Below are 72089 nucleotides of genomic sequence, written 5' to 3'. Positions count from 1 at the left end.
TTTAAACTTGATGAATTCTCTCCTCTTGACTGTAGAATAGTGTGTTTAGCAAAGCACAATACATTCCTATGTGTAGAAGAAAAGATATACGCGATTTCACAATGTGTTCCTAGAACAGCTGTGAGCAACTTTTTTACACAATGTTAACAACACATTTGAAGCTCAATATTTCATGGGCTGAAGCGGGGAAGATAGAAAACGTGTGCCCTGTAAAGGCCAAGTCTGTGGCATTAACAGGAAGGGAGAAAAAGTACTTTCTACCCATTTTTAGGTTCAGCGGTAAAATGGCAAGTTTCTATGGAACTGCATCTCGGCTTGTGACTGTGGTTTTCCCGGTCACACAAAAATGCTGAAATTCGACTTATACAGTGTTTGTGCTTATTAAACTTGATGAATTCTCTCCTCTTGACTGTAGAATAGTGTGTAAAGCAAAGCACAATACATTCCTATGTGTAGAAGCAAAGATATACGCGATTTCACAATGTGTTCCTAGAACAGCTGTGAGCAACTTTTTTACACAATGTTAACAACACATTTGAAGCTCAATATTTCATGGGCTGAAGCGGGGAAGATAGAAAACGTGTGCCCTGTAAAGGCGAAGTCTGTGGCATTAACAGGAAGGGAGAAAAAGTACTTTCTACCCATTTTTAGGTTCCGCGGTAAAATGGCAAGTTCCTATGGAACTGAATCTCGTCTTGTGACTGTGGTTTTCCCGGTCACACAAAAATGCTGAAATTCGACTTATACAGTGTTTTTGCTTATTAAACTTGATGAATTCTCTCCTCTTGACTGTAGAATAGTGTGTTAAGCAAAGCACAATACATTCCTATGTGTAGAAGAAAAGATATACGCGATTTCACAATGTGTTCCTAGAACAGCTGTGAGCAACTTTTTTACACAATGTTAACAACACATTTGAAGCTCAATATTTCATGTTCTGAAGCGGGGAAGATAGAAAACGTGTGCCCTGTAAAGGCGAAGTCTGTGGCATTAACAGGAAGGGAGAAAAAGTACTTTCTACCCATTTTTAGGTTCAGAGGTAAAATGGCAAGTTTCTATGGAACTGCATCTCGTCTTGTGACTGTGGTTTTCCCGGTCACACAAAAATGCTGAAATTCGACTTATACAGTGTTTTTGCTTATTAAAATTGATGAATTCTCTCCTCTTGACTGTAGAATAGTGTGTAAAGCAAAGCACAATACATTCCTTTGTGTAGAAGAAAAGATATACGCGATTTCACAATGTGTTCCTAGAACAGCTGTGAGCAACTTTTTTACACAATGTTAACAACACATTTGAAGCTCAATATTTCATGGGCTGAAGCGGGGAAGATTGAAAACGTGTGCCCTGTAAAGGCGAAGTCTGTGGCATTAACAGGAAGGGAGAAAAAGTACTTTCTACCCATTTTTAGGTTCAGCGGTAAAATGGCAAGTTTCTATGGAACTGCATCTCGGCTTGTGACTGTGGTTTTCCCGGTCACACAATAATGCTGAAAATCGACTTATACAGTGTTTTTGCTTATTAAACTTGATGAATTCTCTCCTCTTGGCTGTAGAATAGTGTGTAAAGCAAAGCACAATACATTCCTATGTGTAGAAGAAAAGATATACGCGATTTCACAATGTGTTCCTAGAACAGCTGTGAGCAACTTTTTTACACAAAGTTAACAACACATTTGAAGCTCAATATTTCATGGGCTGAAGCGGGGAAGATAGAAAACGTGTGCCCTGTAAAGGCGAAGTCTGTGGCATTAACAGGAAGGGAGAAAAAGTACTTTCTACCCATTTTTAGGTTCAGCGGTAAAATGGCAAGTTTCTATGGATCTGCATCTCGGCTTGTGACTGTGGTTTTCCCGGTCACACAAAAATGCTGAAATTCGACTTATACAGTGTATTTGCTTATTAAACTTGATGAATTCTCTCCTCTTGACTGTAGAATAGTGTGTAAAGCAAAGCACAATACATTCCTATGTGTAGAAGAAAAGATATACGCGATTTCACAATGTGTTCCTAGAACAGCTGTGAGCAACTTTTTTACACAAAGTTAACAACACATTTGAAGCTCAATATTTCATGGGCTGAAGCGGGGAAGATAGAAAACGTGTGCCCTGTAAAGGCGAAGTCTGTGGCATTAACAGGAAGGGAGAAAAAGTACTTTCTACCCATTTTTAGGTTCAGCGGTAAAATGGCAAGTTTCTATGGAACTGCATCTCGTCTTGTGACTGTGGTTTTCCCGGTCACACAAAAATGCTGAAATTCGACTTATACAGTGTTTTTGCTTATTAAACTTGATGAATTCTCTCCTCTTGACTGTAGAATAGTGTGTTTAGCAAAGCACAATACATTCCTATGTGTAGAAGAAAAGATATATGCGATTTCACAATGTGTTCCTAGAACAGCTGTGAGCAACTTTTTTACACAATGTTAACAACACATTTGAAGCTCAATATTTCATGGGCTGAAGCGGGGAAGATAGAAAACGTGTGCCCTGTAAAGGCCAAGTCTGTGGCATTAACAGGAAGGGAGAAAAAGTACTTTCTACCCATTTTTAGGTTCAGCGGTAAAATGGCAAGTTTCTATGGAACTGCATCTCGGCTTGTGACTGTGGTTTTCCCGGTCACACAAAAATGCTGAAATTCGACTTATACAGTGTTTGTGCTTATTAAACTTGATGAATTCTCTCCTCTTGACTGTAGAATAGTGTGTAAAGCAAAGCACAATACATTCCTATGTGTAGAAGCAAAGATATACGCGATTTCACAATGTGTTCCTAGAACAGCTGTGAGCAACTTTTTTACACAATGTTAACAACACATTTGAAGCTCAATATTTCATGGGCTGAAGCGGGGAAGATAGAAAACGTGTGCCCTGTAAAGGCGAAGTCTGTGGCATTAACAGGAAGGGAGAAAAAGTACTTTCTACCCATTTTTAGGTTCCGCGGTAAAATGGCAAGTTCCTATGGAACTGAATCTCGTCTTGTGACTGTGGTTTTCCCGGTCACACAAAAATGCTGAAATTCGACTTATACAGTGTTTTTGCTTATTAAAATTGATGAATTCTCTCCTCTTGACTGTAGAATAGTGTGTAAAGCAAAGCACAATACATTCCTATGTGTAGAAGAAAAGATATACGCGATTTCACAATGTGTTCCTAGAACAGCTGTGAGCAACTTTTTTACACAATGTTAACAACACATTTGAAGCTCAATATTTCATGGGCTGAAGCGGGGAAGATAGAAAACGTGTGCCCTGTAAAGGCGAAGTCTGTGGCATTAACAGGAAGGGAGAAAAAGTACTTTCTACCCATTTTTAGGTTCAGCGGTAAAATGGCAAGTTTCTATGGAACTGCATCTCGGCTTGTGACTGTGGTTTTCCCGGTCACACAATAATGCTGAAAATCGACTTATACAGTGTTTTTGCTTATTAAACTTGATGAATTCTCTCCTCTTGGCTGTAGAATAGTGTGTAAAGCAAAGCACAATACATTGCTATGTGTAGAAGCAAAGATATACGCGATTTCACAATGTGTTCCTAGAACAGCTGTGAGCAACTTTTTTACACAATGTTAACAACACATTTGAAGCTCAATATTTCATGGGCTGAAGCGGGGAAGATAGAAAACGTGTGCCCTGTAAAGGCGAAGTCTGTGGCATTAACAGGAAGGGAGAAAAAGTACTTTCTACCCATTTTTAGGTTCAGCGGTAAAATGGCAAGTTTCTATGGATCTGCATCTCGGCTTGTGACTGTGGTTTTCCCGGTCACACAAAAATGCTGAAATTCGACTTATACAGTGTTTTTGATTATTAAAATTGATGAATTCTCTCCTCTTGACTGTAGAATAGTGTGTAAAGCAAAGCACAATACATTCCTATGTGTAGAAGAAAAGATATACGCGATTTCACAATGTGTTCCTAGAACAGCTGTGAGCAACTTTTTTACACAATGTTAACAACACATTTGAAGCTCAATATTTCATGGGCTGAAGCGGGGAAGATAGTAAACGTGTGCCCTGTAAAGGCGAAGTCTGTGGCATTAACAGGAAGGGAGAAAAAGTACTTTCTACCCATTTTTAGGTTCAGCGGTAAAATGGCAAGTTTCTATGGAACTGCATCTCGGCTTGTGACTGTGGTTTTCCCGGTCACACAATAATGCTGAAAATCGACTTATACAGTGTATTTGCTTATTAAACTTGATGAATTCTCTCCTCTTGACTGTAGAATAGTGTGTAAAGCAAAGCACAATACATTCCTATGTGTAGAAGAAAAGATATACGGGATTTCACAATGTGTTCCTAGAACAGCTGTGAGCAACTTTTTTACACAAAGTTAACAACACATTTGAAGCTCAATATTTCATGGGCTGAAGCGGGGAAGATAGAAAACGTGTGCCCTGTAAAGGCCAAGTCTGTGGCATTAACAGGAAGGGAGAAAAAGTACTTTCTACCCATTTTTAGGTTCAGCGGTAAAATGGCAAGTTTCTATGGAACTGCATCTCGGCTTGTGACTGTGGTTTTCCCGGTCACACAATAATGCTGAAAATCGACTTATACAGTGTTTTTGCTTATTAAACTTGATGAATTCTCTCCTCTTGACTGTAGAATAGTGTGTAAAGCAAAACACAATACATTCCTATGTGTAGAAGCAAAGATATACGCGATTTCACAATGTGTTCCTAGAACAGCTGTGAGCAACTTTTTTACACAATGTTAACAACACATTTGAAGCTCAATATTTCATGGGCTGAAGCGGGGAAGATAGAAAACGTGTGCCCTGTAAAGGCGAAGTCTGTGGCATTAACAGGAAGGGAGAAAAAGTACTTTCTACCCATTTTTAGGTTCAGCGGTAAAATGGCAAGTTTCTATGGAACTGCATCTCGTCTTGTGACTGTGGTTTTCCCGGTCACACAATAATGCTGAAAATCGACTTATACAGTGTTTTTGCTTATTAAACTTGATGAATTCTCTCCTCTTGACTGTAGAATAGTGTGTAAAGCAAATCACAATACATTGCTATGTGTAGAAGCAAAGATATACGCGATTTCACAATGTGTTCCTAGAACAGCTGTGAGCAACTTTTTTACACCACGTTAACAACAGATTTGAAGCTCAATATTTCATGGGCTGAAGCGGGGAAGATAGAAAACGTGTGCCCTGTAAAGGCGAAGTCTGTGGCATTAACAGGAAGGGAGAAAAAGTACTTTCTACCCATTTTTAGGTTCAGCGGTAAAATGGCAAGTTTCTATGGAACTGCATCTCGTCTTGTGACTGTGGTTTTCCCGGTCACACAAAAATGCTGAAATTCGACTTATACAGTGTTTTTGCTTATTAAACTTGATGAATTCTCTCCTCTTGACTGTAGAATAGTGTGTTTAGCAAAGCACAATACATTCCTATGTGTAGAAGAAAAGATATACGCGATTTCACAATGTGTTCCTAGAACAGCTGTGAGCAACTTTTTTACACAATGTTAACAACACATTTGAAGCTCAATATTTCATGGGCTGAAGCGGGGAAGATAGAAAACGTGTGCCCTGTAAAGGCCAAGTCTGTGGCATTAACAGGAAGGGAGAAAAAGTACTTTCTACCCATTTTTAGGTTCAGCGGTAAAATGGCAAGTTTCTATGGAACTGCATCTCGGCTTGTGACTGTGGTTTTCCCGGTCACACAAAAATGCTGAAATTCGACTTATACAGTGTTTGTGCTTATTAAACTTGATGAATTCTCTCCTCTTGACTGTAGAATAGTGTGTAAAGCAAAGCACAATACATTCCTATGTGTAGAAGCAAAGATATACGCGATTTCACAATGTGTTCCTAGAACAGCTGTGAGCAACTTTTTTACACAATGTTAACAACACATTTGAAGCTCAATATTTCATGGGCTGAAGCGGGGAAGATAGAAAACGTGTGCCCTGTAAAGGCGAAGTCTGTGGCATTAACAGGAAGGGAGAAAAAGTACTTTCTACCCATTTTTAGGTTCCGCGGTAAAATGGCAAGTTCCTATGGAACTGAATCTCGTCTTGTGACTGGGGTTTTCCCGGTCACACAAAAATGCTGAAATTCGACTTATACAGTGTTTTTGCTTATTAAACTTGATGAATTCTCTCCTCTTGACTGTAGAATAGTGTGTTAAGCAAAGCACAATACATTCCTATGTGTAGAAGAAAAGATATACGCGATTTCACAATGTGTTCCTAGAACAGCTGTGAGCAACTTTTTTACACAATGTTAACAACACATTTGAAGCTCAATATTTCATGTTCTGAAGCGGGGAAGATAGAAAACGTGTGCCCTGTAAAGGCGAAGTCTGTGGCATTAACAGGAAGGGAGAAAAAGTACTTTCTACCCATTTTTAGGTTCAGAGGTAAAATGGCAAGTTTCTATGGAACTGCATCTCGTCTTGTGACTGTGGTTTTCCCGGTCACACAAAAATGCTGAAATTCGACTTATACAGTGTTTTTGCTTATTAAAATTGATGAATTCTCTCCTCTTGACTGTAGAATAGTGTGTAAAGCAAAGCACAATACATTCCTTTGTGTAGAAGAAAAGATATACGCGATTTCACAATGTGTTCCTAGAACAGCTGTGAGCAACTTTTTTACACAATGTTAACAACACATTTGAAGCTCAATATTTCATGGGCTGAAGCGGGGAAGATTGAAAACGTGTGCCCTGTAAAGGCGAAGTCTGTGGCATTAACAGGAAGGGAGAAAAAGTACTTTCTACCCATTTTTAGGTTCAGCGGTAAAATGGCAAGTTTCTATGGAACTGCATCTCGGCTTGTGACTGTGGTTTTCCCGGTCACACAATAATGCTGAAAATCGACTTATACAGTGTTTTTGCTTATTAAACTTGATGAATTCTCTCCTCTTGGCTGTAGAATAGTGTGTAAAGCAAAGCACAATACATTGCTATGTGTAGAAGCAAAGATATACGCGATTTCACAATGTGTTCCTAGAACAGCTGTGAGCAACTTTTTTACACCACGTTAACAACACATTTGAAGCTCAATATTTCATGGGCTGAAGCGGGGAAGATAGAAAACGTGTGCCCTGTAAAGGCGAAGTCTGTGGCATTAACAGGAAGGGAGAAAAAGTACTTTCTACCCATTTTTAGGTTCAGCGGTAAAATGGCAAGTTTCTATGGATCTGCATCTCGGCTTGTGACTGTGGTTTTCCCGGTCACACAAAAATGCTGAAATTCGACTTATACAGTGTATTTGCTTATTAAACTTGATGAATTCTCTCCTCTTGACTGTAGAATAGTGTGTAAAGCAAAGCACAATACATTCCTATGTGTAGAAGAAAAGATATACGCGATTTCACAATGTGTTCCTAGAACAGCTGTGAGCAACTTTTTTACACAATGTTAACAACACATTTGAAGCTCAATATTTCATGGGCTGAAGCGGGCAAGATAGAAAACGTGTGCCCTGTAAAGGCCAAGTCTGTGGCATTAACAGGAAGGGAGAAAAAGTACTTTCTACCCATTTTTAGGTTCAGCGGTAAAATGGCAAGTTTCTATGGAACTGCATCTCGGCTTGTGACTGTGGTTTCCCGGTCACACAAAAATGCTGAAATTCGACTTATACAGTGTTTGTGCTTATTAAACTTGATGAATTCTCTCCTCTTGACTGTAGAATAGTGTGTAAAGCAAAGCACAATACATTCCTATGTGTAGAAGCAAAGATATACGCGATTTCACAATGTGTTCCTAGAACAGCTGTGAGCAACTTTTTTACACAATGTTAACAACACATTTGAAGCTCAATATTTCATGGGCTGAAGCGGGGAAGATAGAAAACGTGTGCCCTGTAAAGGCGAAGTCTGTGGCATTAACAGGAAGGGAGAAAAAGTACTTTCTACCCATTTTTAGGTTCAGCGGTAAAATGGCAAGTTTCTATGGATCTGCATCTCGGCTTGTGACTGTGGTTTTCCCGGTCACACAAAAATGCTGAAATTCGACTTATACAGTGTATTTGCTTATTAAACTTGATGAATTCTCTCCTCTTGACTGTAGAATAGTGTGTAAAGCAAAGCACAATACATTCCTATGTGTAGAAGAAAAGATATACGCGATTTCACAATGTGTTCCTAGAACAGCTGTGAGCAACTTTTTTACACAATGTTAACAACACATTTGAAGCTCAATATTTCATGGGCTGAAGCGGGCAAGATAGAAAACGTGTGCCCTGTAAAGGCCAAGTCTGTGGCATTAACAGGAAGGGAGAAAAAGTACTTTCTACCCATTTTTAGGTTCAGCGGTAAAATGGCAAGTTTCTATGGAACTGCATCTCGGCTTGTGACTGTGGTTTCCCGGTCACACAAAAATGCTGAAATTCGACTTATACAGTGTTTGTGCTTATTAAACTTGATGAATTCTCTCCTCTTGACTGTAGAATAGTGTGTAAAGCAAAGCACAATACATTCCTATGTGTAGAAGCAAAGATATACGCGATTTCACAATGTGTTCCTAGAACAGCTGTGAGCAACTTTTTTACACAATGTTAACAACACATTTGAAGCTCAATATTTCATGGGCTGAAGCGGGGAAGATAGAAAACGTGTGCCCTGTAAAGGCCAAGTCTGTGGCATTAACAGGAAGGGAGAAAAAGTACTTTCTACCCATTTCTAGGTTCAGCGGTAAAATGGCAAGTTTCTATGGAACTGCATCTCAGCTTGTGACTGTGGTTTTCCCGGTCACACAAAAATGCTGAAATTCGACTTATACAGTGTTTTTGCTTATTAAAATTGATGAATTCTCTCCTCTTGACTGTAGAATAGTGTGTAAAGCAAAGCACAATACATTCCTTTGTGTAGAAGAAAAGATATACGCGATTTCACAATGTGTTCCTAGAACAGCTGTGAGCAACTTTTTTACACCACGTTAACAACACATTTGAAGCTCAATATTTCATGGGCTGAAGCGGGGAAGATAGAAAACGTGTGCCCTGTAAAGGCGAAGTCTGTGGCATTAACAGGAAGGGAGAAAAAGTACTTTCTACCCATTTTTAGGTTCAGCGGTAAAATGGCAAGTTTCTATGGATCTGCATCTCCGCTTGTGACTGTGGTTTTCCCGGTCACACAAAAATGCTGAAATTCGACTTATACAGTGTATTTGCTTATTAAACTTGATGAATTCTCTCCTCTTGACTGTAGAATAGTGTGTAAAGCAAAGCACAATACATTCCTATGTGTAGAAGAAAAGATATACGCGATTTCACAATGTGTTCCTAGAACAGCTGTGAGCAACTTTTTTACACAAAGTTAACAACACATTTGAAGCTCAATATTTCATGGGCTGAAGCGGGGAAGATAGAAAACGTGTGCCCTGTAAAGGCGAAGTCTGTGGCATTAACAGGAAGGGAGAAAAGGTACTTTCTACCCATTTTTAGGTTCAGCGGTAAAATGGCAAGTTTCTATGGAACTGCATCTCGGCTTGTGACTGTGGTTTTCCCGGTCACACAAAAATGCTGAAATTCGACTTATACAGTGTTTTTGCTTATTAAACTTGATGAATTCTCTCCTCTTGACTGTAGAATAGTGTGTTAAGCAAAGCACAATACATTCCTATGTGTAGAAGAAAAGATATACGCGATTTCACAATGTGTTCCTAGAACAGCTGTGAGCAACTTTTTTACACAATGTTAACAACACATTTGAAGCTCAATATTTCATGGGCTGAAGCGGGGAAGATAGAAAACGTGTGCCCTGTAAAGGCCAAGTCTGTGGCATTAACAGGAAGGGAGAAAAAGTACTTTCTACCCATTTTTAGGTTCAGCGGTAAAATGGCAAGTTTCTATGGAACTGCATCTCGGCTTGTGACTGTGGTTTCCCGGTCACACAAAAATGCTGAAATTCGACTTATACAGTGTTTGTGCTTATTAAACTTGATGAATTCTCTCCTCTTGACTGTAGAATAGTGTGTAAAGCAAAGCACAATACATTCCTATGTGTAGAAGCAAAGATATACGCGTTTTCACAATGTGTTCCTAGAACAGCTGTGAGCAACTTTTTTACACAATGTTAACAACACATTTGAAGCTCAATATTTCATGGGCTGAAGCGGGGAAGATAGAAAACGTGTGCCCTGTAAAGGCCAAGTCTGTGGCATTAACAGGAAGGGAGAAAAAGTACTTTCTACCCATTTTTAGGTTCAGCGGTAAAATGGCAAGTTTCTATGGAACTGCATCTCGGCTTGTGACTGTGGTTTTCCCGGTCACACAAAAATGCTGAAATTCGACTTATACAGTGTTTTTGCTTATTAAACTTGATGAATTCTCTCCTCTTGACTGTAGAATAGTGTGTTAAGCAAAGCACAATACATTCCTATGTGTAGAAGAAAAGATATAAGCGATTTCACAATGTGTTCCTAGAACAGCTGTGAGCAACTTTTTTACACAATGTTAACAACACATTTGAAGCTCAATATTTCATGGGCTGAAGCGGGGAAGATAGAAAACGTGTGCCCTGTAAAGGCCAAGTCTGTGGCATTAACAGGAAGGGAGAAAAAGTACTTTCTACCCATTTTTAGGTTCAGCGGTAAAATGGCAAGTTTCTATGGAACTGCATCTCGGCTTGTGACTGTGGTTTTCCCGGTCACACAAAAATGCTGAAATTCGACTTATACAGTGTTTGTGCTTATTAAACTTGATGAATTCTCTCCTCTTGACTGTAGAATAGTGTGTAAAGCAAAGCACAATACATTCCTATGTGTAGAAGCAAAGATATACGCGATTTCACAATGTGTTCCTAGAACAGCTGTGAGCAACTTTTTTACACAATGTTAACAACACATTTGAAGCTCAATATTTCATGGGCTGAAGCGGGGAAGATAGAAAACGTGTGCCCTGTAAAGGCCAAGTCTGTGGCATTAACAGGAAGGGAGAAAAAGTACTTTCTACCCATTTTTAGGTTCAGCGGTAAAATGGCAAGTTTCTATGGAACTGCATCTCGGCTTGTGACTGTGGTTTCCCGGTCACACAAAAATGCTGAAATTCGACTTATACAGTGTTTGTGCTTATTAAACTTGATGAATTCTCTCCTCTTGACTGTAGAATAGTGTGTAAAGCAAAGCACAATACATTCCTATGTGTAGAAGCAAAGATATACGCGATTTCACAATGTGTTCCTAGAACAGCTGTGAGCAACTTTTTTACACAATGTTAACAACACATTTGAAGCTCAATATTTCATGGGCTGAAGCGGGGAAGATAGAAAACGTGTGCCCTGTAAAGGCCAAGTCTGTGGCATTAACAGGAAGGGAGAAAAAGTACTTTCTACCCATTTTTAGGTTCAGCGGTAAAATGGCAAGTTTCTATGGAACTGCATCTCGGCTTGTGACTGTGGTTTTCCCGGTCACACAAAAATGCTGAAATTCGACTTATACAGTGTTTTTGCTTATTAAACTTGATGAATTCTCTCCTCTTGACTGTAGAATAGTGTGTTAAGCAAAGCACAATACATTCCTATGTGTAGAAGAAAAGATATAAGCGATTTCACAATGTGTTCCTAGAACAGCTGTGAGCAACTTTTTTACACAATGTTAACAACACATTTGAAGCTCAATATTTCATGGGCTGAAGCGGGGAAGATAGAAAACGTGTGCCCTGTAAAGGCCAAGTCTGTGGCATTAACAGGAAGGGAGAAAAAGTACTTTCTACCCATTTTTAGGTTCAGCGGTAAAATGGCAAGTTTCTATGGAACTGCATCTCGGCTTGTGACTGTGGTTTTCCCGGTCACACAAAAATGCTGAAATTCGACTTATACAGTGTTTGTGCTTATTAAACTTGATGAATTCTCTCCTCTTGACTGTAGAATAGTGTGTAAAGCAAAGCACAATACATTCCTATGTGTAGAAGCAAAGATATACGCGATTTCACAATGTGTTCCTAGAACAGCTGTGAGCAACTTTTTTACACAATGTTAACAACACATTTGAAGCTCAATATTTCATGGGCTGAAGCGGGGAAGATAGAAAACGTGTGCCCTGTAAAGGCGAAGTCTGTGGCATTAACAGGAAGGGAGAAAAAGTACTTTCTACCCATTTTTAGGTTCAGCGGTAAAATGGCAAGTTTCTATGGAACTGCATCTCGGCTTGTGACTGTGGTTTTCCCGGTCACACAATAATGCTGAAAATCGACTTATACAGTGTTTTTGCTTATTAAACTTGATGAATTCTCTCCTCTTGACTGTAGAATAGTGTGTAAAGCAAATCACAATACATTGCTATGTGTAGAAGCAAAGATATACGCGATTTCACAATGTGTTCCTAGAACAGCTGTGAGCAACTTTTTTACACCACGTTAACAACAGATTTGAAGCTCAATATTTCATAGGCTGAAGCGGGGAAGATAGAAAACGTGTGCCCTGTAAAGGCGAAGTCTGTGGCATTAACAGGAAGGGAGAAAAAGTACTTTCTACCCATTTTTAGGTTCAGCGGTAAAATGGCAAGTTTCTATGGAACTGCATCTCGGCTTGTGACTGTGGTTTTCCCGGTCACACAAAAATGCTGAAATTCGACTTATACAGTGTTTTTGCTTATTAAACTTGATGAATTCTCTCCTCTTGACTGTAGAATAGTGTGTAAAGCAAAGCACAATACATTCCTATGTGTAGAAGCAAAGATATACGCGATTTCACAATGTGTTCCTAGAACAGCTGTGAGCAACTTTTTTACACAATGTTAACAACACATTTGAAGCTCAATTTTTCATGGGCTGAAGCGGGGAAGATAGAAAACGTGTGCCCTGTAAAGGCGAAGTCTGTGGCATTAACAGGAAGGGAGAAAAAGTACTTTCTACCCATTTTTAGGTTCAGCGGTAAAATGGCAAGTTTCTATGGAACTGCATCTCGGCTTGTGACTGTGGTTTTCCCGGTCACACAAAAATGCTGAAATTCGACTTATACAGTGTTTTTGCTTATTAAACTTGATGAATTCTCTCCTCTTGACTGTAGAATAGTGTGTAAAGCAAAGCACAATACATTCCTATGTGTAGAAGAAAAGATATACGCGATTTCACAATGTGTTCCTAGAACAGCTGTGAGCAACTTTTTTACACAATGTTAACAACACATTTGAAGCTCAATATTTCATGGGCTGAAGCGGGGAAGATAGAAAACGTGTGCCCTGTAAAGGCGAAGTCTGTGGCATTAACAGGAAGGGAGAAAAAGTACTTTCTACCCATTTTTAGGTTCAGCGGTAAAATGGCAAGTTTCTATGGAACTGCATCTCGTCTTGTGACTGTGGTTTTCCCGGTCACACAAAAATGCTGAAATTCGACTTATACAGTATATTTGCTTATTAAACTTGATGAATTCTCTCCTCTTGACTGTAGAATAGTGTGTAAAGCAAAGCACAATACATTCCTATGTGTAGAAGAAAAGATATACGCGATTTCACAATGTGTTCCTAGAACAGCTGTGAGCAACTTTTTTACACAATGTTAACAACACATTTGAAGCTCAATATTTCATGGGCTGAAGCGGGGAAGATAGAAAACGTGTGCCCTGTAAAGGCGAAGTCTGTGGCATTAACAGGAAGGGAGAAAAAGTACTTTCTACCCATTTTTAGGTTCAGCGGTAAAATGGCAAGTTTCTATGGAACTGCATCTCGGCTTGTGACTGTGGTTTTCCCGGTCACACAAAAATGCTGAAATTCGACTTATACAGTATATTTGCTTATTAAACTTGATGAATTCTCTCCTCTTGACTGTAGAATAGTGTGTAAAGCAAAGCACAATACATTCCTATGTGTAGAAGAAAAGATATACGCGATTTCACAATGTGTTCCTAGAACAGCTGTGAGCAACTTTTTTACACAATGTTAACAACACATTTGAAGCTCAATATTTCATGGGCTGAAGCGGGGAAGATAGAAAACGTGTGCCCTGTAAAGGCCAAGTCTGTGGCATTAACAGGAAGGGAGAAAAAGTACTTTCTACCCATTTTTAGGTTCAGCGGTAAAATAGCAAGTTTCTATGGAACTGCATCTCGGCTTGTGACTGTGGTTTTCCCGGTCACACAAAAATGCTGAAATTCGACTTATACAGTGTTTGTGCTTATTAAACTTGATGAATTCTCTCCTCTTGACTGTAGAATAGTGTGTAAAGCAAAGCACAATACATTCCTTTGTGTAGAAGCAAAGATATACGCGATTTCACAATGTGTTCCTAGAACAGCTGTGAGCAACTTTTTTACACAATGTTAACAACACATTTGAAGCTCAATATTTCATGGGCTGAAGCGGGGAAGATAGAAAACGTGTGCCCTGTAAAGGCGAAGTCTGTGGCATTAACAGGAAGGGAGAAAAAGTACTTTCTATCCATTTTTAGGTTCAGCGGTAAAATGGCAAGTTTCTATGGAACTGCATCTTGTCTTGTGACTGTGGTTTTCCCGGTCACACAAAAATGCTGAAATTCGACTTATACAGTGTTTTTGCTTATTAAACTTGATCAATTCTCTCTTCTTGACTGTAGAATAGTGTGTAAAGCAAAGCACAATACATTCCTATGTGTAGAAGAAAAGATATACGCGATTTCACAATGTGTTCCAAGAACAGCTGTGAGCAACTTTTTTACACAATGTTAACAACACATTTGAAGCTCAATATTTCATGGGCTGAAGCGGGAAAGATAGAAAACGTGTGCCCTGTAAAGGCGAAGTCTGTGGCATTAACAGGAAGGGAGAAAAAGTACTTTCTACCCATTTTTAGGTTCAGCGGTAAAATGGCAAGTTTCTATGGAACTGCATCTCGGCTTGTGACTGTGGTTTTCCCGGTCACACAATAATGCTGAAAATCGACTTATACAGTGTTTTTGCTTATTAAACTTGATGAATTCTCTCCTCTTGACTGTAGAATAGTGTGTAAAGCAAAGCACAATACATTGCTATGTGTAGAAGCAAAGATATACGCGATTTCACAATGTGTTCCTAGAACAGCTGTGAGCAACTTTTTTTACACAATGTTAACAACACATTTGAAGCTCAATATTTCATGGGCTGAAGCGGGGAAGATAGAAAACGTGTGCCCTGTAAAGGCGAAGTCTGTGGCATTAACAGGAAGGGAGAAAAAGTACTTTCATCCCATTTTTAGGTTCAGCGGTAAAATGGCAAGTTTCTATGGAACTGCATCTCGTCTTGTGACTGTGGTTTTCCCGGTCACACAAAAATGCTGAAATTCGACTTATACAGTGTTTTTGCTTATTAAACTTGATCAATTCTCTCCTCTTGACTGTAGAATAGTGTGTAAAGCAAAGCACAATACATTCCTATGTGTAGAAGAAAAGATATACGCGATTTCACAATGTGTTCCTAGAACAGCTGTGAGCAACTTTTTTACACAATGTTAACAACACATTTGAAGCTCAATATTTCATGGGCTGAAGCGGGGAAGATAGAAAACGTGTGCCCTGTAAAGGCGAAGTCTGTGGCATTAACAGGAAGGGAGAAAAAGTACTTTCTACCCATTTTTAGGTTCAGCGGTAAAATGGCAAGTTTCTATGGAACTGCATCTCGGCTTGTGACTGTGGTTTTCCCGGTCACACAATAATGCTGAAAATCGACTTATAGAGTGTTTTTGCTTATTAAACTTGATGAATTCTCTCCTCTTGACTGTAGAATAGTGTGTAAAGCAAAGCACAATACATTCCTTTGTGTAGAAGCAAAGATATACGCGATTTCACAATGTGTTCCTAGAACAGCTGTGAGCAACTTTTTTTACACAATGTTAACAACACATTTGAAGCTCAATATTTCATGGGCTGAAGCGGGGAAGATAGAAACTTGCCATTTTACCGCTGAACCTAAAAATGGGTAGAAAGTACTTTTTCTCCCTTCCTGTTAATGCCACAGACTTCGCCTTTACAGGGCACACGTTTTCTATCTTCCCCGCTTCAGCCCATGAAATATTGAGCTTCAAATGTGTTGTTAACATTGTGTAAAAAAGTTGCTCACAGCTGTTCTTGGAACACATTGTGAAATCGCGTATATCTTTTCTTCTACACATAGGAATGTATTGTGCTTTGCTTTACACACTATTCTACAGTCAAGAGGAGAGAATTCATCAAGTTTAATAAGCAAAAACACTGTATAAGTCGAATTTCAGCATTTTTGTGTGACCGGGAAAACCACAGTCACAAGCCGAGATGCAGTTCCATAGAAACTTGCCATTTTACCTCTGAACCTAAAAATGGGTAGAAAGTACTTTTTCTCCCTTCCTGTTAATGCCACAGACTTGGCCTTTACAGGGCACACGTTTTCTATCTTCCCCGCTTCAGCCCATGAAATATTGAGCTTCAAATCTGTTGTTAACGTGGTGTAAAAAAGTTGCTCACAGCTGTTCTAGGAACACATTGTGAAATCGCGTATATCTTTGCTTCTACACATAGCAATGTATTGTGCTTTGCTTTACACACTATTCTACAGTCAAGAGGAGAGAATTCATCAAGTTTAATAAGCAAAAACACTGTATAAGTCGAATTTCAGCATTTTTGTGTGACCGGGAAAACCACAGTCACAAGCCGAGATGCAGTTCCATAGAAACTTGCCATTTTACCGCTGAACCTAAAAATGGGTAGAAAGTACTTTTTCTCCCTTCCTGTTAATGCCACAGACTTCGCCTTTACAGGGCACACGTTTTCTATCTTCCCCGCTTCAGCCCATGAAATATTGAGCTTCAAATGTGTTGTTAACATTGTGTAAAAAAGTTGCTCATAGCTGTTCTTGGAACACATTGTGAAATCGCGTATATCTTTTCTTCTACACATTGGAAAGTATTGTGCTTTGCTTTATCTCATTACAGGGGCCTTTACATGGCGCATCTCATTACAGGGGCCTTTACACGGCGCATCTCATTACAGGGGCCAATTTCAGCATTTTTGTGTGACCGGGAAAACCACAGTCACAAGCCGAGATGCAGTTCCATAGAAACTTGCCATTTTACCGCTGAACCTAAAAATGGGTAGAAAGTACTTTTTCTCCCTTCCTGTTAATGCCACAGACTTCGCCTTTACAGGGCACACGTTTTCTATCTTCCCCGCTTCAGCCCATGAAATATTGAGCTTCAAATGTGTTGTTAACGTTGTGTAAAAAAGTTGCTCACAGCTGTTCTAGGAACACATTGTGAAATCGCGTATATCTTTTCTTCTACACATAGGAATGTATTGTGCTTTGCTTTACACACTATTCTACAGTCAAGAGGAGAGAATTCATCAAGTTTAATAAGCAAAAACTCTGTATAAGTCGAATTTCAGCATTTTTGTGTGACCGGGAAAACCACAGTCACAAGCCGAGATGCAGTTCCATAGAAACTTGCCGTTTTACCGCTGAACCTAAAAATGGGTAGAAAGTACTTTTTCTCCCTTCCTGTTAATGCCACAGATTTCGCCTTTACAGGGCACACGTTTTCTATCTTCCCCGCTTCAGCCCATGAAATATTGAGCTTCAAATCTGTTGTTAACATTGTGTAAAAAAGTTGCTCACAGCTGTTCTAGGAACACATTGTGAAATCGCGTATATCTTTTCTTCTACACATAGGAATGTATTGTGCTTTGCTTTACACACTATTCTACAGTCAAGAGGAGAGAATTCATCAAGTTTAATAAGCAAAAACACTGTATAAGTCGAATTTCAGCATTTTTGTGTGACCGGGAAAACCACAGTCACAAGCCGAGATGCAGTTCCATAGAAACTTGCCATTTTACCGCTGAACCTAAAAATGGGTAGAAAGTACTTTTTCTCCCTTCATGTTAATGCCACAGACTTCGCCTTTACAGGGCACACGTTTTCTATCTTCCCCGCTTCAGCCCATGAAATATTGAGCTTCAAATGTGTTGTTAACGTTGTGTAAAAAAGTTGCTCACAGCTGTTCTAGGAACACATTGTGAAATCGCGTATATCTTTTCTTCTACACATAGGAATGTATTGTGCTTTGCTTTACACACTATTCTACAGTCAAGAGGAGAGAATTCATCAAGTTTAATAAGCAAAAACTCTGTATAAGTCGAATTTCAGCATTTTTGTGTGACCGGGAAAACCACAGTCACAAGAAGATATGCAGTTCCATAGAAACTTGCCGTTTTACCGCTGAACCTAAAAATGGGTAGAAAGTACTTTTTCTCCCTTCCTGTTAATGCCACAGACTTCGCCTTTACAGGGCACACGTTTTCTATCTTCCCCGCTTCAGCCCATGAAATATTGAGCTTCAAATCTGTTGTTAACGTGGTGTAAAAAAGTTGCTCACAGCTGTTCTAGGAACACATTGTGAAATCGCGTATATCTTTGCTTCTACACATAGCAATGTATTGTGCTTTGCTTTACACACTATTCTACAGTCAAGAGGAGAGAATTCATCAAGTTTAATAAGCAAAAACACTGTATAAGTCGAATTTCAGCATTTTTGTGTGACCGGGAAAACCACAGTCACAAGCCGAGATGCAGTTCCATAGAAACTTGCCATTTTACCGCTGAACCTAAAAATGGGTAGAAAGTACTTTTTCTCCCTTCCTGTTAATGCCACAGACTTCGCCTTTACAGGGCACACGTTTTCTATCTTCCCCGCTTCAGCCCATGAAATATTGAGCTTCAAATGTGTTGTTAACGTTGTGTAAAAAAGTTGCTCACAGCTGTTCTAGGAACACATTGTGAAATCGCGTATATCTTTTCTTCTACACATAGGAATGTATTGTGCTTTGCTTTACACACTATTCTACAGTCAAGAGGAGAGAATTCATCAAGTTTAATAAGCAAAAACTCTGTATAAGTCGAATTTCAGCATTTTTGTGTGACCGGGAAAACCACAGTCACAAGACGAGATGCAGTTCCATAGAAACTTGCCATTTTACCGCTGAACCTAAAAATGGGTAGAAAGTACTTTTTCTCCCTTCCTGTTAATGCCACAGACTTCGCCTTTACAGGGCACACGTTTTCTATCTTCCCCGCTTCAGCCCATGAAATATTGAGCTTCAAATGTGTTGTTAACGTTGTGTAAAAAAGTTGCTCACAGCTGTTCTAGGAACACATTGTGAAATCGCGTATATCTTTTCTTCTACACATAGGAATGTATTGTGCTTTGCTTTACACACTATTCTACAGTCAAGAGGAGAGAATTCATCAAGTTTAATAAGCAAAAACTCTGTATAAGTCGAATTTCAGCATTTTTGTGTGACCGGGAAAACCACAGTCACAAGACGAGATGCAGTTCCATAGAAACTTGCCATTTTACCGCTGAACCTAAAAATGGGTAGAAAGTACTTTTTCTCCCTTCCTGTTAATGCCACAGACTTCGCCTTTACAGGGCACACGTTTTCTATCTTCCCCGCTTCAGCCCATGAAATATTGAGCTTCAAATGTGTTGTTAACATTGTGTAAAAAAGTTGCTCACAGCTGTTCTAGGAACACATTGTGAAATCGCGTATATCTTTGCTTCTACACATAGGAATGTATTGTGCTTTGCTTTACACACTATTCTACAGTCAAGAGGAGAGAATTCATCAAGTTTAATAAGCAAAAACACTGTATAAGTCGAATTTCAGCATTTTTGTGTGACCGGGAAAACCACAGTCACAAGCCGAGATGCAGTTCCATAGAAACTTGCCATTTTACCGCTGAACCTAAAAATGGGTAGAAAGTACTTTTTCTCCCTTCCTGTTAATGCCACAGACTTCGCCTTTACAGGGCACACGTTTTCTATCTTCCCCGCTTCAGCCCATGAAATATTGAGCTTCAAATCTGTTGTTAACGTGGTGTAAAAAAGTTGCTCACAGCTGTTCTAGGAACACATTGTGAAATCGCGTATATCTTTGCTTCTACACATAGCAATGTATTGTGCTTTGCTTTACACACTATTCTACAGTCAAAAGGAGAGAATTCATCAAGTTTAATAAGCAAAAACACTGTATAAGTCGAATTTCAGCATTTTTGTGTGACCGGGAAAACCACAGTCACAAGACGAGATGCAGTTCCATAGAAACTTGCCATTTTACCGCTGAACCTAAAAATGGGTAGAAAGTACTTTTTCTCCCTTCCTGTTAATGCCACAGACTTCGCCTTTACAGGGCACACGTTTTCTATCTTCCCCGCTTCAGCCCATGAAATATTGAGCTTCAAATGTGTTGTTAACATTGTGTAAAAAAGTTGCTCACAGCTGTTCTAGGAACACATTGTGAAATCGCGTATATCTTTTCTTCTACACATAGGAATGTATTGTGCTTTGCTTTACACACTATTCTACAGTCAAGAGGAGAGAATTCATCAAGTTTAATAAGCAAAAACACTGTATAAGTCGAATTTCAGCATTTTTGTGTGACCGGGAAAACCACAGTCACAAGCCGAGATGCAGTTCCATAGAAACTTGCCATTTTACCGCTGAACCTAAAAATGGGTAGAAAGTACTTTTTCTCCCTTCCTGTTAATGCCACAGACTTCGCCTTTACAGGGCACACGTTTTCTATCTTCCCCGCATCAGCCCATGAAATATTGAGCTTCAAATGTGTTGTTAACGTGGTGTAAAAAAGTTGCTCACAGCTGTTCTAGGAACACATTGTGAAATCGCGTATATCTTTGCTTCTACACATAGCAATGTATTGTGCTTTGCTTTACACACTATTCTACAGTCAAGAGGAGAGAATTCATCAAGTTTAATAAGCAAAAACACTGTATAAGTCGAATTTCAGCATTTTTGTGTGACCGGGAAAACCACAGTCACAAGCCGAGATGCAGTTCCATAGAAACTTGCCATTTTACCGCTGAACCTAAAAATGGGTAGAAAGTACTTTTTCTCCCTTCCTGTTAATGCCACAGACTTCGCCTTTACAGGGCACACGTTTTCTATCTTCCCCGCTTCAGCCCATGAAATATTGAGCTTCAAATGTGTTGTTAACGTTGTGTAAAAAAGTTGCTCACAGCTGTTCTAGGAACACATTGTGAAATCGTGTATATCTTTTCTTCTACACATAGGAATGTATTGTGCTTTGCTTTACACACTATTCTACAGTCAAGAGGAGAGAATTCATCAAGTTTAATAAGCAAAAACTCTGTATAAGTCGAATTTCAGCATTTTTGTGTGACCGGGAAAACCACAGTCACAAGACGAGATGCAGTTCCATAGAAACTTGCCATTTTACCGCTGAACCTAAAAATGGGTAGAAAGTACTTTTTCTCCCTTCCTGTTAATGCCACAGACTTCGCCTTTACAGGGCACACGTTTTCTATCTTCCCCGCTTCAGCCCATGAAATATTGAGCTTCAAATGTGTTGTTAACGTTGTGTAAAAAAGTTGCTCACAGCTGTTCTAGGAACACATTGTGAAATCGCGTATATCTTTTCTTCTACACATAGGAATGTATTGTGCTTTGCTTTACACACTATTCTACAGTCAAGAGGAGAGAATTCATCAAGTTTAATAAGCAAAAACTCTGTATAAGTCGAATTTCAGCATTTTTGTGTGACCGGGAAAACCACAGTCACAAGACGAGATGCAGTTCCATAGAAACTTGCCATTTTACCGCTGAACCTAAAAATGGGTAGAAAGTACTTTTTCTCCCTTCCTGTTAATGCCACAGACTTCGCCTTTACAGGGCACACGTTTTCTATCTTCCCCGCTTCAGCCCATGAAATATTGAGCTTCAGATGTGTTGTTAACATTGTGTAAAAAAGTTGCTCACAGCTGTTCTAGGAACACATTGTGAAATCGCGTATATCTTTGCTTCTACACATAGGAATGTATTGTGCTTTGCTTTACACACTATTCTACAGTCAAGAGGAGAGAATTCATCAAGTTTAATAAGCAAAAACACTGTATAAGTCGAATTTCAGCATTTTTGTGTGACCGGGAAAACCACAGTCACAAGCCGAGATGCAGTTCCATAGAAACTTGCCATTTTACCGCTGAACCTAAAAATGGGTAGAAAGTACTTTTTCTCCCTTCCTGTTAATGCCACAGACTTCGCCTTTACAGGGCACACGTTTTCTATCTTCCCCGCTTCAGCCCATGAAATATTGAGCTTCAAATCTGTTGTTAACGTGGTGTAAAAAAGTTGCTCACAGCTGTTCTAGGAACACATTGTGAAATCGCGTATATCTTTGCTTCTACACATAGCAATGTATTGTGCTTTGCTTTACACACTATTCTACAGTCAAAAGGAGAGAATTCATCAAGTTTAATAAGCAAAAACACTGTATAAGTCGAATTTCAGCATTTTTGTGTGACCGGGAAAACCACAGTCACAAGACGAGATGCAGTTCCATAGAAACTTGCCATTTTACCGCTGAACCTAAAAATGGGTAGAAAGTACTTTTTCTCCCTTCCTGTTAATGCCACAGACTTCGCCTTTACAGGGCACACGTTTTCTATCTTCCCCGCTTCAGCCCATGAAATAATGAGCTTCAAATGTGTTGTTAACATTGTGTAAAAAAGTTGCTCACAGCTGTTCTAGGAACACATTGTGAAATCGCGTATATCTTTGCTTCTACACATAGGAATGTATTGTGCTTTGCTTTACACACTATTCTACAGTCAAGAGGAGAGAATTCATCAAGTTTAATAAGCAAAAACACTGTATAAGTCGAATTTCAGCATTTTTGTGTGACCGGGAAAACCACAGTCACAAGACGAGATGCAGTTCCATAGAAACTTGCCATTTTACCGCTGAACCTAAAAATGGGTAGAAAGTACTTTTTCTCCCTTCCTGTTAATGCCACAGACTTCGCCTTTACAGGGCACACGTTTTCTATCTTCCCCGCTTCAGCCCATGAAATATTGAGCTTCAAATGTGTTGTTAACATTGTGTAAAAAAGTTGCTCACAGCTGTTCTAGGAACACATTGTGAAATCGCGTATATCTTTTCTTCTACACATAGGAATGTATTGTGCTTTGCTTAACACACTATTCTACAGTCAAGAGGAGAGAATTCATCAAGTTTAATAAGCAAAAACACTGTATAAGTCGAATTTCAGCATTTTTGTGTGACCGGGAAAACCACAGTCACAAGCCGAGATGCAGTTCCATAGAAACTTGCCATTTTACCGCTGAACCTAAAAATGGGTAGAAAGTACTTTTTCTCCCTTCCTGTTAATGCCACAGACTTCGCCTTTACAGGGCACACGTTTTCTATCTTCCCCGCATCAGCCCATGAAATATTGAGCTTCAAATGTGTTGTTAACGTGGTGTAAAAAAGTTGCTCACAGCTGTTCTAGGAACACATTGTGAAATCGCGTATATCTTTGCTTCTACACATAGCAATGTATTGTGCTTTGCTTTACACACTATTCTACAGTCAAGAGGAGAGAATTCATCAAGTTTAATAAGCAAAAACACTGTATAAGTCGAATTTCAGCATTTTTGTGTGACCGGGAAAACCACAGTCACAAGCCGAGATGCAGTTCCATAGAAACTTGCCATTTTACCGCTGAACCTAAAAATGGGTAGAAAGTACTTTTTCTCCCTTCCTGTTAATGCCACAGACTTCGCCTTTACAGGGCACACGTTTTCTATCTTCCCCGCTTCAGCCCATGAAATATTGAGCTTCAAATGTGTTGTTAACGTTGTGTAAAAAAGTTGCTCACAGCTGTTCTAGGAACACATTGTGAAATCGCGTATATCTTTTCTTCTACACATAGGAATGTATTGTGCTTTGCTTTACACACTATTCTACAGTCAAGAGGAGAGAATTCATCAAGTTTAATAAGCAAAAACACTGTATAAGTCGAATTTCAGCATTTTTGTGTGACCGGGAAAACCACAGTCACAAGCCGAGATGCAGTTCCATAGAAACTTGCCATTTTACCGCTGAACCTAAAAATGGGTAGAAAGTACTTTTTCTCCCTTCCTGTTAATGCCACAGACTTCGCCTTTACAGGGCACACGTTTTCTATCTTCCCCGCTTCAGCCCATGAAATATTGAGATTCAAATCTGTTGTTAACGTGGTGTAAAAAAGTTGCTCACAGCTGTTCTAGGAACACATTGTGAAATCGCGTATATCTTTGCTTCTACACATAGCAATGTATTGTGCTTTGCTTTACACACTATTCTACAGTCAAGAGGAGAGAATTCATCAAGTTTAATAAGCAAAAACACTGTATAAGTCGAATTTCAGCATTTTTGTGTGACCGGGAAAACCACAGTCACAAGCCGAGATGCAGTTCCATAGAAACTTGCCATTTTACCGCTGAACCTAAAAATGGGTAGAAAGTACTTTTTCTCCCTTCCTGTTAATGCCACAGACTTCGCCTTTACAGGGCACACGTTTTCTATCTTCCCCGCTTCAGCCCATGAAATATTGAGCTTCAAATGTGTTGTTAACGTTGTGTAAAAAAGTTGCTCACAGCTGTTCTAGGAACACATTGTGAAATCGCGTACTGTATATCTTTTCTTCTACACATAGGAATGTATTGTGCTTTGCTTTACACACTATTCTACAGTCAAGAGGAGAGAATTCATCAAGTTTAATAAGCAAAAACTCTGTATAAGTCGAATTTCAGCATTTTTGTGTGACCGGGAAAACCACAGTCACAAGCCGAGATGCAGTTCCATAGAAACTTGCCGTTTTACCGCTGAACCTAAAAATGGGTAGAAAGTACTTTTTCTCCCTTCCTGTTAATGCCACAGACTTCGCCTTTACAGGGCACACGTTTTCTATCTTCCCCGCTTCAGCCCATGAAATATTGAGCTTCAAATGTGTTGTTAACATTGTGTAAAAAAGTTGCTCACAGCTGTTCTAGGAACACATTGTGAAATCGCGTATATCTTTTCTTCTACACATAGGAATGTATTGTGCTTTGCTTAACACACTATTCTACAGTCAAGAGGAGAGAATTCATCAAGTTTAATAAGCAAAAACACTGTATAAGTCGAATTTCAGCATTTTTGTGTGACCGGGAAAACCACAGTCACAAGCCGAGATTCAGTTCCATAGGAACTTGCCATTTTACCGCGGAACCTAAAAATGGGTAGAAAGTACTTTTTCTCCCTTCCTGTTAATGCCACAGACTTCGCCTTTACAGGGCACACGTTTTCTATCTTCCCCGCATCAGCCCATGAAATATTGAGCTTCAAATGTGTTGTTAACGTGGTGTAAAAAAGTTGCTCACAGCTGTTCTAGGAACACATTGTGAAATCGCGTATATCTTTGCTTCTACACATAGCAATGTATTGTGCTTTGCTTTACACACTATTCTACAGTCAAGAGGAGAGAATTCATCAAGTTTAATAAGCAAAAACACTGTATAAGTCGAATTTCAGCATTTTTGTGTGACCGGGAAAACCACAGTCACAAGTCGAGATGCAGTTCCATAGAAACTTGCCATTTTACCGCTGAACCTAAAAATGGGTAGAAAGTACTTTTTCTCCCTTCCTGTTAATGCCACAGACTTCGCCTTTACAGGGCACACGTTTTCTATCTTCCCCGCTTCAGCCCATGAAATATTGAGCTTCAAATGTGTTGTTAACGTTGTGTAAAAAAGTTGCTCACAGCTGTTCTAGGAACACATTGTGAAATCGCGTATATCTTTGCTTCTACACATAGGAATGTATTGTGCTTTGCTTTACACACTATTCTACAGTCAAGAGGAGAGAATTCATCAAGTTTAATAAGCAAAAACACTGTATAAGTCGAATTTCAGCATTTTTGTGTGACCGGGAAAACCACAGTCACAAGCCGAGATGCAGTTCCATAGAAACTTGCCATTTTACCGCGGAACCTAAAAATGGGTAGAAAGTACTTTTTCTCCCTTCCTGTTAATGCCACAGACTTCGCCTTTACAGGGCACACGTTTTCTATCTTCCCCGCTTCAGCCCATGAAATATTGAGATTCAAATCTGTTGTTAACGTGGTGTAAAAAAGTTGCTCACAGCTGTTCTAGGAACACATTGTGAAATCGCGTATATCTTTGCTTCTACACATAGCAATGTATTGTGCTTTGCTTTACACACTATTCTACAGTCAAGAGGAGAGAATTCATCAAGTTTAATAATCAAAAACACTGTATACGTCGAATTTCAGCATTTTTGTGTGACCGGGAAAACCACAGTCACAAGCCGAGATGCAGTTCCATAGAAACTTGCCATTTTACCGCGGAACCTAAAAATGGGTAGAAAGTACTTTTTCTCCCTTCCTGTTAATGCCACAGACTTCGCCTTTACAGGGCACACGTTTTCTATCTTCCCCGCTTCAGCCCATGAAATATTGAGCTTCAAATGTGTTGTTAACGTTGTGTAAAAAAGTTGCTCACAGCTGTTCTAGGAACACATTGTGAAATCGCGTACTGTATATCTTTTCTTCTACACATAGGAATGTATTGTGCTTTGCTTTACACACTATTCTACAGTCAAGAGGAGAGAATTCATCAAGTTTAATAAGCAAAAACTCTGTATAAGTCGAATTTCAGCATTTTTGTGTGACCGGGAAAACCACAGTCACAAGCCGAGATGCAGTTCCATAGAAACTTGCCGTTTTACCGCTGAACCTAAAAATGGGTAGAAAGTACTTTTTCTCCCTTCCTGTTAATGCCACAGACTTCGCCTTTACAGGGCACACGTTTTCTATCTTCCCCGCTTCAGCCCATGAAATATTGAGCTTCAAATGTGTTGTTAACATTGTGTAAAAAAGTTGCTCACAGCTGTTCTAGGAACACATTGTGAAATCGCGTATATCTTTGCTTCTACACATAGCAATGTATTGTGCTTTGCTTTACACACTATTCTACAGTTAAGAGGAGAGAATTCATCAAGTTTAATAAGCAAAAACACTGTATAAGTCGAATTTCAGCATTTTTGTGTGACCGGGAAAACCACAGTCACAAGACGAGATGCAGTTCCATAGAAACTTGCCATTTTACCGCTGAACCTAAAAATGGGTAGAAAGTACTTTTTCTCCCTTCCTGTTAATGCCACAGACTTCGCCTTTACAGGGCACACGTTTTCTATCTTCCCCGCTTCAGCCCATGAAATATTGAGCTTCAAATGTGTTGTTAACATTGTGTAAAAAAGTTGCTCACAGCTGTTCTAGGAACACATTGTGAAATCGCGTATATCTTTTCTTCTACACATAGGAATGTATTGTGCTTTGCTTAACACACTATTCTACAGTCAAGAGGAGAGAATTCATCAAGTTTAATAAGCAAAAACACTGTATAAGTCGAATTTCAGCATTTTTGTGTGACCGGGAAAACCACAGTCACAAGTCGAGATGCAGTTCCATAGAAACTTGCCATTTTACCGCTGAACCTAAAAATGGGTAGAAAGTACTTTTTCTCCCTTCCTGTTAATGCCACAGACTTCGCCTTTACAGGGCACACGTTTTCTATCTTCCCCGCTTCAGCCCATGAAATATTGAGCTTCAAATGTGTTGTTAACGTTGTGTAAAAAAGTTGCTCACAGCTGTTCTAGGAACACATTGTGAAATCGCGTATATCTTTGCTTCTACACATAGGAATGTATTGTGCTTTGCTTTACACACTATTCTACAGTCAAGAGGAGAGAATTCATCAAGTTTAATAAGCAAAAACACTGTATAAGTCGAATTTCAGCATTTTTGTGTGACCGGGAAAACCACAGTCACAAGCCGAGATGCAGTTCCATAGAAACTTGCCATTTTACCGCGGAACCTAAAAATGGGTAGAAAGTACTTTTTCTCCCTTCCTGTTAATGCCACAGACTTCGCCTTTACAGGGCACACGTTTTCTATCTTCCCCGCTTCAGCCCATGAAATATTGAGATTCAAATCTGTTGTTAACGTGGTGTAAAAAAGTTGCTCACAGCTGTTCTAGGAACACATTGTGAAATCGCGTATATCTTTGCTTCTACACATAGCAATGTATTGTGCTTTGCTTTACACACTATTCTACAGTCAAGAGGAGAGAATTCATCAAGTTTAATAATCAAAAACACTGTATACGTCGAATTTCAGCATTTTTGTGTGACCGGGAAAACCACAGTCACAAGCCGAGATGCAGTTCCATAGAAACTTGCCATTTTACCGCGGAACCTAAAAATGGGTAGAAAGTACTTTTTCTCCCTTCCTGTTAATGCCACAGACTTCGCCTTTACAGGGCACACGTTTTCTATCTTCCCCGCTTCAGCCCATGAAATATTGAGCTTCAAATGTGTTGTTAACGTTGTGTAAAAAAGTTGCTCACAGCTGTTCAAGGAACACATTGTGAAATCGCGTACTGTATATCTTTTCTTCTACACATAGGAATGTATTGTGCTTTGCTTTACACACTATTCTACAGTCAAGAGGAGAGAATTCATCAAGTTTAATAAGCAAAAACTCTGTATAAGTCGAATTTCAGCATTTTTGTGTGACCGGGAAAACCACAGTCACAAGCCGAGATGCAGTTCCATAGAAACTTGCCGTTTTACCGCTGAACCTAAAAATGGGTAGAAAGTACTTTTTCTCCCTTCCTGTTAATGCCACAGACTTCGCCTTTACAGGGCACACGTTTTCTATCTTCCCCGCTTCAGCCCATGAAATATTGAGCTTCAAATGTGTTGTTAACGTTGTGTAAAAAAGTTGCTCACAGCTGTTCTAGGAACACATTGTGAAATCGCGTACTGTATATCTTTTCTTCTACACATAGGAATGTATTGTGCTTTGCTTTACACACTATTCTACAGTCAAGAGGAGAGAATTCATCAAGTTTAATAAGCAAAAACTCTGTATAAGTCGAATTTCAGCATTTTTGTGTGACCGGGAAAACCACAGTCACAAGCCGAGATGCAGTTCCATAGAAACTTGCCGTTTTACCGCTGAACCTAAAAATGGGTAGAAAGTACTTTTTCTCCCTTCCTGTTAATGCCACAGACTTCGCCTTTACAGGGCACACGTTTTCTATCTTCCCCGCTTCAGCCCATGAAATATTGAGCTTCAAATGTGTTGTTAACATTGTGTAAAAAAGTTGCTCACAGCTGTTCTAGGAACACATTGTGAAATCGCGTATATCTTTGCTTCTACACATAGCAATGTATTGTGCTTTGCTTTACACACTATTCTACAGTCAAGAGGAGAGAATTCATCAAGTTTAATAAGCAAAAACACTGTATAAGTCGAATTTCAGCATTTTTGTGTGACCGGGAAAACCACAGTCACAAGACGAGATGCAGTTCCATAGAAACTTGCCATTTTACCGCTGAACCTAAAAATGGGTAGAAAGTACTTTTTCTCCCTTCCTGTTAATGCCACAGACTTCGCCTTTACAGGGCACACGTTTTCTATCTTCCCCGCTTCAGCCCATGAAATATTGAGCTTCAAATGTGTTGTTAACATTGTGTAAAAAAGTTGCTCACAGCTGTTCTAGGAACACATTGTGAAATCGCGTATATCTTTTCTTCTACACATAGGAATGTATTGTGCTTTGCTTAACACACTATTCTACAGTCAAGAGGAGAGAATTCATCAAGTTTAATAAGCAAAAACACTGTATAAGTCGAATTTCAGCATTTTTGTGTGACCGGGAAAACCACAGTCACAAGTCGAGATGCAGTTCCATAGAAACTTGCCATTTTACCGCTGAACCTAAAAATGGGTAGAAAGTACTTTTTCTCCCTTCCTGTTAATGCCACAGACTTCGCCTTTACAGGGCACACGTTTTCTATCTTCCCCGCTTCAGCCCATGAAATATTGAGCTTCAAATGTGTTGTTAACGTTGTGTAAAAAAGTTGCTCACAGCTGTTCTAGGAACACATTGTGAAATCGCGTATATCTTTGCTTCTACACATAGGAATGTATTGTGCTTTGCTTTACACACTATTCTACAGTCAAGAGGAGAGAATTCATCAAGTTTAATAAGCAAAAACACTGTATAAGTCGAATTTCAGCATTTTTGTGTGACCGGGAAAACCACAGTCACAAGCCGAGATGCAGTTCCATAGAAACTTGCCATTTTACCGCGGAACCTAAAAATGGGTAGAAAGTACTTTTTCTCCCTTCCTGTTAATGCCACAGACTTCGCCTTTACAGGGCACACGTTTTCTATCTTCCCCGCTTCAGCCCATGAAATATTGAGATTCAAATCTGTTGTTAACGTGGTGTAAAAAAGTTGCTCACAGCTGTTCTAGGAACACATTGTGAAATCGCGTATATCTTTGCTTCTACACATAGCAATGTATTGTGCTTTGCTTTACACACTATTCTACAGTCAAGAGGAGAGAATTCATCAAGTTTAATAATCAAAAACACTGTATACGTCGAATTTCAGCATTTTTGTGTGACCGGGAAAACCACAGTCACAAGCCGAGATGCAGTTCCATAGAAACTTGCCATTTTACCGCGGAACCTAAAAATGGGTAGAAAGTACTTTTTCTCCCTTCCTGTTAATGCCACAGACTTCGCCTTTACAGGGCACACGTTTTCTATCTTCCCCGCTTCAGCCCATGAAATATTGAGCTTCAAATGTGTTGTTAACGTTGTGTAAAAAAGTTGCTCACAGCTGTTCTAGGAACACATTGTGAAATCGCGTACTGTATATCTTTTCTTCTACACATAGGAATGTATTGTGCTTTGCTTTACACACTATTCTACAGTCAAGAGGAGAGAATTCATCAAGTTTAATAAGCAAAAACTCTGTATAAGTCGAATTTCAGCATTTTTGTGTGACCGGGAAAACCACAGTCACAAGCCGAGATGCAGTTCCATAGAAACTTGCCGTTTTACCGCTGAACCTAAAAATGGGTAGAAAGTACTTTTTCTCCCTTCCTGTTAATGCCACAGACTTCGCCTTTACAGGGCACACGTTTTCTATCTTCCCCGCTTCAGCCCATGAAATATTGAGCTTCAAATGTGTTGTTAACATTGTGTAAAAAAGTTGCTCACAGCTGTTCTAGGAACACATTGTGAAATCGCGTATATCTTTGCTTCTACACATAGGAATGTATTGTGCTTTGCTTTACACACTATTCTACAGTCAAGAGGAGAGAATTCATCAAGTTTAATAAGCAAAAACACTGTATAAGTCGAATTTCAGCATTTTTGTGTGACCGGGAAAACCACAGTCACAAGCCGAGATGCAGTTCCATAGAAACTTGCCATTTTACCGCTGAACCTAAAAATGGGTAGAAAGTACTTTTTCTCCCTTCCTGTTAATGCCACAGACTTCGCCTTTACAGGGCACACGTTTTCTATCTTCCCCGCTTCAGCCCATGAAATATTGAGCTTCAAATCTGTTGTTAACGTGGTGTAAAAAAGTTGCTCACAGCTGTTCTAGGAACACATTGTGAAATCGCGTATATCTTTGCTTCTACACATAGCAATGTATTGTGCTTTGCTTTACACACTATTCTACAGTCAAGAGGAGAGAATTCATCAAGTTTAATAAGCACAAACACTGTATAAGTCGAATTTCAGCATTTATGTGTGACCGGGAAAACCACAGTCACAAGCCGAGATGCAGTTCCATAGAAACTTGCCATTTTACCGCTGAACCTAAAAATGGGTAGAAAGTACTTTTTCTCCCTTCCTGTTAATGCCACAGACTTGGCCTTTACAGGGCACACGTTTTCTATCTTCCCCACTTCAGCCCATGAAATATTGAGCTTCAAATGTGTTGTTAACATTGTGTAAAAAAGTTGCTCACAGCTGTTCTAGGAACACATTGTGAAATCGCGTATATCTTTTCTTCTACACATAGGAATGTATTGTGCTTTGCTTAACACACTATTCTACAGTCAAGAGGAGAGAATTCATCAAGTTTAATAAGCAAAAACACTGTATAAGTCGAATTTCAGCATTTTTGTGTGACCGGGAAAACCACAGTCACAAGCCGAGATGCAGTTCCATAGAAACTTGCCATTTTACCGCTGAACCTAAAAATGGGAAAAAGTACTTTTTCTCCCTTCCTGTTAATGCCACAGACTTCGCCTTTACAGGGCACACGTTTTCTATCTTCCCCGCTTCAGCCCATGAAATATTGAGCTTCAAATGTGTTGTTAACTTTGTGTAAAAAAGTTGCTGAAAATGAACGTGCGCGTCTTTCACTCTTCCCGAGGGACTTAGAAGAATTTTGTGATATTTTTTATTAAAATGGTGTATAAGGGTATATATATAAATATATTTTATGCACTGTATATGAGCTGGCGATTTCTAAGTCTGTGGTTCCGAGAGGGGGTAACCAGGCTCACTAGTAAAGGTCAAGCCACTTGGCTGCCAGAATGCCCTCCTTCAGCACAGACCAGAAAGGCATTGTGATAAGCGTATCCCCGGTATAGTCAGGGGTTAATGGGAGTCGTCCCCGTCCCCCCAGTATACGGCCAGAACCATGGACCCGGTACTTGTGGTTCGGACCGTCTCCAACCAGCCATAATGTTGTGAGTGAAATTATGTCTAGGTCCAGCTTTGGTACATTAGAAGCAACTCTGAAACTTAACCTAAGCGTTTTTCGAAGCTACTTTTTGGCTAACTTCTTATAGGAAGGTCTAGGAGCTCTGAAAATGAACGTACGCGTCTTTCACTCTTCCCGAGGGACTTAGAAGAATTTTGTGATATTTTTTATTAAAATGGTGTATAAGGGTATATATATAAATATATTTTATGCACTGTATATGAGCTGGCGATTTCTAAGTCTGTGGTTCCGAGAGGGGGTATCCAGGCTCACTAATAAAGGTCAAGCCACTTGGCTGCCAGAATGCCCTGCTTCAGCACAGACCAGAAAGGCATTGTGATAAGCGTATCCCCGGTATAGTCAGGGGTTAATGGGAGTCGTCCCCGTCCCCCCAGTATACGGCCAGAACCATGGACCCGGTACTTGTGGTTCGGACCCTCTCCAACCAGCCATAATGTTGTGAGAGTGAAATTATGTCTAAGTCCAGCTTTGGTACATTAGAAGCAACTCTGAAACTTAACCTAAGCGTTTTTCGAAGCTACTTTTTGGCTAACTTCTTATAGGAAGGTCTAGGAGCTCTGAAAATGAACGTACGCGTCTTTCACTCTTCCCGAGGGACTTAGAAGAATTTTGTGATATTTTTTATTAAAATGGTGTATAAGGGTATATATATAAATATATTTTATGCACTGTATATGAGCTGGCGATTTCTAAGTCTGTGGTTCCGAGAGGGGGTAACCAGGCTCACTAATAAAGGTCAAGCCACTTGGCTGCCAGAATGCCCTGCTTCAGCACAGACCAGAAAGGCATTGGATAAACGTATCCCCGGTATAGTCAGGGGTTAATGGGAGTCGTCCCCGTCCCCCCAGTATACGGCCAGAACCATGGACCCGGTACTTGTGGTTCGGACTGTCTCCAACCAGCCATAATGTTGTGAGAGTGAAATTATGTCTAAGTCCAGCTTTGGTACATTAGAAGCAACTCTGAAACTTAACCTAAGCGTTTTTCGAAGCTACTTTTTGGCTAACTTCTTATAGGAAGGTCTAGGAGCTCTGAAAATGAACGTGCGCGTCTTTCACTCTTTCCGAGGGACTTAGAAGAATTTTGTGATATTTTTTATTAAAATGGTGTATAAGGGTATATATATAAATATATTTTATGCACTGTATATGAGCTGGCGATTTCTAAGTCTGTGGTTCCGAGAGGGGGTAACCAGGCTCACTAATAAAGGTCAAGCCACTTGCCTGCCAGAATGCCCTGCTTCAGCACAGACCAGAAAGGCATTGTGATAAGCGTATCCCCGGTATAGTCAGGGGTTAATGGGAGTCGTCCCCGTCCCCCCAGTATACGGCCAGAACCATGGACCCGTTACTTGTGGTTCGGACTGTCTCCAACCAGCCATAATGTTGTGAGTGAAATTATGTCTAGGTCCAGCTTTGGTACATTAGAAGCAACTCTGAAACTTAACCTAAGCGTTTTTCGAAGCAACTTTTTGGCTAACTTCTTATAGGAAGGTCTAGGAGCTCTGAAAATGAACGTGCGCGTCTTTCACTCTTCCCGAGGGACTTAGAAGAATTTTGTGATATTTTTTATTAAAATGGTGTATAAGGGTATATATATAAATATATTTTATGCACTGTATATGAGCTGGCGATTTCTAAGTCTGTGGTTCCGAGAGGGGGTAACCAGGCTCACTAATAAAGGTCAAGCCACTTGCCTGCCAGAATGCCCTGCTTCAGCACAGACCAGAAAGGCATTGTGATAAGCGTATCCCCGGTATAGTCAGGGGTTAATGGGAGTCGTCCCCGTCCCCCCAGTATACGGCCAGAACCATGGACCCGTTACTTGTGGTTCGGACTGTCTCCAACCAGCCATAATGTTGTGAGTGAAATTATGTCTAGGTCCAGCTTTGGTACATTAGAAGCAACTCTGAAACTTAACCTAAACGTTTTTCGAAGCTACTTTTTGGCTAACTTCTTATAGGAAGGTCTAGGAGCTCTGAAAATGAACGTACGCGTCTTTCACTCTTCCCGAGGGACTTAGAAGAATTTTGTGATATTTTTTATTAAAATGGTGTATAAGGGTATATATATAAATATATTTTATGCACTGTATATGAGCTGGCGATTTCTAAGTCTGTGGTTCCGAGAGGGGGTAACCAGGCTCACTAATAAAGGTCAAGCCACTTGGCTGCCAGAATGCCCTGCTTCAGCACAGACCAGAAAGGCATTGTGATAAGCGTATCCCCGGTATAGTCAGGGGTTAATGGGAGTCGTCCCCGTCCCCCCAGTATACGACCAGAACCATGGACCCGGTACTTGTGGTTCGGACCCTCTCCAACCAGCCATAATGTTGTGAGAGTGAAATTATGTCTAAGTCCAGCTTTGGTACATTAGAAGCAACTCTGAAACTTAACCTAAGCGTTTTTCGAAGCTACTTTTTGGCTAACTTCTTATAGGAAGGTCTAGGAGCTCTGAAAATGAACGTACGCGTCTTTCACTCTTCCCGAGGGACTTAGAAGAATTTTGTGATATTTTTTATTAAAATGGTGTATAAGGGTATATATATAAATATATTTTATGCACTGTATATGAGCTGGCGATTTCTAAGTCTGTGGTTCCGAGAGGGGGTAACCAGGCTCACTAATAAAGGTCAAGCCACTTGGCTGCCAGAATGCCCTGCTTCAGCACAGACCAGAAAGGCATTGTGATAAACGTATCCCCGGTATAGTCAGGGGTTAATGGGAGTCGTCCCCGTCCCCCCAGTATACGGCCAGAACCATGGACCCGGTACTTGTGGTTCGGACTGTCTCCAACCAGCCATAATGTTGTGAGAGTGAAATTATGTCTAAGTCCAGCTTTGGTACATTAGAAGCAACTCTGAAACTTAACCTAAGCGTTTTTCGAAGCTACTTTTTGGCTAACTTCTTATAGGAAGGTCTAGGAGCTCTGAAAATGAACGTGCGCGTCTTTCACTCTTTCCGAGGGACTTAGAAGAATTTTGTGATCTTTTTTATTAAAATGGTGTATAAGGGTATATATATAAATATATTTTATGCACTGTATATGAGCTGGCGATTTCTAAGTCTGTGGTTCCGAGAGGGGGTAACCAGGCTCACTAATAAAGGTCAAGCCACTTGGCTGCCAGAATGCCCTGCTTCAGCACAGACCAGAAAGGCATTGTGATAAGCGTATCCCCGGTATAGTCAGGGGTTAATGGGAGTCGTCCCCGTCCCCCCCGTATACGGCCAGAACCATGGACCCGGTACTTGTGGTTCGGACCCTCTCCAACCAGCCATAATGTTGTGAGAGTGAAATTATGTCTAAGTCCAGCTTTGGTACATTAGAAGCAACTCTGAAACTTAACCTAAGCGTTTTTCGAAGCTACTTTTTGGCTAACTTCTTATAGGAAGGTCTAGGAGCTCTGAAAATGAACGTACGCGTCTTTCACTCTTCCCGAGGGACTTAGAAGAATTTTGTGATATTTTTTATTAAAATGGTGTATAAGGGTATATATATAAATATATTTTATGCACTGTATATGAGCTGGCGATTTCTAAGTCTGTGGTTCCGAGAGGGGGTAACCATGCTCACTAATAAAGGTCAAGCCACTTGGCTGCCAGAATGCCCTGCTTCTGCACAGACCAGAAAGGCATTGTGATAAACGTATCCCCGGTATAGTCAGGGGTTAATGGGAGTCGTCCCCGTCCCCCCAGTATACGGCCAGAACCATGGACCCGGTACTTGTGGTTCGGACTGTCTCCAACCAGCCATAATGTTGTGAGAGTGAAATTATGTCTAAGTCCAGCTTTGGTACATTAGAAGCAACTCTGAAACTTAACCTAAGCGTTTTTCGAAGCAACTTTTTGGCTAACTTCTTATAGGAAGGTCTAGGAGCTCTGAAAATGAACGTGCGCGTCTTTCACTCTTCCCGAGGGACTTAGAAGAATTTTGTGATATTTTTTATTAAAATGGTGTATAAGGGTATATATATAAATATATTTTATGCACTGTATATGAGCTGGCGATTTCTAAGTCTGTGGTTCCGAGAGGGGGTAACCAGGCTCACTAATAAAGGTCAAGCCACTTGCCTGCCAGAATGCCCTGCTTCAGCACAGACCAGAAAGGCATTGTGATAAGCGTATCCCCGGTATAGTCAGGGGTTAATGGGAGTCGTCCCCGTCCCCCCAGTATACGGCCAGAGCCATGGACCCGTTACTTGTGGTTCGGACTGTCTCCAACCAGCCATAATGTTGTGAGTGAAATTATGTCTAGGTCCAGCTTTGGTACATTAGAAGCAACTCTGAAACTTAACCTAAGCGTTTTTCGAAGCTACTTTTTGGCTAACTTCTTATAGGAAGGTCTAGGAGCTCTGAAAATGAACGTACGCGTCTTTCACTCTTCCCGAGGGACTTAGAAGAATTTTGTGATATTTTTTATTAAAATGGTGTATAAGGGTATATATATAAATATATTTTATGCACTGTATATGAGCTGGCGATTTCTAAGTCTGTGGTTCCGAGAGGGGGTAACCAGGCTCACTAATAAAGGTCAAGCCACTTGGCTGCCAGAATGCCCTGCTTCAGCACAGACCAGAAAGGCATTGTGATAAGCGTATCCCCGGTATAGTCAGGGGTTAATGGGAGTCGTCCCCGTCCCCCCAGTATACGACCAGAACCATGGACCCGGTACTTGTGGTTCGGACCCTCTCCAACCAGCCATAATGTTGTGAGAGTGAAATTATGTCTAAGTCCAGCTTTGGTACATTAGAAGCAACTCTGAAACTTAACCTAAGCGTTTTTCGAAGCTACTTTTTGGCTAACTTCTTATAGGAAGGTCTAGGAGCTCTGAAAATGAACGTACGCGTCTTTCACTCTTCCCGAGGGACTTAGAAGAATTTTGTGATATTTTTTATTAAAATGGTGTATAAGGGTATATATATAAATATATTTTATGCACTGTATATGAGCTGGCGATTTCTAAGTCTGTGGTTCCGAGAGGGGGTAACCAGGCTCACTAATAAAGGTCAAGCCACTTGGCTGCCAGAATGCCCTGCTTCAGCACAGACCAGAAAGGCATTGTGATAAACGTATCCCCGGTATAGTCAGGGGTTAATGGGAGTCGTCCCCGTCCCCCCAGTATACGGCCAGAACCATGGACCCGGTACTTGTGGTTCGGACTGTCTCCAACCAGCCATAATGTTGTGAGAGTGAAATTATGTCTAAGTCCAGCTTTGGTACATTAGAAGCAACTCTGAAACTTAACCTAAGCGTTTTTCGAAGCAACTTTTTGGCTAACTTCTTATAGGAAGGTCTAGGAGCTCTGAAAATGAACGTGCGCGTCTTTCACTCTTCCCGAGGGACTTAGAAGAATTTTGTGATATTTTTTATTAAAATGGTGTATAAGGGTATATATATAAATATATTTTATGCACTGTATATGAGCTGGCGATTTCTAAGTCTGTGGTTCCGAGAGGGGGTAACCAGGCTCACTAATAAAGGTCAAGCCACTTGCCTGCCAGAATGCCCTGCTTCAGCACAGACCAGAAAGGCATTGTGATAAGCGTATCCCCGGTATAGTCAGGGGTTAATGGGAGTCGTCCCCGTCCCCCCAGTATACGGCCAGAACCATGGACCCGTTACTTGTGGTTCGGACTGTCTCCAACCAGCCATAATGTTGTGAGTGAAATTATGTCTAGGTCCAGCTTTGGTACATTAGAAGCAACTCTGAAACTTAACCTAAGCGTTTTTCGAAGCTACTTTTTGGCTAACTTCTTATAGGAAGGTCTAGGAGCTCTGAAAATGAACGTACGCGTCTTTCACTCTTCCCGAGGGACTTAGAAGAATTTTGTGATATTTTTTATTAAAATGGTGTATAAGGGTATATATATAAATATATTTTATGCACTGTATATGAGCTGGCGATTTCTAAGTCTGTGGTTCCGAGAGGGGGTAACCAGGCTCACTAATAAAGGTCAAGCCACTTGGCTGCCAGAATGCCCTGCTTCAGCACAGACCAGAAAGGCATTGTGATAAGCGTATCCCCGGTATAGTCAGGGGTTAATGGGAGTCGTCCCCGTCCCCCCAGTATACGACCAGTACCATGGACCCGGTACTTGTGGTTCGGACCCTCTCCAACCAGCCATAATGTTGTGAGAGTGAAATTATGTCTAAGTCCAGCTTTGGTACATTAGAAGCAACTCTGAAACTTAACCTAAGCGTTTTTCGAAGCTACTTTTTGGCTAACTTCTTATAGGAAGGTCTAGGAGCTCTGAAAATGAACGTACGCGTCTTTCACTCTTCCCGAGGGACTTAGAAGAATTTTGTGATATTTTTTATTAAAATGGTGTATAAGGGTATATATATAAATATATTTTATGCACTGTATATGAGCTGGCGATTTCTAAGTCTGTGGTTCCGAGAGGGGGTAACCAGGCTCACTAATAAAGGTCAAGCCACTTGGCTGCCAGAATGCCCTGCTTCAGCACAGACCAGAAAGGCATTGTGATAAACGTATCCCCGGTATAGTCAGGGGTTAATGGGAGTCGTCCCCGTCCCCCCAGTATACGGCCAGAACCATGGACCCGGTACTTGTGGTTCGGACTGTCTCCAACCAGCCATAATGTTGTGAGAGTGAAATTATGTCTAAGTCCAGCTTTGGTACATTAGAAGCAACTCTGAAACTTAACCTAAGCGTTTTTCGAAGCTACTTTTTGGCTAACTTCTTATAGGAAGGTCTAGGAGCTCTGAAAATGAACGTGCGCGTCTTTCACTCTTTCCGAGGGACTTAGAAGAATTTTGTGATATTTTTTATTAAAATGGTGTATAAGGGTATATATATAAATATATTTTATGCACTGTATATGAGCTGGCGATTTCTAAGTCTGTGGTTCCGAGAGGGGGTAACCAGGCTCACTAATAAAGGTCAAGCCACTTGGCTGCCAGAATGCCCTGCTTCAGCACAGACCAGAAAGGCATTGTGATAAGCGTATCCCCGGTATAGTCAGGGGTTAATGGGAGTCGTCCCCGTCCCCCCCGTATACGGCCAGAACCATGGACCCGGTACTTGTGGTTCGGACCCTCTCCAACCAGCCATAATGTTGTGAGAGTGAAATTATGTCTAAGTCCAGCTTTGGTACATTAGAAGCAACTCTGAAACTTAACCTAAGCGTTTTTCGAAGCAACTTTTTGGCTAACTTCTTATAGGAAGGTCTAGGAGCTCTGAAAATGAACGTGCGCGTCTTTCACTCTTCCCGAGGGACTTAGAAGAATTTTGTGATATTTTTTATTAAAATGGTGTATAAGGGTATATATATAAATATATTTTATGCACTGTATATGAGCTGGCGATTTCTAAGTCTGTGGTTCCGAGAGGGGGTAACCAGGCTCACTAATAAAGGTCAAGCCACTTGCCTGCCAGAATGCCCTGCTTCAGCACAGACCAGAAAGGCATTGTGATAAGCGTATCCCAGGTATAGTCAGGGGTTAATGGGAGTCGTCCCCGTCCCCCCAGTATACGGCCAGAACCATGGACCCGTTACTTGTGGTTCGGACTGTCTCCAACCAGCCATAATGTTGTGAGTGAAATTATGTCTAGGTCCAGCTTTGGTACATTAGAAGCAACTCTGAAACTTAACCTAAGCGTTTTTCGAAGCTACTTTTTGGCTAACTTCTTATAGGAAGGTCTAGGAGCTCTGAAAATGAACGTACGCGTCTTTCACTCTTCCCGAGGGACTTAGAAGAATTTTGTGATATTTTTTATTAAAATGGTGTATAAGGGTATATATATAAATATATTTTATGCACTGTATATGAGCTGGCGATTTCTAAGTCTGTGGTTCCATGAGGGGGTAACCAGGCTCACTAATAAAGGTCAAGCCACTTGGCTGCCAGAATGCCCTGCTTCAGCACAGACCAGAAAGGCATTGTGATAAGCGTATCCCCGGTATAGTCAGGGGTTAATGGGAGTCGTCCCCGTCCCCCCAGTATACGACCAGAACCATGGACCCGGTACTTGTGGTTCGGACCCTCTCCAACCAGCCATAATGTTGTGAGAGTGAAATTATGTCTAAGTCCAGCTTTGGTACATTAGAAGCAACTCTGAAACTTAACCTAAGCGTTTTTCGAAGCTACTTTTTGGCTAACTTCTTATAGGAAGGTCTAGGAGCTCTGAAAATGAACGTACGCGTCTTTCACTCTTCCCGAGGGACTTAGAAGAATTTTGTGATATTGTTTATTAAAATGGTGTATAAGGGTATATATATAAATATATTTTATGCACTGTATATGAGCTGGCGATTTCTAAGTCTGTGGTTCCGAGAGGGGGTAACCAGGCTCACTAATAAAGGTCAAGCCACTTGGCTGCCAGAATGCCCTGCTTCAGCACAGACCAGAAAGGCATTGTGATAAACGTATCCCCGGTATAGTCAGGGGTTAATGGGAGTCGTCCCCGTCCCCCCAGTATACGGCCAGAACCATGGACCCGGTACTTGTGGTTCGGACTGTCTCCAACCAGCCATAATGTTGTGAGAGTGAAATTATGTCTAAGTCCAGCTTTGGTACATTAGAAGCAACTCTGAAACTTAACCTAAGCGTTTTTCGAAGCAACTTTTTGGCTAACTTCTTATAGGAAGGTCTAGGAGCTCTGAAAATGAACGTGCGCGTCTTTCACTCTTCCCGAGGGACTTAGAAGAATTTTGTGATATTTTTTATTAAAATGGTGTATAAGGGTATATATATAAATATATTTTATGCACTGTATATGAGCTGGCGATTTCTAAGTCTGTGGTTCCGAGAGGGGGTAACCAGGCTCACTAATAAAGGTCAAGCCACTTGCCTGCCAGAATGCCCTGCTTCAGCACAGACCAGAAAGGCATTGTGATAAGCGTATCCCCGGTATAGTCAGGGGTTAATGGGAGTCGTCCCCGTCCCCCCAGTATACGGCCAGAACCATGGACCCGTTACTTGTGGTTCGGACTGTCTCCAACCAGCCATAATGTTGTGAGTGAAATTATGTCTAGGTCCAGCTTTGGTACATTAGAAGCAACTCTGAAACTTAACCTAAGCGTTTTTCGAAGCTACTTTTTGGCTAACTTCTTATAGGAAGGTCTAGGAGCTCTGAAAATGAACGTACGCGTCTTTCACTCTTCCCGAGGGACTTAGAAGAATTTTGTGATATTTTTTATTAAAATGGTGTATAAGGGTATATATATAAATATATTTTATGCACTGTATATGAGCTGGCGATTTCTAAGTCTGTGGTTCCGAGAGGGGGTAACCAGGCTCACTAATAAAGGTCAAGCCACTTGGCTGCCAGAATGCCCTGCTTCAGCACAGACCAGAAAGGCATTGTGATAAACGTATCCCCGGTATAGTCAGGGGTTAATGGGAGTCGTCCCCGTCCCCCCAGTATACGGCCAGAACCATGGACCCGGTACTTGTGGTTCGGACTGTCTCCAACCAGCCATAATGTTGTGAGAGTGAAATTATGTCTAAGTCCAGCTTTGGTACATTAGAAGCAACTCTGAAACTTAACCTAAGCGTTTTTCGAAGCAACTTTTTGGCTAACTTCTTATAGGAAGGTCTAGGAGCTCTGAAAATGAACGTGCGCGTCTTTCACTCTTCCCGAGGGACTTAGAAGAATTTTGTGATATTTTTTATTAAAATGGTGTATAAGGGTATATATATAAATATATTTTATGCACTGTATATGAGCTGGCGATTTCTAAGTCTGTGGTTCCGAGAGGGGGTAACCAGGCTCACTAGTAAAGGTCAAGCCACTTGGCTGCCAGAATGCCCTCCTTCAGCACAGACCAGAAAGGCATTGTGATAAGCGTATCCCCGGTATAGTCAGGGGTTAATGGGAGTCGTCCCCGTCCCCCCAGTATACGGCCAGAACCATGGACCCGGTACTTGTGGTTCGGACCGTCTCCAACCAGCCATAATGTTGTGAGTGAAATTATGTCTAGGTCCAGCTTTGGTACATTAGAAGCAACTCTGAAACTTAACCTAAGCGTTTTTCGAAGCTACTTTTTGGCTAACTTCTTATAGGAAGGTCTAGGAGCTCTGAAAATGAACGTACGCGTCTTTCACTCTTCCCGAGGGACTTAGAAGAATTTTGTGATATTTTTTATTAAAATGGTGTATAAGGGTATATATATAAATATATTTTATGCACTGTATATGAGCTGGCGATTTCTAAGTCTGTGGTTCCGAGAGGGGGTATCCAGGCTCACTAATAAAGGTCAAGCCACTTGGCTGCCAGAATGCCCTGCTTCAGCACAGACCAGAAAGGCATTGTGATAAGCGTATCCCCGGTATAGTCAGGGGTTAATGGGAGTCGTCCCCGTCCCCCCAGTATACGGCCAGAACCATGGACCCGGTACTTGTGGTTCGGACCCTCTCCAACCAGCCATAATGTTGTGAGAGTGAAATTATGTCTAAGTCCAGCTTTGGTACATTAGAAGCAACTCTGAAACTTAACCTAAGCGTTTTTCGAAGCTACTTTTTGGCTAACTTCTTATAGGAAGGTCTAGGAGCTCTGAAAATGAACGTACGCGTCTTTCACTCTTCCCGAGGGACTTAGAAGAATTTTGTGATATTTTTTATTAAAATGGTGTATAAGGGTATATATATAAATATATTTTATGCACTGTATATGAGCTGGCGATTTCTAAGTCTGTGGTTCCGAGAGGGGGTAACCAGGCTCACTAATAAAGGTCAAGCCACTTGGCTGCCAGAATGCCCTGCTTCAGCACAGACCAGAAAGGCATTGGATAAACGTATCCCCGGTATAGTCAGGGGTTAATGGGAGTCGTCCCCGTCCCCCCAGTATACGGCCAGAACCATGGACCCGGTACTTGTGGTTCGGACTGTCTCCAACCAGCCATAATGTTGTGAGAGTGAAATTATGTCTAAGTCCAGCTTTGGTACATTAGAAGCAACTCTGAAACTTAACCTAAGCGTTTTTCGAAGCTACTTTTTGGCTAACTTCTTATAGGAAGGTCTAGGAGCTCTGAAAATGAACGTGCGCGTCTTTCACTCTTTCCGAGGGACTTAGAAGAATTTTGTGATATTTTTTATTAAAATGGTGTATAAGGGTATATATATAAATATATTTTATGCACTGTATATGAGCTGGCGATTTCTAAGTCTGTGGTTCCGAGAGGGGGTAACCAGGCTCACTAATAAAGGTCAAGCCACTTGGCTGCCAGAATGCCCTGCTTCAGCACAGACCAGAAAGGCATTGTGATAAACGTATCCCCGGTATAGTCAGGGGTTAATGGGAGTCGTCCCCGTCCCCCCAGTATACGGCCAGAACCATGGACCCGGTACTTGTGGTTCGGACTGTCTCCAACCAGCCATAATGTTGTGAGAGTGAAATTATGTCTAAGTCCAGCTTTGGTACATTAGAAGCAACTCTGAAACTTAACCTAAGCGTTTTTCGAAGCAACTTTTTGGCTAACTTCTTATAGGAAGGTCTAGGAGCTCTGAAAATGAACGTGCGCGTCTTTCACTCTTCCCGAGGGACTTAGAAGAATTTTGTGATATTTTTTATTAAAATGGTGTATAAGGGTATATACAGTATATAAATATATTTTATGCACTGTATATGAGCTGGCGATTTCTAAGTCTGTGGTTCCGAGAGGGGGTAACCAGGCTCACTAATAAAGGTCAAGCCACTTGCCTGCCAGAATGCCCTGCTTCAGCACAGACCAGAAAGGCATTGTGATAAGCGTATCCCCGGTATAGTCAGGGGTTAATGGGAGTCGTCCCCGTCCCCCCAGTATACGGCCAGAACCATGGACCCGTTACTTGTGGTTCGGACTGTCTCCAACCAGCCATAATGTTGTGAGTGAAATTATGTCTAGGTCCAGCTTTGGTACATTAGAAGCAACTCTGAAACTTAACCTAAGCGTTTTTCGAAGCAACTTTTTGGCTAACTTCTTATAGGAAGGTCTAGGAGCTCTGAAAATGAACGTGCGCGTCTTTCACTCTTCCCGAGGGACTTAGAAGAATTTTGTGATATTTTTTATTAAAATGGTGTATAAGGGTATATATATAAATATATTTTATGCACTGTATATGAGCTGGCGATTTCTAAGTCTGTGGTTCCGAGAGGGGGTAACCAGGCTCACTAATAAAGGTCAAGCCACTTGCCTGCCAGAATGCCCTGCTTCAGCACAGACCAGAAAGGCATTGTGATAAGCGTATCCCCGGTATAGTCAGGGGTTAATGGGAGTCGTCCCCGTCCCCCCAGTATACGGCCAGAACCATGGACCCGTTACTTGTGGTTCGGACTGTCTCCAACCAGCCATAATGTTGTGAGTGAAATTATGTCTAGGTCCAGCTTTGGTACATTAGAAGCAACTCTGAAACTTAACCTAAGCGTTTTTCGAAGCTACTTTTTGGCTAACTTCTTATAGGAAGGTCTAGGAGCTCTGAAAATGAACGTACGCGTCTTTCACTCTTCCCGAGGGACTTAGAAGAATTTTGTGATATTTTTTATTAAAATGGTGTATAAGGGTATATATATAAATATATTTTATGCACTGTATATGAGCTGGCGATTTCTAAGTCTGTGGTTCCGAGAGGGGGTAACCAGGCTCACTAATAAAGGTCAAGCCACTTGGCTGCCAGAATGCCCTGCTTCAGCACAGACCAGAAAGGCATTGTGATAAGCGTATCCCCGGTATAGTCAGGGGTTAATGGGAGTCGTCCCCGTCCCCCCAGTATACGACCAGAACCATGGACCCGGTACTTGTGGTTCGGACCCTCTCCAACCAGCCATAATGTTGTGAGAGTGAAATTATGTCTAAGTCCAGCTTTGGTACATTAGAAGCAACTCTGAAACTTAACCTAAGCGTTTTTCGAAGCTACTTTTTGGCTAACTTCTTATAGGAAGGTCTAGGAGCTCTGAAAATGAACGTACGCGTCTTTCACTCTTCCCGAGGGACTTAGAAGAATTTTGTGATATTTTTTATTAAAATGGTGTATAAGGGTATATATATAAATATATTTTATGCACTGTATATGAGCTGGCGATTTCTAAGTCTGTGGTTCCGAGAGGGGGTAACCAGGCTCACTAATAAAGGTCAAGCCACTTGGCTGCCAGAATGCCCTGCTTCAGCACAGACCAGAAAGGCATTGTGATAAACGTATCCCCGGTATAGTCAGGGGTTAATGGGAGTCGTCCCCGTCCCCCCAGTATACGGCCAGAACCATGGACCCGGTACTTGTGGTTCGGACTGTCTCCAACCAGCCATAATGTTGTGAGAGTGAAATTATGTCTAAGTCCAGCTTTGGTACATTAGAAGCAACTCTGAAACTTAACCTAAGCGTTTTTCGAAGCTACTTTTTGGCTAACTTCTTATAGGAAGGTCTAGGAGCTCTGAAAATGAACGTGCGCGTCTTTCACTCTTTCCGAGGGACTTAGAAGAATTTTGTGATCTTTTTTATTAAAATGGTGTATAAGGGTATATATATAAATATATTTTATGCACTGTATATGAGCTGGCGATTTCTAAGTCTGTGGTTCCGAGAGGGGGTAACCAGGCTCACTAATAAAGGTCAAGCCACTTGGCTGCCAGAATGCCCTGCTTCAGCACAGACCAGAAAGGCATTGTGATAAGCGTATCCCCGGTATAGTCAGGGGTTAATGGGAGTCGTCCCCGTCCCCCCCGTATACGGCCAGAACCATGGACCCGGTACTTGTGGTTCGGACCCTCTCCAACCAGCCATAATGTTGTGAGAGTGAAATTATGTCTAAGTCCAGCTTTGGTACATTAGAAGCAACTCTGAAACTTAACCTAAGCGTTTTTCGAAGCTACTTTTTGGCTAACTTCTTATAGGAAGGTCTAGGAGCTCTGAAAATGAACGTACGCGTCTTTCACTCTTCCCGAGGGACTTAGAAGAATTTTGTGATATTTTTTATTAAAATGGTGTATAAGGGTATATATATAAATATATTTTATGCACTGTATATGAGCTGGCGATTTCTAAGTCTGTGGTTCCGAGAGGGGGTAACCATGCTCACTAATAAAGGTCAAGCCACTTGGCTGCCAGAATGCCCTGCTTCTGCACAGACCAGAAAGGCATTGTGATAAACGTATCCCCGGTATAGTCAGGGGTTAATGGGAGTCGTCCCCGTCCCCCCAGTATACGGCCAGAACCATGGACCCGGTACTTGTGGTTCGGACTGTCTCCAACCAGCCATAATGTTGTGAGAGTGAAATTATGTCTAAGTCCAGCTTTGGTACATTAGAAGCAACTCTGAAACTTAACCTAAGCGTTTTTCGAAGCAACTTTTTGGCTAACTTCTTATAGGAAGGTCTAGGAGCTCTGAAAATGAACGTGCGCGTCTTTCACTCTTCCCGAGGGACTTAGAAGAATTTTGTGATATTTTTTATTAAAATGGTGTATAAGGGTATATATATAAATATATTTTATGCACTGTATATGAGCTGGCGATTTCTAAGTCTGTGGTTCCGAGAGGGGGTAACCAGGCTCACTAATAAAGGTCAAGCCACTTGCCTGCCAGAATGCCCTGCTTCAGCACAGACCAGAAAGGCATTGTGATAAGCGTATCCCCGGTATAGTCAGGGGTTAATGGGAGTCGTCCCCGTCCCCCCAGTATACGGCCAGAGCCATGGACCCGTTACTTGTGGTTCGGACTGTCTCCAACCAGCCATAATGTTGTGAGTGAAATTATGTCTAGGTCCAGCTTTGGTACATTAGAAGCAACTCTGAAACTTAACCTAAGCGTTTTTCGAAGCTACTTTTTGGCTAACTTCTTATAGGAAGGTCTAGGAGCTCTGAAAATGAACGTACGCGTCTTTCACTCTTCCCGAGGGACTTAGAAGAATTTTGTGATATTTTTTATTAAAATGGTGTATAAGGGTATATATATAAATATATTTTATGCACTGTATATGAGCTGGCGATTTCTAAGTCTGTGGTTCCGAGAGGGGGTAACCAGGCTCACTAATAAAGGTCAAGCCACTTGGCTGCCAGAATGCCCTGCTTCAGCACAGACCAGAAAGGCATTGTGATAAGCGTATCCCCGGTATAGTCAGGGGTTAATGGGAGTCGTCCCCGTCCCCCCAGTATACGACCAGAACCATGGACCCGGTACTTGTGGTTCGGACCCTCTCCAACCAGCCATAATGTTGTGAGAGTGAAATTATGTCTAAGTCCAGCTTTGGTACATTAGAAGCAACTCTGAAACTTAACCTAAGCGTTTTTCGAAGCTACTTTTTGGCTAACTTCTTATAGGAAGGTCTAGGAGCTCTGAAAATGAACGTACGCGTCTTTCACTCTTCCCGAGGGACTTAGAAGAATTTTGTGATATTTTTTATTAAAATGGTGTATAAGGGTATATATATAAATATATTTTATGCACTGTATATGAGCTGGCGATTTCTAAGTCTGTGGTTCCGAGAGGGGGTAACCAGGCTCACTAATAAAGGTCAAGCCACTTGGCTGCCAGAATGCCCTGCTTCAGCACAGACCAGAAAGGCATTGTGATAAACGTATCCCCGGTATAGTCAGGGGTTAATGGGAGTCGTCCCCGTCCCCCCAGTATACGGCCAGAACCATGGACCCGGTACTTGTGGTTCGGACTGTCTCCAACCAGCCATAATGTTGTGAGAGTGAAATTATGTCTAAGTCCAGCTTTGGTACATTAGAAGCAACTCTGAAACTTAACCTAAGCGTTTTTCGAAGCAACTTTTTGGCTAACTTCTTATAGGAAGGTCTAGGAGCTCTGAAAATGAACGTGCGCGTCTTTCACTCTTCCCGAGGGACTTAGAAGAATTTTGTGATATTTTTTATTAAAATGGTGTATAAGGGTATATATATAAATATATTTTATGCACTGTATATGAGCTGGCGATTTCTAAGTCTGTGGTTCCGAGAGGGGGTAACCAGGCTCACTAATAAAGGTCAAGCCACTTGCCTGCCAGAATGCCCTGCTTCAGCACAGACCAGAAAGGCATTGTGATAAGCGTATCCCCGGTATAGTCAGGGGTTAATGGGAGTCGTCCCCGTCCCCCCAGTATACGGCCAGAACCATGGACCCGTTACTTGTGGTTCGGACTGTCTCCAACCAGCCATAATGTTGTGAGTGAAATTATGTCTAGGTCCAGCTTTGGTACATTAGAAGCAACTCTGAAACTTAACCTAAGCGTTTTTCGAAGCTACTTTTTGGCTAACTTCTTATAGGAAGGTCTAGGAGCTCTGAAAATGAACGTACGCGTCTTTCACTCTTCCCGAGGGACTTAGAAGAATTTTGTGATATTTTTTATTAAAATGGTGTATAAGGGTATATATATAAATATATTTTATGCACTGTATATGAGCTGGCGATTTCTAAGTCTGTGGTTCCGAGAGGGGGTAACCAGGCTCACTAATAAAGGTCAAGCCACTTGGCTGCCAGAATGCCCTGCTTCAGCACAGACCAGAAAGGCATTGTGATAAGCGTATCCCCGGTATAGTCAGGGGTTAATGGGAGTCGTCCCCGTCCCCCCAGTATACGACCAGTACCATGGACCCGGTACTTGTGGTTCGGACCCTCTCCAACCAGCCATAATGTTGTGAGAGTGAAATTATGTCTAAGTCCAGCTTTGGTACATTAGAAGCAACTCTGAAACTTAACCTAAGCGTTTTTCGAAGCTACTTTTTGGCTAACTTCTTATAGGAAGGTCTAGGAGCTCTGAAAATGAACGTACGCGTCTTTCACTCTTCCCGAGGGACTTAGAAGAATTTTGTGATATTTTTTATTAAAATGGTGTATAAGGGTATATATATAAATATATTTTATGCACTGTATATGAGCTGGCGATTTCTAAGTCTGTGGTTCCGAGAGGGGGTAACCAGGCTCACTAATAAAGGTCAAGCCACTTGGCTGCCAGAATGCCCTGCTTCAGCACAGACCAGAAAGGCATTGTGATAAACGTATCCCCGGTATAGTCAGGGGTTAATGGGAGTCGTCCCCGTCCCCCCAGTATACGGCCAGAACCATGGACCCGGTACTTGTGGTTCGGACTGTCTCCAACCAGCCATAATGTTGTGAGAGTGAAATTATGTCTAAGTCCAGCTTTGGTACATTAGAAGCAACTCTGAAACTTAACCTAAGCGTTTTTCGAAGCTACTTTTTGGCTAACTTCTTATAGGAAGGTCTAGGAGCTCTGAAAATGAACGTGCGCGTCTTTCACTCTTTCCGAGGGACTTAGAAGAATTTTGTGATATTTTTTATTAAAATGGTGTATAAGGGTATATATATAAATATATTTTATGCACTGTATATGAGCTGGCGATTTCTAAGTCTGTGGTTCCGAGAGGGGGTAACCAGGCTCACTAATAAAGGTCAAGCCACTTGGCTGCCAGAATGCCCTGCTTCAGCACAGACCAGAAAGGCATTGTGATAAGCGTATCCCCGGTATAGTCAGGGGTTAATGGGAGTCGTCCCCGTCCCCCCCGTATACGGCCAGAACCATGGACCCGGTACTTGTGGTTCGGACCCTCTCCAACCAGCCATAATGTTGTGAGAGTGAAATTATGTCTAAGTCCAGCTTTGGTACATTAGAAGCAACTCTGAAACTTAACCTAAGCGTTTTTCGAAGCTACTTTTTGGCTAACTTCTTATAGGAAGGTCTAGGAGCTCTGAAAATGAACGTACGCGTCTTTCACTCTTCCCGAGGGACTTAGAAGAATTTTGTGATATTTTTTATTAAAATGGTGTATAAGGGTATATATATAAATATATTTTATGCACTGTATATGAGCTGGCGATTTCTAAGTCTGTGGTTCCGAGAGGGGGTAACCAGGCTCACTAATAAAGGTCAAGCCACTTGGCTGCCAGAATGCCCTGCTTCAGCACAGACCAGAAAGGCATTGTGATAAACGTATCCCCGGTATAGTCAGGGGTTAATGGGAGTCGTCCCCGTCCCCCCAGTATACGGCCAGAACCATGGACCCGGTACTTGTGGTTCGGACTGTCTCCAACCAGCCATAATGTTGTGAGAGTGAAATTATGTCTAAGTCCAGCTTTGGTACATTAGAAGCAACTCTGAAACTTAACCTAAGCGTTTTTCGAAGCAACTTTTTGGCTAACTTCTTATAGGAAGGTCTAGGAGCTCTGAAAATGAACGTGCGCGTCTTTCACTCTTCCCGAGGGACTTAGAAGAATTTTGTGATATTTTTTATTAAAATGGTGTATAAGGGTATATATATAAATATATTTTATGCACTGTATATGAGCTGGCGATTTCTAAGTCTGTGGTTCCGAGAGGGGGTAACCAGGCTCACTAATAAAGGTCAAGCCACTTGCCTGCCAGAATGCCCTGCTTCAGCACAGACCAGAAAGGCATTGTGATAAGCGTATCCCAGGTATAGTCAGGGGTTAATGGGAGTCGTCCCCGTCCCCCCAGTATACGGCCAGAACCATGGACCCGTTACTTGTGGTTCGGACTGTCTCCAACCAGCCATAATGTTGTGAGTGAAATTATGTCTAGGTCCAGCTTTGGTACATTAGAAGCAACTCTGAAACTTAACCTAAGCGTTTTTCGAAGCTACTTTTTGGCTAACTTCTTATAGGAAGGTCTAGGAGCTCTGAAAATGAACGTGCGCGTCTTTCACTCTTCCCGAGGGACTTAGAAGAATTTTGTGATATTTTTTATTAAAATGGTGTATAAGGGTATATATATAAATATATTTTATGCACTGTATATGAGCTGGCGATTTCTAAGTCTGTGGTTCCGAGAGGGGGTAACCAGGCTCACTAATAAAGGTCAAGCCACTTGGCTGCCAGAATGCCCTGCTTCAGCACAGACCAGAAAGGCATTGGATAAACGTATCCCCGGTATAGTCAGGGGTTAATGGGAGTCGTCCCCGTCCCCCCAGTATACGGCCAGAACCATGGACCCGGTACTTGTGGTTCGGACTGTCTCCAACCAGCCATAATGTTGTGAGAGTGAAATTATGTCTAAGTCCAGCTTTGGTACATTAGAAGCAACTCTGAAACTTAACCTAAGCGTTTTTCGAAGCTACTTTTTGGCTAACTTCTTATAGGAAGGTCTAGGAGCTCTGAAAATGAACGTGCGCGTCTTTCACTCTTTCCGAGGGACTTAGAAGAATTTTGTGATATTTTTTATTAAAATGGTGTATAAGGGTATATATATAAATATATTTTATGCACTGTATATGAGCTGGCGATTTCTAAGTCTGTGGTTCCGAGAGGGGGTAACCAGGCTCACTAATAAAGGTCAAGCCACTTGGCTGCCAGAATGCCCTGCTTCAGCACAGACCAGAAAGGCATTGTGATAAACGTATCCCCGGTATAGTCAGGGGTTAATGGGAGTCGTCCCCGTCCCCCCAGTATACGGCCAGAACCATGGACCCGGTACTTGTGGTTCGGACTGTCTCCAACCAGCCATAATGTTGTGAGAGTGAAATTATGTCTAAGTCCAGCTTTGGTACATTAGAAGCAACTCTGAAACTTAACCTAAGCGTTTTTCGAAGCAACTTTTTGGCTAACTTCTTATAGGAAGGTCTAGGAGCTCTGAAAATGAACGTGCGCGTCTTTCACTCTTCCCGAGGGACTTAGAAGAATTTTGTGATATTTTTTATTAAAATGGTGTATAAGGGTATATACAGTATATAAATATATTTTATGCACTGTATATGAGCTGGCGATTTCTAAGTCTGTGGTTCCGAGAGGGGGTAACCAGGCTCACTAATAAAGGTCAAGCCACTTGCCTGCCAGAATGCCCTGCTTCAGCACAGACCAGAAAGGCATTGTGATAAGCGTATCCCCGGTATAGTCAGGGGTTAATGGGAGTCGTCCCCGTCCCCCCAGTATACGGCCAGAACCATGGACCCGTTACTTGTGGTTCGGACTGTCTCCAACCAGCCATAATGTTGTGAGTGAAATTATGTCTAGGTCCAGCTTTGGTACATTAGAAGCAACTCTGAAACTTAACCTAAGCGTTTTTCGAAGCAACTTTTTGGCTAACTTCTTATAGGAAGGTCTAGGAGCTCTGAAAATGAACGTGCGCGTCTTTCACTCTTCCCGAGGGACTTAGAAGAATTTTGTGATATTTTTTATTAAAATGGTGTATAAGGGTATATATATAAATATATTTTATGCACTGTATATGAGCTGGCGATTTCTAAGTCTGTGGTTCCGAGAGGGGGTAACCAGGCTCACTAATAAAGGTCAAGCCACTTGCCTGCCAGAATGCCCTGCTTCAGCACAGACCAGAAAGGCATTGTGATAAGCGTATCCCCGGTATAGTCAGGGGTTAATGGGAGTCGTCCCCGTCCCCCCAGTATACGGCCAGAACCATGGACCCGTTACTTGTGGTTCGGACTGTCTCCAACCAGCCATAATGTTGTGAGTGAAATTATGTCTAGGTCCAGCTTTGGTACATTAGAAGCAACTCTGAAACTTAACCTAAGCGTTTTTCGAAGCAACTTTTTGGCTAACTTCTTATAGGAAGGTCTAGGAGCTCTGAAAATGAACGTGCGCGTCTTTCACTCTTCCCGAGGGACTTAGAAGAATTTTGTGATATTTTTTATTAAAATGGTGTATAAGGGTATATATATAAATATATTTTATGCACTGTATATGAGCTGGCGATTTCTAAGTCTGTGGTTCCGAGAGGGGGTAACCAGGCTCACTAATAAAGGTCAAGCCACTTGCCTGCCAGAATGCCCTGCTTCAGCACAGACCAGAAAGGCATTGTGATAAGCGTATCCCCGGTATAGTCAGGGGTTAATGGGAGTCGTCCCCGTCCCCCCAGTATACGGCCAGAACCATGGACCCGTTACTTGTGGTTCGGACTGTCTCCAACCAGCCATAATGTTGTGAGTGAAATTATGTCTAGGTCCAGCTTTGGTACATTAGAAGCAACTCTGAAACTTAACCTAAGCGTTTTTCGAAGCTACTTTTTGGCTAACTTCTTATAGGAAGGTCTAGGAGCTCTGAAAATGAACGTACGCGTCTTTCACTCTTCCCGAGGGACTTAGAAGAATTTTGTGATATTTTTTATTAAAATGGTGTATAAGGGTATATATATAAATATATTTTATGCACTGTATATGAGCTGGCGATTTCTAAGTCTGTGGTTCCGAGAGGGGGTAACCAGGCTCACTAATAAAGGTCAAGCCACTTGGCTGCCAGAATGCCCTGCTTCAGCACAGACCAGAAAGGCATTGTGATAAGCGTATCCCCGGTATAGTCAGGGGTTAATGGGAGTCGTCCCCGTCCCCCCAGTATACGACCAGAACCATGGACCCGGTACTTGTGGTTCGGACCCTCTCCAACCAGCCATAATGTTGTGAGAGTGAAATTATGTCTAAGTCCAGCTTTGGTACATTAGAAGCAACTCTGAAACTTAACCTAAGCGTTTTTCGAAGCTACTTTTTGGCTAACTTCTTATAGGAAGGTCTAGGAGCTCTGAAAATGAACGTACGCGTCTTTCACTCTTCCCGAGGGACTTAGAAGAATTTTGTGATATTTTTTATTAAAATGGTGTATAAGGGTATATATATAAATATATTTTATGCACTGTATATGAGCTGGCGATTTCTAAGTCTGTGGTTCCGAGAGGGGGTAACCAGGCTCACTAATAAAGGTCAAGCCACTTGGCTGCCAGAATGCCCTGCTTCAGCACAGACCAGAAAGGCATTGTGATAAACGTATCCCCGGTATAGTCAGGGGTTAATGGGAGTCGTCCCCGTCCCCCCAGTATACGGCCAGAACCATGGACCCGGTACTTGTGGTTCGGACTGTCTCCAACCAGCCATAATGTTGTGAGAGTGAAATTATGTCTAAGTCCAGCTTTGGTACATTAGAAGCAACTCTGAAACTTAACCTAAGCGTTTTTCGAAGCTACTTTTTGGCTAACTTCTTATAGGAAGGTCTAGGAGCTCTGAAAATGAACGTGCGCGTCTTTCACTCTTTCCGAGGGACTTAGAAGAATTTTGTGATCTTTTTTATTAAAATGGTGTATAAGGGTATATATATAAATATATTTTATGCACTGTATATGAGCTGGCGATTTCTAAGTCTGTGGTTCCGAGAGGGGGTAACCAGGCTCACTAATAAAGGTCAAGCCACTTGGCTGCCAGAATGCCCTGCTTCAGCACAGACCAGAAAGGCATTGTGATAAGCGTATCCCCGGTATAGTCAGGGGTTAATGGGAGTCGTCCCCGTCCCCCCCGTATACGGCCAGAACCATGGACCCGGTACTTGTGGTTCGGACCCTCTCCAACCAGCCATAATGTTGTGAGAGTGAAATTATGTCTAAGTCCAGCTTTGGTACATTAGAAGCAACTCTGAAACTTAACCTAAGCGTTTTTCGAAGCTACTTTTTGGCTAACTTCTTATAGGAAGGTCTAGGAGCTCTGAAAATGAACGTACGCGTCTTTCACTCTTCCCGAGGGACTTAGAAGAATTTTGTGATATTTTTTATTAAAATGGTGTATAAGGGTATATATATAAATATATTTTATGCACTGTATATGAGCTGGCGATTTCTAAGTCTGTGGTTCCGAGAGGGGGTAACCATGCTCACTAATAAAGGTCAAGCCACTTGGCTGCCAGAATGCCCTGCTTCTGCACAGACCAGAAAGGCATTGTGATAAACGTATCCCCGGTATAGTCAGGGGTTAATGGGAGTCGTCCCCGTCCCCCCAGTATACGGCCAGAACCATGGACCCGGTACTTGTGGTTCGGACTGTCTCCAACCAGCCATAATGTTGTGAGAGTGAAATTATGTCTAAGTCCAGCTTTGGTACATTAGAAGCAACTCTGAAACTTAACCTAAGCGTTTTTCGAAGCAACTTTTTGGCTAACTTCTTATAGGAAGGTCTAGGAGCTCTGAAAATGAACGTGCGCGTCTTTCACTCTTCCCGAGGGACTTAGAAGAATTTTGTGATATTTTTTATTAAAATGGTGTATAAGGGTATATATATAAATATATTTTATGCACTGTATATGAGCTGGCGATTTCTAAGTCTGTGGTTCCGAGAGGGGGTAACCAGGCTCACTAATAAAGGTCAAGCCACTTGCCTGCCAGAATGCCCTGCTTCAGCACAGACCAGAAAGGCATTGTGATAAGCGTATCCCCGGTATAGTCAGGGGTTAATGGGAGTCGTCCCCGTCCCCCCAGTATACGGCCAGAGCCATGGACCCGTTACTTGTGGTTCGGACTGTCTCCAACCAGCCATAATGTTGTGAGTGAAATTATGTCTAGGTCCAGCTTTGGTACATTAGAAGCAACTCTGAAACTTAACCTAAGCGTTTTTCGAAGCTACTTTTTGGCTAACTTCTTATAGGAAGGTCTAGGAGCTCTGAAAATGAACGTACGCGTCTTTCACTCTTCCCGAGGGACTTAGAAGAATTTTGTGATATTTTTTATTAAAATGGTGTATAAGGGTATATATATAAATATATTTTATGCACTGTATATGAGCTGGCGATTTCTAAGTCTGTGGTTCCGAGAGGGGGTAACCAGGCTCACTAATAAAGGTCAAGCCACTTGGCTGCCAGAATGCCCTGCTTCAGCACAGACCAGAAAGGCATTGTGATAAGCGTATCCCCGGTATAGTCAGGGGTTAATGGGAGTCGTCCCCGTCCCCCCAGTATACGACCAGAACCATGGACCCGGTACTTGTGGTTCGGACCCTCTCCAACCAGCCATAATGTTGTGAGAGTGAAATTATGTCTAAGTCCAGCTTTGGTACATTAGAAGCAACTCTGAAACTTAACCTAAGCGTTTTTCGAAGCTACTTTTTGGCTAACTTCTTATAGGAAGGTCTAGGAGCTCTGAAAATGAACGTACGCGTCTTTCACTCTTCCCGAGGGACTTAGAAGAATTTTGTGATATTTTTTATTAAAATGGTGTATAAGGGTATATATATAAATATATTTTATGCACTGTATATGAGCTGGCGATTTCTAAGTCTGTGGTTCCGAGAGGGGGTAACCAGGCTCACTAATAAAGGTCAAGCCACTTGGCTGCCAGAATGCCCTGCTTCAGCACAGACCAGAAAGGCATTGTGATAAACGTATCCCCGGTATAGTCAGGGGTTAATGGGAGTCGTCCCCGTCCCCCCAGTATACGGCCAGAACCATGGACCCGGTACTTGTGGTTCGGACTGTCTCCAACCAGCCATAATGTTGTGAGAGTGAAATTATGTCTAAGTCCAGCTTTGGTACATTAGAAGCAACTCTGAAACTTAACCTAAGCGTTTTTCGAAGCAACTTTTTGGCTAACTTCTTATAGGAAGGTCTAGGAGCTCTGAAAATGAACGTGCGCGTCTTTCACTCTTCCCGAGGGACTTAGAAGAATTTTGTGATATTTTTTATTAAAATGGTGTATAAGGGTATATATATAAATATATTTTATGCACTGTATATGAGCTGGCGATTTCTAAGTCTGTGGTTCCGAGAGGGGGTAACCAGGCTCACTAATAAAGGTCAAGCCACTTGCCTGCCAGAATGCCCTGCTTCAGCACAGACCAGAAAGGCATTGTGATAAGCGTATCCCCGGTATAGTCAGGGGTTAATGGGAGTCGTCCCCGTCCCCCCAGTATACGGCCAGAACCATGGACCCGTTACTTGTGGTTCGGACTGTCTCCAACCAGCCATAATGTTGTGAGTGAAATTATGTCTAGGTCCAGCTTTGGTACATTAGAAGCAACTCTGAAACTTAACCTAAGCGTTTTTCGAAGCTACTTTTTGGCTAACTTCTTATAGGAAGGTCTAGGAGCTCTGAAAATGAACGTACGCGTCTTTCACTCTTCCCGAGGGACTTAGAAGAATTTTGTGATATTTTTTATTAAAATGGTGTATAAGGGTATATATATAAATATATTTTATGCACTGTATATGAGCTGGCGATTTCTAAGTCTGTGGTTCCGAGAGGGGGTAACCAGGCTCACTAATAAAGGTCAAGCCACTTGGCTGCCAGAATGCCCTGCTTCAGCACAGACCAGAAAGGCATTGTGATAAGCGTATCCCCGGTATAGTCAGGGGTTAATGGGAGTCGTCCCCGTCCCCCCAGTATACGACCAGTACCATGGACCCGGTACTTGTGGTTCGGACCCTCTCCAACCAGCCATAATGTTGTGAGAGTGAAATTATGTCTAAGTCCAGCTTTGGTACATTAGAAGCAACTCTGAAACTTAACCTAAGCGTTTTTCGAAGCTACTTTTTGGCTAACTTCTTATAGGAAGGTCTAGGAGCTCTGAAAATGAACGTACGCGTCTTTCACTCTTCCCGAGGGACTTAGAAGAATTTTGTGATATTTTTTATTAAAATGGTGTATAAGGGTATATATATAAATATATTTTATGCACTGTATATGAGCTGGCGATTTCTAAGTCTGTGGTTCCGAGAGGGGGTAACCAGGCTCACTAATAAAGGTCAAGCCACTTGGCTGCCAGAATGCCCTGCTTCAGCACAGACCAGAAAGGCATTGTGATAAACGTATCCCCGGTATAGTCAGGGGTTAATGGGAGTCGTCCCCGTCCCCCCAGTATACGGCCAGAACCATGGACCCGGTACTTGTGGTTCGGACTGTCTCCAACCAGCCATAATGTTGTGAGAGTGAAATTATGTCTAAGTCCAGCTTTGGTACATTAGAAGCAACTCTGAAACTTAACCTAAGCGTTTTTCGAAGCTACTTTTTGGCTAACTTCTTATAGGAAGGTCTAGGAGCTCTGAAAATGAACGTGCGCGTCTTTCACTCTTTCCGAGGGACTTAGAAGAATTTTGTGATATTTTTTATTAAAATGGTGTATAAGGGTATATATATAAATATATTTTATGCACTGTATATGAGCTGGCGATTTCTAAGTCTGTGGTTCCGAGAGGGGGTAACCAGGCTCACTAATAAAGGTCAAGCCACTTGGCTGCCAGAATGCCCTGCTTCAGCACAGACCAGAAAGGCATTGTGATAAGCGTATCCCCGGTATAGTCAGGGGTTAATGGGAGTCGTCCCCGTCCCCCCCGTATACGGCCAGAACCATGGACCCGGTACTTGTGGTTCGGACCCTCTCCAACCAGCCATAATGTTGTGAGAGTGAAATTATGTCTAAGTCCAGCTTTGGTACATTAGAAGCAACTCTGAAACTTAACCTAAGCGTTTTTCGAAGCTACTTTTTGGCTAACTTCTTATAGGAAGGTCTAGGAGCTCTGAAAATGAACGTACGCGTCTTTCACTCTTCCCGAGGGACTTAGAAGAATTTTGTGATATTTTTTATTAAAATGGTGTATAAGGGTATATATATAAATATATTTTATGCACTGTATATGAGCTGGCGATTTCTAAGTCTGTGGTTCCGAGAGGGGGTAACCAGGCTCACTAATAAAGGTCAAGCCACTTGGCTGCCAGAATGCCCTGCTTCAGCACAGACCAGAAAGGCATTGTGATAAACGTATCCCCGGTATAGTCAGGGGTTAATGGGAGTCGTCCCCGTCCCCCCAGTATACGGCCAGAACCATGGACCCGGTACTTGTGGTTCGGACTGTCTCCAACCAGCCATAATGTTGTGAGAGTGAAATTATGTCTAAGTCCAGCTTTGGTACATTAGAAGCAACTCTGAAACTTAACCTAAGCGTTTTTCGAAGCAACTTTTTGGCTAACTTCTTATAGGAAGGTCTAGGAGCTCTGAAAATGAACGTGCGCGTCTTTCACTCTTCCCGAGGGACTTAGAAGAATTTTGTGATATTTTTTATTAAAATGGTGTATAAGGGTATATATATAAATATATTTTATGCACTGTATATGAGCTGGCGATTTCTAAGTCTGTGGTTCCGAGAGGGGGTAACCAGGCTCACTAATAAAGGTCAAGCCACTTGCCTGCCAGAATGCCCTGCTTCAGCACAGACCAGAAAGGCATTGTGATAAGCGTATCCCAGGTATAGTCAGGGGTTAATGGGAGTCGTCCCCGTCCCCCCAGTATACGGCCAGAACCATGGACCCGTTACTTGTGGTTCGGACTGTCTCCAACCAGCCATAATGTTGTGAGTGAAATTATGTCTAGGTCCAGCTTTGGTACATTAGAAGCAACTCTGAAACTTAACCTAAGCGTTTTTCGAAGCTACTTTTTGGCTAACTTCTTATAGGAAGGTCTAGGAGCTCTGAAAATGAACGTACGCGTCTTTCACTCTTCCCGAGGGACTTAGAAGAATTTTGTGATATTTTTTATTAAAATGGTGTATAAGGGTATATATATAAATATATTTTATGCACTGTATATGAGCTGGCGATTTCTAAGTCTGTGGTTCCATGAGGGGGTAACCAGGCTCACTAATAAAGGTCAAGCCACTTGGCTGCCAGAATGCCCTGCTTCAGCACAGACCAGAAAGGCATTGTGATAAGCGTATCCCCGGTATAGTCAGGGGTTAATGGGAGTCGTCCCCGTCCCCCCAGTATACGACCAGAACCATGGACCCGGTACTTGTGGTTCGGACCCTCTCCAACCAGCCATAATGTTGTGAGAGTGAAATTATGTCTAAGTCCAGCTTTGGTACATTAGAAGCAACTCTGAAACTTAACCTAAGCGTTTTTCGAAGCTACTTTTTGGCTAACTTCTTATAGGAAGGTCTAGGAGCTCTGAAAATGAACGTACGCGTCTTTCACTCTTCCCGAGGGACTTAGAAGAATTTTGTGATATTGTTTATTAAAATGGTGTATAAGGGTATATATATAAATATATTTTATGCACTGTATATGAGCTGGCGATTTCTAAGTCTGTGGTTCCGAGAGGGGGTAACCAGGCTCACTAATAAAGGTCAAGCCACTTGGCTGCCAGAATGCCCTGCTTCAGCACAGACCAGAAAGGCATTGTGATAAACGTATCCCCGGTATAGTCAGGGGTTAATGGGAGTCGTCCCCGTCCCCCCAGTATACGGCCAGAACCATGGACCCGGTACTTGTGGTTCGGACTGTCTCCAACCAGCCATAATGTTGTGAGAGTGAAATTATGTCTAAGTCCAGCTTTGGTACATTAGAAGCAACTCTGAAACTTAACCTAAGCGTTTTTCGAAGCAACTTTTTGGCTAACTTCTTATAGGAAGGTCTAGGAGCTCTGAAAATGAACGTGCGCGTCTTTCACTCTTCCCGAGGGACTTAGAAGAATTTTGTGATATTTTTTATTAAAATGGTGTATAAGGGTATATATATAAATATATTTTATGCACTGTATATGAGCTGGCGATTTCTAAGTCTGTGGTTCCGAGAGGGGGTAACCAGGCTCACTAATAAAGGTCAAGCCACTTGCCTGCCAGAATGCCCTGCTTCAGCACAGACCAGAAAGGCATTGTGATAAGCGTATCCCCGGTATAGTCAGGGGTTAATGGGAGTCGTCCCCGTCCCCCCAGTATACGGCCAGAACCATGGACCCGTTACTTGTGGTTCGGACTGTCTCCAACCAGCCATAATGTTGTGAGTGAAATTATGTCTAGGTCCAGCTTTGGTACATTAGAAGCAACTCTGAAACTTAACCTAAGCGTTTTTCGAAGCTACTTTTTGGCTAACTTCTTATAGGAAGGTCTAGGAGCTCTGAAAATGAACGTACGCGTCTTTCACTCTTCCCGAGGGACTTAGAAGAATTTTGTGATATTTTTTATTAAAATGGTGTATAAGGGTATATATATAAATATATTTTATGCACTGTATATGAGCTGGCGATTTCTAAGTCTGTGGTTCCGAGAGGGGGTAACCAGGCTCACTAATAAAGGTCAAGCCACTTGGCTGCCAGAATGCCCTGCTTCAGCACAGACCAGAAAGGCATTGTGATAAACGTATCCCCGGTATAGTCAGGGGTTAATGGGAGTCGTCCCCGTCCCCCCAGTATACGGCCAGAACCATGGACCCGGTACTTGTGGTTCGGACTGTCTCCAACCAGCCATAATGTTGTGAGAGTGAAATTATGTCTAAGTCCAGCTTTGGTACATTAGAAGCAACTCTGAAACTTAACCTAAGCGTTTTTCGAAGCAACTTTTTGGCTAACTTCTTATAGGAAGGTCTAGGAGCTCTGAAAATGAACGTGCGCGTCTTTCACTCTTCCCGAGGGACTTAGAAGAATTTTGTGATATTTTTTATTAAAATGGTGTATAAGGGTATATATATAAATATATTTTATGCACTGTATATGAGCTGGCGATTTCTAAGTCTGTGGTTCCGAGAGGGGGTAACCAGGCTCACTAATAAAGGTCAAGCCACTTGGCTGCCAGAATGCCCTGCTTCAGCACAGACCAGAAAGGCATTGTGATAAACGTATCCCCGGTATAGTCAGGGGTTAATGGGAGTCGTCCCCGTCCCCCCAGTATACGGCCAGAACCATGGACCCGGTACTTGTGGTTCGGACTGTCTCCAACCAGCCATAATGTTGTGAGAGTGAAATTATGTCTAAGTCCAGCTTTGGTACATTAGAAGCAACTCTGAAACTTAACCTAAGCGTTTTTCGAAGCAACTTTTTGGCTAACTTCTTATAGGAAGGTCTAGGAGCTCTGAAAATGAACGTGCGCGTCTTTCACTCTTCCCGAGGGACTTAGAAGAATTTTGTGATATTTTTTATTAAAATGGTGTATAAGGGTATATATATAAATATATTTTATGCACTGTATATGAGCTGGCGATTTCTAAGTCTGTGGTTCCGAGAGGGGGTAACCAGGCTCACTAATCAAGGTCAAGCCACTTGCCTGCCAGAATGCCCTGCTTCAGCACAGACCAGAAAGGCATTGTGATAAGCGTATCCCCGGTATAGTCAGGGGTTAATGGGAGTCGTCCCCGTCCCCCCAGTATACGGCCAGAACCATGGACCCGTTACTTGTGGTTCGGACTGTCTCCAACCAGCCATAATGTTGTGAGTGAAATTATGTCTAGGTCCAGCTTTGGTACATTAGAAGCAACTCTGAAACTTAACCTAAGCGTTTTTCGAAGCTACTTTTTGGCTAACTTCTTATAGGAAGGTCTAGGAGCTCTGAAAATGAACGTACGCGTCTTTCACTCTTCCCGAGGGACTTAGAAGAATTTTGTGATATTTTTTATTAAAATGGTGTATAAGGGTATATATATAAATATATTTTATGCACTGTATATGAGCTGGCGATTTCTAAGTCTGTGGTTCCGAGAGGGGGTAACCAGGCTCACTAATAAAGGTCAAGCCACTTGGCTGCCAGAATGCCCTGCTTCAGCACAGACCAGAAAGGCATTGTGATAAGCGTATCCCCGGTATAGTCAGGGGTTAATGGGAGTCGTCCCCGTCCCCCCAGTATACGACCAGAACCATGGACCCGGTACTTGTGGTTCGGACCCTCTCCAACCAGCCATAATGTTGTGAGAGTGAAATTATGTCTAAGTCCAGCTTTGGTACATTAGAAGCAACTCTGAAACTTAACCTAAGCGTTTTTCGAAGCTACTTTTTGGCTAACTTCTTATAGGAAGGTCTAGGAGCTCTGAAAATGAACGTACGCGTCTTTCACTCTTCCCGAGGGACTTAGAAGAATTTTGTGATATTTTTTATTAAAATGGTGTATAAGGGTATATATATAAATATATTTTATGCACTGTATATGAGCTGGCGATTTCTAAGTCTGTGGTTCCGAGAGGGGGTAACCAGGCTCACTAATAAAGGTCAAGCCACTTGGCTGCCAGAATGCCCTGCTTCAGCACAGACCAGAAAGGCATTGTGATAAACGTATCCCCGGTATAGTCAGGGGTTAATGGGAGTCGTCCCCGTCCCCCCAGTATACGGCCAGAACCATGGACCCGGTACTTGTGGTTCGGACTGTCTCCAACCAGCCATAATGTTGTGAGAGTGAAATTATGTCTAAGTCCAGCTTTGGTACATTAGAAGCAACTCTGAAACTTAACCTAAGCGTTTTTCGAAGCAACTTTTTGGCTAACTTCTTATAGGAAGGTCTAGGAGCTCTGAAAATGAACGTGCGCGTCTTTCACTCTTCCCGAGGGACTTAGAAGAATTTTGTGATATTTTTTATTAAAATGGTGTATAAGGGTATATATATAAATATATTTTATGCACTGTATATGAGCTGGCGATTTCTAAGTCTGTGGTTCCGAGAGGGGGTAACCAGGCTCACTAATAAAGGTCAAGCCACTTGCCTGCCAGAATGCCCTGCTTCAGCACAGACCAGAAAGGCATTGTGATAAGCGTATCCCCGGTATAGTCAGGGGTTAATGGGAGTCGTCCCCGTCCCCCCAGTATACGGCCAGAACCATGGACCCGTTACTTGTGGTTCGGACTGTCTCCAACCAGCCATAATGTTGTGAGTGAAATTATGTCTAGGTCCAGCTTTGGTACATTAGAAGCAACTCTGAAACTTAACCTAAGCGTTTTTCGAAGCTACTTTTTGGCTAACTTCTTATAGGAAGGTCTAGGAGCTCTGAAAATGAACGTACGCGTCTTTCACTCTTCCCGAGGGACTTAGAAGAATTTTGTGATATTTTTTATTAAAATGGTGTATAAGGGTATATATATAAATATATTTTATGCACTGTATATGAGCTGGCGATTTCTAAGTCTGTGGTTCCGAGAGGGGGTAACCAGGCTCACTAATAAAGGTCAAGCCACTTGGCTGCCAGAATGCCCTGCTTCAGCACAGACCAGAAAGGCATTGTGATAAGCGTATCCCCGGTATAGTCAGGGGTTAATGGGAGTCGTCCCCGTCCCCCCAGTATACGACCAGAACCATGGACCCGGTACTTGTGGTTCGGACCCTCTCCAACCAGCCATAATGTTGTGAGAGTGAAATTATGTCTAAGTCCAGCTTTGGTACATTAGAAGCAACTCTGAAACTTAACCTAAGCGTTTTTCGAAGCTACTTTTTGGCTAACTTCTTATAGGAAGGTCTAGGAGCTCTGAAAATGAACGTACGCGTCTTTCACTCTTCCCGAGGGACTTAGAAGAATTTTGTGATATTTTTTATTAAAATGGTGTATAAGGGTATATATATAAATATATTTTATGCACTGTATATGAGCTGGCGATTTCTAAGTCTGTGGTTCCGAGAGGGGGTAACCAGGCTCACTAATAAAGGTCAAGCCACTTGGCTGCCAGAATGCCCTGCTTCAGCACAGACCAGAAAGGCATTGTGATAAACGTATCCCCGGTATAGTCAGGGGTTAATGGGAGTCGTCCCCGTCCCCCCAGTATACGGCCAGAACCATGGACCCGGTACTTGTGGTTCGGACTGTCTCCAACCAGCCATAATGTTGTGAGAGTGAAATTATGTCTAAGTCCAGCTTTGGTACATTAGAAGCAACTCTGAAACTTAACCTAAGCGTATTTCGAAGCTACTTTTTAGCTAACTTCTTATAGGAAGGTCTAGGAGCTCTGAAAATGAACGTGCGCGTCTTTCACTCTTCCCGAGGGACTTAGAAGAATTTTGTGATATTTTTTATTAAAATGGTGTATAAGGGTATATATATAAATATATTTTATGCACTGTATATGAGCTGGCGATTTCTAAGTCTGTGGTTCCGAGAGGGGGTAACCAGGCTCACTAATAAAGGTCAAGCCACTTGGCTGCCAGAATGCCCTGCTTCAGCACAGACCAGAAAGGCATTGTGATAAGCGTATCCCCGGTATAGTCAGGAGTTAATGGGAGTCGTCCCCGTCCCCCCAGTATACGGCCAGAACCATGGACCCGGTACTTGTGGTTCGGACTGTCTCCAACCAGCCATAATGTTGTGAGAGTGAAATTATGTCTAAGTCCAGCTTTGGTACATTAGAAGCAACTCTGAAACTTAACCTAAGCGTTTTTCGAAGCTACTTTTTAGCTAACTTCTTATAGGAAGGGATAAGGATGGTATTATTACATAGCACTGACAGTGACGGCGGCGTTGTACATACAGGGATAAGGATAGTATTACATAGCACTGACAGTGACGGCGGGGCTGTACATACAGGGATAAGAATAGTATTATTGCACAGCACTGACAGTGACGGCGGCGCTGCACATACAGGGTTAAGGATAGCATTATTACATAGCACTGACAGTGACGGCAGCGCTGTACATACAGGGATAAGGATAGGATATATAAGACAGTACTGACAGTGACGGCGGCACTTATCCCTGTATGTACAGCGCCGCCGTCACTGTCAGTGCTATGTAATAATACTATCCTTATCCCTGTATGTACAGCGCCGCCATCACTGTCAGTGAGTAGAAAGTACTTTTCTCCACCCCTGTTATTGCCACAGACTTGCCCTTTACAGGGCGCCGCCGTCACTGTCAGTGCTATGTAATACAATCCTTATCCCTGTTTCTACAGCGCCGCCGTCACATTCACTGCTATGTAATAATACTATCCTTATCCCTGTATGGACAGTGCCGCCGTCACTGTCACTGCTTTGCAATAATACTATCCTTATCTCTGTATGTACAGCGCCGCCGTCACTGTCAGTGCTATGTAATAATACTATTCTTATCCCTGTATGTACAACGCCGCCATTACTGTCAGTGCTATGTAATTGTACATACAGGGATAAGGATAGTATTACATAGCAATGACAGTGACAGCGCACTGTACATACAGGGATAAGGATATTATTATTACATAGCACTGACAGTGACGGCGGCGCTGTACATACAGGGATAAGGATAGTATTATTACATAGCACTGACAGTGACGGCGGCGCTGTACATACAGGGATAAGGATAGTATTATTACATAGCACTGACAGTGACGTGGCGCTGTACATACAGGGATAAGGATAGTATTATTACATAGCACTGACAGTGATGGTGGAACTGTACATAACGGGATAAGGATAGTATTATTACATAGCACTGACAGTGACTGCGGCGCTGTACATACAGGGATAAGGATAGTATTACATAGCACTGACAGTGACGGCGACGCTGTACATACAGGGATAAGGATAGTATTACACAGCACTGACAGTGACGGCGGCGCTGTACATACAGGGATAAGGATAGTATTACATAGCACTGACAGTGACGGCGGCGCTGTACATACAGGGATAAGGATATTATTATTACATAGCACTGACAGTGACGATGGCGCTGTACATACAGGGATAAGGATAGTATTATTACATAGCAGTGACAGTGACGGTGGCGCTGTACATACAGGGATAAGGATAGTATTACATAGAACTGACAGTGACGGCGGCGCTGTACATACAGGGATAAGGATAGTATTACATAGCACTGACAGTGAGGGCGGTGCTGTACATACAGGGATAAGGATAGTAATACACAGCACTGACAGTGACGGCGGCGCTGTACATACAGGGATAAGGATAGTATTACATAGCACTGACAGTGACGGCGGCGCTGTACACAAAGGGATAAGGATATTATTATTGCATAGCACTGACGGGCATTTACACTGCGCATCTCATTACAGGGGCATTTGCACTGCGCATCTCATTACAGGGCATTTACACTGCGCATCTCATTACGGGGCATTTACACTGCGCATCTCATTACAGGGGCATTTACACTGTGCATCTCATTACGGGGCATTTACATTGCGCATCTCATTACAGGGCATTCACACTGCGCATCTCATTACGCAGCATTTACACTGCGCATCTCATTAAAGGGGCATTTACACTGCGCATCTCATTACGGGGCATTTACACTGCGCTTCTCATTACAGGGGCATTTACACTGCGCATCTCATTACAGGGGCATTTACACTGCGCATGTCATTACAGGGGCATTTACAATGCGCATCTCATTACAGGGGCATTTACACTGTGCATCTCATTACGGGGCATTTACACTGCGCATCTCATTACAGGGCATTTACACTGTGCATCTCATTAAGGGGCATTTACACTGGGCATCCCATTACGGGGCATTTACACTGCGCATCTCATTACAGTGGCATTTACATTGCGCATCTCATTACAGGGGCCTTTACACGGCGCATCTCATTACAGGGGCCTTTACACGGCGCATCTCAATACATAGGCCGTTACACGGCGCATCTCATTACAGGGGCCTTTACACTGCGCATCTCATTACAGGGGCCTTTACACTGCGCATCTAATTACAAGGGCCTTTACACTGCGCATCTCATTACAGGGGCATTTACACTGTGCATCTCATTACGGGGCATTTACACTGCGCATCTCATTACAGGGCATTTACACTGCGCATCTCATTACGGGGCATTTACACTGCGCATCTCATTAAAGGGGCATTTACACTGCGCATCTCATTACGGGGCATTTACACTGCGCTTCTCATTACAGGGGCATTTACACTGCGCATCTCATTACAGGGGCATTTACACTGCGCATGTCATTACAGGGGCATTTACAATGCGCATCTCATTACAGGGGCATTTACAATGTGCATCTCATTACGGGGCATTTACACTGCGCATCTCATTACAGGGCATTTACACTGTGCATCTCATTAAGGGGCATTTACACTGGGCATCCCATTACGGGGCATTTACACTGCGCATCTCATTACAGTGGCATTTACATTGCGCATCTCATTACAGGGGCCTTTACACGGCGCATCTCATTACAGGGGCCTTTACACGGCGCATCTCATTACATAGGCCGTTACACGGCGCATCTCATTACAGGGGCCTTTACACTGCGCATCTCATTACAGGGGCCTTTACACTGCGCATCTAATTACAAGGGCCTTTACACTGCGCATCTCATTACAGGGGCATTTACACTGCGCATCTCATTACAGGGGCATCTACACTGCGCATCTCATTACAGGGGCAATTACACGGCGCATCTCATTACAGGGGCATTTACATGGCGCAACTCATTACAAGGGCCTTTACACGGCGCATATCATTACAGGGGCCTTTACACTGCGCATCTCATTACAGGGGCCTTTACACTGCGCATCTCATTACAGGGGCCTTTACACTGCGCATCTCATTACAGGGGCCTTTACACTGCGCATCTCATTACAGGGGCATTTACACTGGGCATCTCATTACAGGGGCATTTACACTTGGCATCTCATTACAGGGGCATTTACACTGGGCATCTCATTACAGGGGGCATTTACACTGCACATCTCATTAAGGGGCATTTACACTGCGCATCTCATTAAGGGGCATTTACACTGCGCATCTCATTACGGGGCATTTACACTGCGCATCTCATTACAGGGGCATTTACACTGCGCATCTCATTACAGGGGCCTTTACACTGCGCATCTCATTATGGGGCCTTTACACTGCGCATCTCATTACAGGGGCCTTTACACTGCGCATCTCATTACAGGGGCATTTACACTGCGCATCTCATTACAGGGGCATTTACACTGGGCATCTCATTACAGGGGCATTTACACTGGGCATCTCATTACAGGGGGCATTTACACTGCGCATCTCATTACAGGGGCATTTACACTGCGCATCTCATTAAAGGGGCCTTTACACTGCGCATCTCATTACGGGGCTTTTACACTGCGCATCTCATTAAAGGGGCCTTTACACTGCGCATCTCATTACGGGGCTTTTGCACTGCGCATCTCATTACAGGGGCCTTTACACTGCGCATCTCATTACGGGGCATTTACACTGCGCATCTCATTACAGGGGCATTTACACTGCGCATCTCATTACAGGGGCATTTACACTGGGCATCTCATTACAGGGGCATTTACACTGCGCATCTCATTACAGGGGCATTTACATGGCGCATCTCATTACAGGGGCCTTTCCACTGCGCATCTCATTACAGGGGCCTTTACACTGCGCATCTCATTACAGGGGCCTCTACACTGCGCATCTCATTACGGGGCCTCTACACTGCGCATCTCATTACAGGGGCATTTACACTGCGCATCTCATTAAAGGGGCATTTACACTGCGCATCTCATTACAGGGGCATATACACTGCGCATCTCATTACAGGGGCATTTACACTGCACATCTCATTACAGGGGCATTTACACTGCGCATCTCATTACAGGGGCATTTACACTGCGCATCTCATTACAGGGGCATTTAGACTGCGGATCTCATTACGGGGCATTTACAGTGTGCATCTCATTAAGGGGCATTTACACTGGGCATCTCATTACGGTGCATTTACACTGCGCATCTCATTACAGGGGCATTTATACTGCGCATCTCATTACAGGGGCCTTTACACGGCGCATCTCATTACAGGGGCCTTTACACGGCGCATCTCATTACAGGGGCCTTTACACGGCACATCTCATTACAGGGGCCTTTACATGGCGCATCTCATTACAGGGGCCTTTACACGGCGCATCTCATTACAGGGGCCTTTACACTGCGCATCTCATTACAAGGGCCTTTACACTGCGCATCTCATTACAGGGGCATTTACACTGCACATCTCATTACAGGGGCATTTACACTGCGCATCTCATTACAGGGGCATTTACACGGCGCATCTCATTACAGGGGCATTTACAGGGCGCATCTCATTACAGGGGCCTTTACACGGCGCATCTCATTACAGGGGCCTTTACACTGCGCATCTCATTACAGGGGCCTTTACACTGCGCATCTCATTACAGGGGCCTTTACTGTAAGTGCTATGTAATACTATCCTTATCCCTGTGTGTACAGCGCCCCCTGTATGTACAGCGCCGCCGTCACTGTCAGTGCTATGTAATAATATTATCCTTATCCCTGTATGTACAGCGCTGCCGTCACTGTCAGTGCTATGTAATAATACTATCCTTATCTCTGTATGTACAGTGACGCCGTCACTGTCAGTGCTATGTAATAATACTATCCTTATCCCTGTATGTACAGCGCCGCCGTCACTGTCACTGCTATGTAATAATACTATCCTTATCCCTGTATGTACAGCGCCCCCTGTATGTACAGCGCCGCCGTCACTGTCAGTGCTATGTAATAATATTATCCTTATCCCTGTATGTACAGCGCTGCCGTCACTGTCAGTGCTATGTAATAATACTATCCTTATCTCTGTATGTACAGTGACGCCGTCACTGTCAGTGCTATGTAATAATACTATCCTTATCCCTGTATGTACAGCGCCGCCGTCACTGTCACTGCTATGTAATAATACTATCCTTATCCCTGTATGTACAGCGCCGCCGTCACTGTCACTGCTATGTAATAATACTATCCTTATCCCTGTATGTACAGCGCCGCCGTTACATAGCACTGACAGTGACGGCGGCGCTGTACATACATCTCTCTGCGCTCTTTTTCTCTCTCTGCGCTCTTTCTCTCTCTCTGCGCTCTTTCTTTCTCTCTCTCTGTGCTCTCTCTCTCTCTCTGCGCTCTCTCTCTCTGGGCTCTCTCTCTGTCTGCGCTCTCTCTCTCTCTCTCTGCGCTCTTTCTTTCTCTCTCTGCGCTCTTTCTCTCTCTCTGCGCTCTTTCTTTCTCTCTCTCTCTGCACTCTTTCTCTCTCTCTGCGCTCTTTCTTTCTCTCTCTGCGCTCTTTCTTTCTCTCTCTCTGCGCTCTTTCTTTCTCTCTCTGCGCTCTTTCTCTCTCTCTGCTCTCTTTCTTTCTCTCTCTGCGTTCTTTCTTTCTCTCTCTCTCTGCACTCTTTCTTCCTCTCTCTCTCTGCGCTCTTTCTTTCTCTGCGCTTTTTCTCTCTCTCTGCGCTCTTTCTTTCTTTCTCTCTGTGCGCTCTTTCTTTCTCTCTCTCTCTGCGCTCTTTCTTTCTCTGCGCTCTTTCTCTCTCTCTGCGCTCTTTCTTTCTCTCTCTCTGCGCTCTCTCTCTCTGCGCTCTCTCTCTCTGGGCTCTCTCTCTGTCTGCGCTCTCTCTCTCTCTCTGCGCTCTTTTTTTCTCTTTCTCTCTGCGCTCTTTCTCTCTCTCTCTCTGCGCTCTTTCTCTCTCTCTCTGCGTTCTTTCATCCTCTCTCTGCGCTCTCTCTCTCTCTCTGCGCTCTTTCTTTCTTTCTCTCTCTGCGCTCTTTCTCTCTCTCTCTGCGCTCTTTCTCTCTCTCTGCGCTCTTTCTCTCTCTCTATGCGCTCTTTCTTTCTCTCTCTCTGCGCTCTTTCTCTCTGCGCTCTTTCTTTCTCTCTCTGCGCTCTTTCTCTCTCTCTGCGCTCTTTCTTTCTCTCTCTCTCTGCACTCTCTCTCTCTGCGCTCTCTCTGCACTCTTTCTCTCTCTCTGCGCTCTTTCTTTCTCTCTCTCTGCGCTCTTTCTCTCTCTCTCTGCGCTCTTTCTCTTTCTCTGCGCTCTTTCTTTCTCTCTCTGCGTTCTTTCTTTCTCTCTCTCTTTGCACTCTTTCTTCCTCTCTCTCTCTGCGCTCTTTCTTTCTCTGCGCTTTTTCTCTCTCTCTGCGCTCTTTCTTTCTTTCTCTCTGCGCTCTTTCTTTCTCTCTGCGCTCTTACTTTCTCTCTGCGCTCTTTCTTTCTCTCTGCGCTCTTTCTCTCTCTCTCTCTGCGCTCTTTTTCTCTCTCTCTCTGCGCTCTTTCTTTCTCAATCTGCGCTCTTTCTTTCTCTCTCTCTCTGCGCTCTTTGTCTCTCTCTGCGCTCTTTCTTTCTCTCTCTGCGCTCTCTCTCTCTCTCTCTGCGCTCTTTCTTTCTCTATCTCTGCGCTCATTCTTTCTCTATCTCTGCGCTCTTTCTCTCTCTCTGTGCTCTTTCTCTCTCTCTGCGCTCTTTCTTTCTCTCTCTCTCTGCACTCTTTCTTTCTCTCTCTGCGCTCTTTCTCTCTCTCTGCGCTCTTTCTTTCTCTCTCTGCGCTCTTTCTTTCTCTCTCTCTGCGCTCTTTCTCTCTCTCTCTGCGCTCTCTCTCTCTCTGCACTCTTTCTTCCTCTCTCTCTCTG

Source organism: Ascaphus truei, unplaced genomic scaffold (genome assembly GCF_040206685.1).
Source record: "Ascaphus truei isolate aAscTru1 unplaced genomic scaffold, aAscTru1.hap1 HAP1_SCAFFOLD_112, whole genome shotgun sequence".
Classification (NCBI taxonomy): domain Eukaryota; kingdom Metazoa; phylum Chordata; class Amphibia; order Anura; family Ascaphidae; genus Ascaphus; species Ascaphus truei.
Note: the sequence above shows the minus strand (reverse complement) of the source record.